Raw genomic sequence first — 72089 nt, 5'->3', positions numbered from 1 at the left:
GATCATTACTGTAGGGACACCGAGAGGAAAAGGATCCTCTGCAGCTGTCAACAGCCATAACATAACCACTCTGGAGTTATTACAACTTTCAGCATAAGCAGAGCGTGGCAGGAATGCTGCTTGTTCTAACAGACCGTGTCCACGGGTAATTATTTATAAGATACGTGACAGCTCAAGCTTGGGACTGAGGACTCCACCGCTCATTGACTGTTGTTGAAATGAAAATGATCTTACTGGCTCCTGAGTCTTCTGCATCTGAGCAGAGACAAACATTGCTACAAAGCACTTACTCTAATGAACTTATTTATGCAACTCTCTTGCTTTATGGTCATTAACATTCATAAAATTAACAACATACAATTGTCATCTGTAGAATCCAGGCTCATAAATCCAATGGGATCCACTCATTGAGAGCAAAGAGGAAGCTTAAAATGTACATTAACAAGCAGATGATGAAGCAGCAGTGTTCCAGGACCCAGAGATGCTATGTGGGAAGAAATATGGAAATCCACCATTCTCTTCCTTGAACTGCCTCTAAATGTCTGTCTTTCTTTTCTGTAGCCTTTCCATCCATGTTTACTCCCAAGTGAAACTGATCTAATAGATCTAAGCATACCTCCTATTCAAATGCGTCAGGAATGAAAGTGGTTAAAATTTTGCTCTTTTTTTTTCTTCCTGGTTTTTATTCTGAGAATTTAATTTTACTTTAAATCTTAAAATCAGGGAGTGGACTTGTTTACGAGGAACATGCAAAGTCCTGTTTCCCTAAAGGAACTTGGTAGCAGCAGCCTGGTTCTTTGCACCAATTTTCTTCCTGCAGTTACTGTTTAACTGCAGAGGTTCTCTTTCTTTTGGGGGGAAAGTTAACTCAAATCAAGGAATTTAAGAGCGAAATAGCTATTTTGGATGAATGCTATAGAGACTGCTGTTCTAGAGCCAAGAAAATGCCTTTGGAAACAAATTAAGCTAATCCACAATGAAAAAAACATTCAACCTGCCATATGTGTGTGAGACAAGTTAATCAGAAATAGTTCTAGTGGTACAGCCATTCCAGAATAACTCTCTGAACTCCTGCTATAGCTGTAAGTACTTTTCTGCTCCCTTTCCCTTTGCTGCTGTCTCCTTCAAGCATACACAATAAGGGCATAAACAGGACCCAACAAATTCTTTCCACAAACACGCTCTGATTTTCATGTGATGCGTGTTAGGAAGGGGGATTAACTACTACTTGACACAGAGCCTTTTGTTTCTGACAATCTTCTGAATGGGCAGTGCCATCCAGCCCAGCAGGATTTCTCCAGAGCCTCAGCAGTAGCAGTGTCCCAGCTTTAACAGGAAGAAACAGAGATATCAGAAACGCAGTTCAGAGTGAGTGACACAACAAATTGACGTCAGACAGGATTAGCACCTTTGTATCTTGGTTCCTTGGTAAATACTTTGTATCAATGAGTTACTTGCCTTAATTCCTGTCCCTCTGAAGATACGAATTCAGTTTTTCTTTCAAATCAACTTTCATGTGAGATGTTGAAGCACTTGGGAATAATTCACAGTGAAATTAATTTAACCTGGTGTAAAGCCTTAGTAGTAGCATATGAACTATTTGCATAAGAACAGAATGAGGAACCTAGCGTTAATCTCCTGGTTTCTGAAAGCATTAGAAACAGCAGCTCTTAGCTCAGCACATCTTAAAATCAGACACATCCAACTGGGCACACAGCACACAGATGACTGAGAGCTTCCATACTACCACCCCTAGAAGAGTTGAGAGCTGAAGCCATGGAGCCAGGTCATCTTGCAGAGGCTGGAAAGAAAACTGCTTCCCAGACCTGATGACCCAGAACTGTCTGGGGGAAGGCTGGTAGTGCTACAGACACACAGGTTTTTTCTTGCTTTTTCAATTTCATTCTCAAGGTTAAGGATGCTTGTTACCTGTATTCACTATGAGAATACTGTCCAATCACTCCCGACTCAAGTGGTAAACCATTATTCTGTGCATCCAAACACATCCCTATTAGAAAGAAGCTGGAACCAGTTTTATATGTAAGAAATTTCCATTTCTACTGTCATTTCAAAGAAAATGAGGCAAAATATTTAAAAACAAACAAACAAAATCCCCTCCACAACCCCCATCTAAAACCAAAGCAATACCAAAATGAAACATCTGCTGTGATTCACCTAAAGCACAGCAGGGAATTCCCAGAATTTCTTTGATTAGAGAGTGTAATCATGGATTTGCATACAGACACACAAAAGGGACCCATGCTATGAAGAGACACTCCCTCTTTCACTTGAACAAATACCAACTATTGAAGCATGTCATATGAACTGTGAGATGCAAATGGATCTTGGAAAACTGAGGCCCCATCTGCAAGTTATTTACCCTGTGGAGGGAGTGACTTGCAACAGCATTTGTTCTTCTGCTGGGGAGAACAACTCACAGTACAGCCACAGAATAACCCCGTGTTATAATCCTTCAAAACAACCCCAAAACCCCACCAAACTAGGTCTTGCAGTGAAAATGCTTTAACCCCACCTGTGCATGCCAGAGCAGGCTGGGATGCAGACAGGACACCACGGAGTTACAACACAGTGCCATGGTGGCGCAAGGCTTCCTGCCGGGGAGAACTCTCAATGCTCCAGCTGCTTTCACATTGCAAATACATCACCAGAGCCCAAGGAAAGTGCTGGACAATGGGATATTAATTTACATCCTGACATGCTGCAGCCAAGCAAGGGAAAGCAACCAGCGGGAAGGGTTGCTCAAGGATGACTTGGAGATGTTAAGACTCGAAGGTCCGTAGGGAGCCCTGCCGCTGAGCGGCTGTCTGCGCAGGGAGCTGGAGGAGAAACCAGGAAAGCCTGGGAGTTACCAAGTTTCAGGGGTGAGGCAGAAAACCGAAACAAGCTGCCTGCAGCAGAACTCAGTCAGCCCAGCTACAGCTCAGAAGCTGTCTTAGCTTTAGTCCAAGATTTACATGGCTTTCTCTCCCATGTTTCTGAGGCTACAGAAGGCTTACCCCATTGCACTGCGCTTTTTCTTTATAAAGTGATTGATACAGTTCAGCTCGTCTGAAAGCAGTGAAGACCAGTCTAGTCAATTCTAAGAACAATGAAGGCTGGTGCAAGACCACATCACATCAGCATTTCTCTGTTCAGTGCTCTCAGAAAACATAGGAAAGTTGCATTGACTTTAACAGCCACATGCATTTAGCTTGGCCGTAGCTGTATCAGGTTGCTACATGCCACAGGAGAGTGAGGAAAAACTGCAACGTGATGCTTGGTGTCGCATTGTACGGCAATTCAAAGGAAGTCAGCTTCTGTACAGGAGAAAGCAATTAGCTGGGTACAATGGGTATGTCCCGTACTGGCAGTCTGGGGTGGGAGGGCTGGCTGAGTAGGCTAATGGTTGGCCAGCAAGGACAGGAAAAATAAACTGCCTTAGCTTGTACTCGTAGTGTCTAAATGATACATTTACTCATGTAAGTTTTCGGCTTAAACACAGTTAAACTTAGGGAAAAGAATTGAAACAGCTACTGGAAGAAAACAGAGTGAACGTATCAGAGGTTGCTAGAGAATACTCTCAGGCACCAAGATAACTGGATCCAAAGGCAACTGCAAGAGCAACAATCTCAAAATAGCATTTTTTTACAGGACATGATGCACCGGGGCTCACTTAGGCTTCTGACACCTCTTACCTAAAGCACAGCTGCTGGGGCTACAGTAGAAATGTACCTGGTGCAATGTAACATCTTACCATGGACTAAGTGTGTATGTGTTTATTTAGCCAGTTCCCATAATCTGTGTTGAATGCTGTGTTGTCATGATGAACCGGAGCACTATCTTACCTGAATTAACCAGCACAGAGCCAGTTGAGGTATGCCTTGACATCTGCTGACTTACCAGAATACTAGTCTTTCCATTTCTTATGCCTGCTCAGGCACGTTAGAAATGACTTTCTGCATTTCATACCACTTCAGATGAGGCTATAACAGCAAAAGAGGAATTTAATAATACCTGGGATCAAAGACTACTCTGTAACCTCAGTGCAATGCTCCTGATTTGATTTATCATTAAAAAGATCATTCACAATGGAAAAGTCAAAGATTAAGCTATTTCCTTTTTCTTTCCATATCTAAAGAGCTTCATGTGACTTCATCCCATGGTGACAGTCTGTGCTTACTGTCGCTTTGAAGTACGTCATTATCTACAAGCTGTATTCAGTGTGGCAGTGAGGGAAGTATTGCTAACCCTGTTTTACAGCCATGAGGTCTCTCCCCCAAGGCTATCTCCTGAAACCAGTGGCTATTCTCCTGGCGAGGGTGCAGCTCCAAGGCCATGCTGGGCCCCAAGGACAATAAAGGAGAAGACTTGCCCCCAGCCCTCCACACAAACCAGATGCCTGCCTTAAACGTTTTGCCATACAACCTCACCACCACACATCACCCCGAAGATGCTCCCACTGCAGATGTTTGCTGCTCTCGAATGGAGGTTGGAGCAGGCTCTGTGGCACAGGCAGGGCTGCAGCACAAGGCTCGCTTTGAAGCGTGGATCAAATACAAGCAGTGATTGTTCCTGCAGCACCGAGAGGGAAACCTCACTGCAGAGACCGGAAACGAGACGTTAAAGCACAGATTTCAAAACCTGTTACCACAGGAGAGGCCTCCAACATGTGGCTCTTCCAGCTGTGATAATATTAGGGGGCTGTGGAACACTTGCTGGGGATTAGTCTTTGTTAGTGAAGCTCACAAACAACATTCATAGGAAAACAGACTTTATAAGTCCAGCTGAACACAGGAGCTATATGTATAAACACAGAAACAGCAGGTCCAAAACCAATTCCTTTTGACTGAAGGAGGTTGGGCACCTCCAGCAGCAGATCTGGAGATCTGTGTAAAAGCAGATGGGTCTGCTATGAAGGCAGGAGCTGGAGAAAGGCATTTGTCCATGAGCCATATCCAAGCACCTCACAGTCCAACCTAAAGAGAAGTCTACCAGTTCTCAGTAGATGAGTGTCCAGAGAGGTCTGATGCTGTATTAGTTTAAAGCCACTCCTTCAGCTACCCTGGTGCAAAGCTCTTTGAAAGTCAAGCCTCAGAAAAAAATATTCCTAAAGTGCAGTTTCACCTGAAGAGCCAGGAATTTGGGATTTACAGCACCATTCCCCTATCACTCGAGATATGGTACTCCTAATCCCTAAAACTGTTCTGCCTTATTCCTGTTGTCAGGTCTGCCAAGGATGCTCAAGGTACAGCCTGCAACTACCCCTCCACACCAGCTCCCCCAGCTGCACCCAGGGCTTTTTGAGCTCTTTTAGACTCCACAGCTTCTGTTCCCAGCCTTGACAGGAGCACACATCCTCACCGTGCCCGTGAGAAGCAGACTGCCCAGCTCCCGATGGCCACTGATCCTAATCTAACTATCCATGGGGCTCATATTGCCTCAGAGAGGGATTGATCTTCACCAGCAGTTTGAAGGGAGGATTGTCAGTCGACAGCCAGTTTTCCAAGGGTGTTTCTGGCACAGAGGTCATGTCAGCAATGGAAAGACACGTGCATGGGACTGAAGCCTGTTCACATCAGCTGAGGTTCGGACTGTTGAAGTGTCCTCAGGTGGCGAAACATAATCAGCTTCAAGTGTGTGCATGACGCCGTGCAGTCAGAAGCTGACACAGGAGTATCGCTCCTGCCTGACGCTCATCGGTGAGACACATCAGGTGCACCACTGAGAGGTGAGGAGCTCTCTGCAGGCACACTTTGCTCCCCAGTGCAGTTCCCGGGAGAGAAGTGTATTCATCCAAACTGTGTCTGCAAAGGCCCCACTCCCATGATTTCTTATCGTCTCAGACATATGGATAACTAACTGTGGCAAACACCTATGTGCAAGACAATCAGCAACACCAGCACTTCTTTCTGATGTCAAGGTCTTCTGAAGCCACACAGGTTATGTCTGTTAGCTAGAAAGCTTGCTGGTCACATTTGCATGGGGAGAAAAAAAAGGCAGCAGGAATGAGGATGCATTCTGGGAAGGATTACTGAGCTGGCAGAGGAGAAAGTGCAATTTAGCGCTAAAAATAATGGTAACATAAGGAGATTCTTGGAAAGATTCTCCAGTCATGCCGATGGGCACTGGAGAGGAATCAAAGAGGCAGATTCCTGCAGGAGCAGAGCGTGCCAGCTGCTCAACACCTTGCATAAATTGATCCTATGGGCACAGACACAGTACCAAATGCTAGACGCTTGCAAAAGTGCAAGCGAGAGCTCTCTAAGGCCCACAGGCTGACTATCCCCTGCCCCAGACCTACTCAGCGTGCCACATAGCCACTGGCAAACTGGGTTCACACTGGTGGTTTCAGGGGAGGCCAAGGACACCTGTGCTGCCAGATGTGCTTCAGAAGGTTTCCCCGCAGCATCTCAAGCACTGGGGTATTTACAGCTGCTACCCACATCTGTGTGGGCTTCCCCGACGGTGGAGGAGTGAGGACAGGAATGTCAATGGAAATACAAGTGGGACTTCCTGTGATTAGTAACACTCAGTCCAAAAGCGAGCATAAACCTGGCCAGGAAGCTCCTCTTGGACCACCAGTTATGGCCAGCAGCTCTCTGTGCTGTTTCATTTCCCAGCTCCCAGTTCATGTGCTGAATTCACACTCTTAAGTGGGTCATTTTTTGTCCATCACACAATGCAACTCCGAGTCTGGTAGCTCCTCACTCCGAGGGAGAAGGCCTTTCCTTTTGTCAGCCTCTGTACAACCCTTTCCAGGGTTCAAACAAGCCAGTGTTTTTCCTAATCTCTATGAAGAAAAAACGCAAACACAGACAAGCTGCCATTTGACCAGTTCTGCAAAGCAAAACCTCCTTCAGCGAGGTATGATTTGTGGATTAAATGTTTTACCCTTGAGCTCAACACAACCTAAAAATCCCTTCCGGCCCCAATCTTCAAAAGGCTTCTCTATCTGAGCACACCAAGGAAGGTCTTTGTCAGGGACTTTCCAAAAGCCCTCAGCAAACCTGCTGCATGCGGGGTACAGCGCAGGCTTCTGAACTCACAAAACATCTGATGAGTGAGAACCGGGGGGTTGATGTCAGAAGCAGAACAAGCCTGGGCATTATTTCACTTCAAAACCTTTTGCCAGTCATCTGGGAGCTCATCACATTGTTTCAGGAGCATGGAAAACTGGGGGTTTCTGGCAGAGCCATTGTTCCTCACAGACGAGCTTTATGTGGTCCTGGAGAGGTGTCAGCGGCTCCCTCGGGTAGGCTGGAACTGGTCAGTGAAACAGAAATGACAGAAAACAGCTCCTAAAATCCCCCATGATTTCCAGATGCTTCTTCACAGACTAAGCTGCTTTCACCCTCTGAGACATGCATGAACATGAGACTAAAACATGTGCAGTCCAATGGATTAATCAAAGGATGCCATGAATTTGCTGGGAGAAAGCAGACTACGTGCCTGCAGTAACGAAGGACAGAAGGAGATCACTGTGAAAACACTGTCACAGGCTTCTTTGGCAATTCTTGTTTATTCATAATAGCTCTGTTGTAGCCCTCTTCAAAACCAGAAAAGATCATCATGATGTAATGTTACCAGTTTCACAAACAATGCCACACTTAGGAAAATACCTGAAAGTCTGGATAGGCAAACAGAATATTTTCCTTGTACTCATCTAAAGAGCAAGATAAACTTCACAGCAGCAGAAAGTGCATCTGTGTTAGCTCATTGGCAATGAAGCTACGTCTTGCTAACCCAAAATTAGCTGGAGCTCTAGCTCTATGAAAAAGTAGCACATCATATACAAGTACTCGCTAGCACACACAGAGTTAACCTCTGTGCACTGCTCTTTTAAACAGAACTGGTTTTGAGATGTATTTGTTTAAACAAGTTAACAGAAATGTCAGAGGCCATTTCACCAACTGCACATGACGACAGCCGCCTTCCTCCTCTATCAGCAGAGAACAATTACACACTGGGAAACGGGGGCTTACTAATGTTGAGTCAGAGCAGGAAAATCTGTCCAGAAAATCCACGCAAATGGAAGAAAGAAAAGAAGAAAGAAAGGACAGACTTTGCATTCTGTCTTCCCCCTCTTCCTCCTCTCTTTCCTCAATAACTTGACCTCCAACTCTGGCTTGAAATGCCCCATGGAAGAATTTGGCACATCAACAGCCTCATCTATTCCCACAACTCCCACATGGGTAGTGGTAGCAAATAGGATGTCTGAATAAATCCTAGTTAAGGTTAACGACTTCTTGTTATCTCAAGGCAGGAAACTGTTTTCCAAGGAGTATCAGGAAACAGCACATCCTTCCAGGGATGGACTTGTGCATAAAGCACGAGAGCTCTTAGATCTACTCCAAGATGAGAGCCTTGGTCTTTCTATGACCACATGGACAAACCATGCTGGTGTTTCCCTCCAACTGCAAGTCTGACCTCCACGAAGGACCCAGGGCCAAAGTGCTTGTTAATTGCTGGGTACAAGAAGGACCTGCAGAGAATGTGATTTTATTTGACTGTAGGAGCCATCTCTTCCGTGTTAACTGTAAATACTCACTAATAACTGTGCACACGCGGGAACTTCCAGCACCAAAACCAACTGGCAAGATCAGCTGTGAAACACCAAGTCCTCTCATGGGTACACCCCTCCTCGCTGCCTCTCCTAGAAACAGAAACCACGAGAAATTGGGTTATCCCCTACTTTACTTTGCAGTTAATTTCCACCTATGAAGCTTATTTGATTTCCACTTGTGACCATGACACAGAACAAGGCTCCAAAGCCAGTGCCTCTGCTTTGCCATCCTCTGCCAGAGGGATCCATTGCCTGTTGGAAAGACTCTGCAGCACCTCTCCATCTTTTCAATGGACAAGCAATTCTGAAACCACCACTATCATCCTAACCCTATTTAGTTTATAAGAGCAAGACTTACTCAAGACAAACTAACAAAAGAACCACCAATTCTACGATTTCTGACCGTGCATTTAACTTTTTATTTCCAGGAGAGGATAAAACCCAGGTGAGATGCAATGAGTTATTCTGGTATAGTTCAAAAGACTTAACCATAAATAACTCAGTACTCCCACCTCTTCCAAGAAGACCAGTCCTGCTCTACCTTCCTCTCCATCAAGCAAAGATGTCATGCATAAGTCACTCCTAAAGTCAGGAGGTATCAGCTCTTTCTCATTAAGGAAAGTCTACTGTGTGAGAAAAGCTACAGAATTCAATGGAGGTTGCAGCCTCCTTTTGCAGACAGACCCGTTGATGTTTAGATGTGCCCTATAAAACCTACCTCTGATGTGCACAAAGAGCCCTGGAGTGACAGCCTGCGAAGGCAGACCTGCATGGCCCTCGATGGTCGAGTGCTCTGGGCAGGGGTGAGCCTCCTGGAGCGGGGTCTGCTCCTCCCTGCCAGGGTAAGAGACAAGGAAGGCTCCCATCCAACTCACACACTGCACTTCGGGTCCTTCCATTTGCTAAAATGGCCATGCAATAAAATGCTACCTATTGTATCCACTTAATTCTCCCCTGAGGACCGGCTCTGCTTTTAACATCCTCTCCCCGGTCTCACCTCCCTCACTAGGCTCTTGTGCCGATTAATTAGTTAATGTTTGCCGGTGCTTTGAAGATGAAGAGTGTTAAGTACTCAGCATTAAGCATGATCATTATAAACCTACTGCAGGCCCTGGCAAGGCACTTCAGGCAGGCAAGTGTTACACTGCGGTAGCTTTATCCTTTTGCCTCAGAACTACGGTCACCTGCAGCATGTTTCAGTTACCCAGAAACACACGGCACGTCTTGTCTTAGAGCTTAATTGTGAAACAGCTCCTAGTCAATGCTGTGCTGCCTGGCAGAGCAGAAAGGCCAGCCCTGGTTCACACTGCACAAAACAGCACCGTGACAGACTCCTGATGGAGGAACAACTCCCGTGATGTCCCGCAGTGGTTCGGTGAGGGGACCCCCTGCAGCAAACAGCCAGGATGCAGCAGGATTGCGGCAGGAGGTAGAGACCAAAAATAGTCAGCAGAAACAAGTTACAGGAAAACTCAAGACCAGGAAGTGCAGCAGCAGGAGCCAGAAGCAAGGGAGAGCATCCTGACCCTGGGCTCCAGCCAAGCTGCCTGCAGGCGTGCAAAGACACTTTACCCTCCTTAATCCCTCCTGGAAAACGCCACTCCTGGGTCTGCATCTGGGTCAGCTCAGTTCCCAGTTCAGCAGCCTGCTGCGCCAAAGACAGGTTTGCACCAAGACCAGGAACTGAAGTCCCCAGGGTGCAGACACTTGTCCCCTGCTGCCTTGAGAAGCCCAAGGGATGGCTGGAGGTGACCCTGTGCAGCTGCAGCCGCTCGATCCATCAGTCAGGCCCCAGGAGCGGTGCTGAGCAGGAGGGGACGTGTGCTGGACACGGCTGCAGGAGCAGTGAGCACTGTTCCTGGCAGCACAAGACACGGGTGAGGCAGGAGAACGCCAGTAGTCCTCTGCCTTCCAGATCCGTGCCTTTGTATGTTTGATATATGAAACAGCAAAACAGGGTATTTGCTATTTCCTCAGTAATCAGGGAAACCCATTAAAACAATTTTCTTCTCCCTGCCAGTGCAAGACTGTTACCTGTTGGTGTTTTATACTGTCAAACCCTCTTTCCTATGTATTTTCTTTAAACTTACTCTCCTAAGAATAATACAGTTGCTGTTCTTTATGCACAGCATACACCCCAGAAGGAAACAAGCTGGTAATCAAGCTAATAAATATCTGTCACCCCGTCTCTACTGAAATGAGTTAGGAAGCTTTCTCTCAGAACCATGGTACGACCAAGAACCCTGAAGCACTGAGCTGCTTTTCCCCAGCCTGAGCACCAGCCACCTTGCAGCAAAGGCTCACACTGGAACCCTGATGAACCAGTGACAGCACAAGCAAGGGGAAATTTAATAACAAATGAATTCCTGCTATTACAAACCACTTCCACTGCACTTCCAGGGTTTTAAAGGTTCATGGCAGGGCAAGCCATCTCCTTTCACCCCCAAGAGTGCAATTGAAGGCTTGATTTCCATGATTGCTGAGCTCTCACTGCGCTCTCATTAGCTGTGGCAGAACCTGTGGGTGTTCAGCTCTTCTGAAACACAACAGCTTGATACCTGCAGTTAAAGGCAGCCCGAGTGGGGAGAACAGGCCAGGCCTGGGGTACTTTGAACATGACTGATCACAGCCTTAGCCTGCACCAGTCCGGAAAACCAACAAGCTGTGCTCATGTAGGGATGGACCTCCAGAAGCTCTACATTAGCAGCAATCTCAGCGCTAAATTTAATTGGCAAGAGGAAGGTTTGATAGACATCTGCCCTCAGTTAGAAAGTGCTTTAGAGAGACAGCAGATACTTCAAAGTAACTCTCCCACATCACCTACAGTTCCTCCTTCTTATCTAAATGTGATATTAACAACCCAGCTATCAATGCTCCCCAGGGATTTCATTATTTGCAAGAAATCACTGTTTGCTGCAGCTGGCAGACAGTGCTGGGTAAGGTCTTCTGGGGAGGCTGCTTTATGGCTTGACATTAGAAGGCAATCACATGAAAATCAGTCATCTTGTACACGATCAGATAAATGCAGTCATCAAGCACAAAGTAGAAAGCTCTTCAGTAAGAAGGAGCAGGCCTTTTGTTTTGGTTTGTTTTTTTCAAATGCTGAGATGAACTATTAAGTCAAAACCAAATCATGAAGCACTTACTCAATCTCGAGTGTTTGCCAGACTCACACAGGCTTCTGTGGGAGGTCTGTTTAACAAGGCTATTTTCAACTATCCACCTGGAGCCAAGGAAGGGCAAAAAAAAGAGAAATAAGGTGGATTTTGTCCCAGCATAGACTAGCCCCACCACACGGTGCCGGCTGACCTGGGATAAAGTTTCCAGAGCTCAGCAGCTGTTTGGGGAGTGGCTGCAGCCACCCAATGAGCACAACAATGCACAACTACAAGAGAAAGATCGGAAACCCAGGTCAAAGGAAAGGGTGCAGGAAGTGTGGTGCAAAGATGAGCTGTGAAACTACATGAAACTAGTGTCAAACGTGGTGTGCAATAGAGAAATTAAATTCTCTTTCTGGGTGAGGGCAAAGTCAGTTGGTCCCTGCTACAGGGCACTCCTCCGTCATGCTGACAATCACAGGGCGATGCATACTCAGATGCACTGGTTGAAGACCCCAGGGATCGCTAGGCCAGAACACAGCTCAAAGCACACTCTGTACACTTACTTATTCCACATCATTGCTACTACATTCAGCAAAGGAAAGACTTTTTATCCATCTCTTCCAGGACTGCTGTGGTCACAGAGAAGCTGAAAATCAACAACACACTGATGGCATAAATTCAAGCAGAATCAATTCTTTGCTCTTTCTATAGCCCAAACGCCAATGAGGAGAAAGGAGAAAGTTTCAGCTCGCTGCTGATAGAAGCAAAAGTGCCCACAACCCAGGCCTTTTGGCTGTCAGATGTTTCAGAACTAAAGATAGTCATGACCCTAAATATATCCGATGTACCGTCTGCATAGAGTAAATGAAGACATGGACCAGCTAGACAGATTTATTCTGGTATTGGTGCCATGCGTAGGATAAACAGTGCATGCTTATCCCAAACTGCTACGCTGCTATAAAGGCTGTGATGCTGCAGAAACTTCATTTCAGAATTAACTGTAGAGAAATAGGAATTGGAACAGCAAGGTTGCTGAGGTTTAACAGGAACAGACTCAATGGCATTAAGGAGATAACCTGGGCTCAGGTTACCAGATAGGAAAAAGGATGGATAAAGAGTCCCTGTATGAACGCTGGCTTCCCCCTTGGAAAACAAGGCAAGCACAGCTCCCTCCTGACTGCTCTGGAGAGCGCTTCCCAATACGCAAGCAGAAAGGCTTGTGGAGCTGCGGGCAGGAGGCACACCCCCACATTCCTGACCCTGGGAGCCAGCCTCCCTTCCTCCAAGGGGTTCAGCGGACAAACTGAACACCAAGCGTTTCCCAGCAAGACGCTCACATACCAGGAACCTCTTGGTCAAGGGAGCAGCACATTAACCTCGGAGCTCTTCCCACAGAAGTTGGGATCGTGGGTTGGTGAAAGTCAGGTCCTTTTCCTTTCTGTGCTTTCAATTCCTGCAAACTCTACCCACTTCATTGCAGGAATTGGAGCGGGCTGTTTCAGGGGAAGCACGTACTCAGCAGCGCACCGAGCTTTGCTCCTATAAAGGGAAAGAGCAAAATCAAACCAAAGAAACTCATTCACTACAGAAGGCTGCACTTTGCCAGATACAAAATACTTTGGAAGATGGCAAAGTAAGTTGGTGTGGAAAACAACTGAAAAATAACAATAATTTTATTATTTTTGTCTGAATCCTCAAAGTCTTGTGCACTGTTCTATTTCCTGAAGTAAGGAAAACCAAACCAAAAAACCCCACCACAAACAAACCAAAGAGCTGATGGCTGAGGCTTCTCCAAAGAAGCTTGCAACAAAATAGTCTGACCAGCCTGTGCAAACACTGCAGTGGTTGCTGCCATGACTTGTACATACAAGGACTTTAAACCTGATTGCTACTGTAATGATGAATCATTGTGTAAGCAGAGCCTCGCAACCAAAGTATCACTGGCAAAGGGATCACTCTCTACTGTTTTTTCAGTTCCCTGTTCATTTTTTCACTGCTGCAGCTTTAATTCCCCAGAGAACGACCATAAACACCCCTAAGGTAATGAGCCAGCTAAACAGGACTGTATTTATAGCATTATTATTTCCCCTTTAGTACATTTTGGAGCATAGAGAGAGCAATCAGGCCGCTTGAGGATTGTATCCCAACATATCTACTATAAATATTTATCCGACTGACTTAATTTTAGCTTTACCTAGGTCTTTCGGGGACACACAGCGAGCCTTAGCTTGGGAAACCAGAGAAGCAATGCAACGTGACCTTCTCATGTTTGAGCCAGTTTCCCCTTACTGCTGCTGGGTTTGGTTACCTGTGCATAACCCATCTGGCATGGCCTCGTAGTGTCACTGCTCTTCTCAGAACGAATGCCAGGACTCACAGTGCTGGGTGGATGCTGCGTCTATTGCTGGAGTTGATGGAAAAGGCAGCAGATTTCATCTTATTTTCTTGCCACATGAGACCCTTTGCCATGACAATGAAGAGACCGGCACTGCCCACGTTAGTGTCAGTTCCTTTCTGCCTAGTACAGAACATTCTCATGAGAGAAAGATTCATTCAGCTTCTAAAATGAAACAAAAATAACTCCCTGGTCAGAGGAACATCTTGGAAGTGCATTGCAAGTAGAACAACAACATAACTCCTGGAGCGTGACTTTGGGTGTCTGCAGTGAGATCTGCCTACGTGCTTCACACCTTGCCCTGTAAACTACAGTCTTGCAAGCAGCTCCCTTCTCCAGCACGGTTTCTCAAGAGCTCCTGCTCGGGAGTCCCCGCACCGGCTCACCTGGCACATCCGTGCAGCAGGAAGGTTTGTGGGAAGGCGGCCCAGGTTCTAGCACCGTCCTTCCTCAAACAGCCCCAGGGCAGCAGGTGTTTTACCCACCACAGCACATCCATTACTGGCAGTGTGCTGCTCCACTCCATGCACCACGCTTTGTCCCAAACGTTTGCTCTCAGGCAGCCTTTGGGTCTGTCTGAGCCACCCTAACATGAAGGCTGTGTGAGAAGCCAGCAGAACCAAAGGAGAATCCCTGCTGTAACTACTGCCCTCAGAACGTGCTGCTGCCCTCAGCACGTGCTGCTGCCCTCAGAGAGGGAGACCTGGCACTGCGGGATGGAGCAAGACTGCATTGCAAAGGGGGAAGTACAACAACAGCTCCAAAACATCCAACAGAGGAAGCACGGCATCAGCTCCAGCCCCCATGAACCCCCATGGTGCCCATCTAAGCTTACCTGCCTCATTCGCCACTCAAGCATAGACTGGTGTCACAGCTGCCTTTTAGAGGGGTTTCTCCAGCTGTAGCATGGCCAGCACAGTTAGTACCGCTGCCCTGAGGATGCTGCGGCTGTCCAGCATGGCCTCCTCAGCTATTAACAAATTGATCCTAACTGATTAACTTGCATGCTTGCAATGTGACAGACATTTAAGCATCACTTCACCAGCAGGAGGAAAGATCAAGGAAGACTGTGATAAACTGCAAAAATAAGCAGTATTTAAAGAGCCTCAGATCTGCATCCCTGAGCAGCACTGCAGAACCACCACAGGCTGGAGGAGAACAAGGAAACCAAACAAACTGAACCACTCAGAATCGGCCATTTCAGGCGATTCCTCTCAGCAGCAAATGCAAACCATAAAGGAGCCTTTGCCAAAGATACAGTGCCTGCCCTTGACCCCCTCCCTGGTGTCAGCGTGTGTCCTGGGTTCAGCAGTAGCAGTCATTTTTCTCCTCCTTGGTAGCTGGTGCAGTGCAGTGTTTTGACTTTCAGCTCAGAACAGGGCTGATAACAAGGATGTCTTGGTTTGGCCAAGGACTTTGTGAGCCTCATGCCCTGCCAGGGAGGAGGGGAAGCTGGGAGGAAGCAGGGACAGGACACCTGACCCAAACTGACCAAAGAGCTATTCCATACCACAGCACGTCATGGCCAGGAGGTAACTGGGAGTTACCCGGAAGGGCTGGGAGATTGCGGGGCTGGAGGAGGTATGGGTCGGTAATTGGTCGGGCTGGGGGGAGTTATCGGTTGGCTGGTGGTGAGGTGTTGTATTCTCTTCTCTTGTTATTTCTCTTATCATCATTATTATCATTGGTGGTAGCAGCAGTGATTTGTGTTATACCTTAGTTACTGAACTGCTCTTCTCTCAACCCGTGGGAGTTGCATTCATTTCGATTCTCCTCTCCGTCCCTCCGGGAGTAGGGGGAAGGAAAGAAGGTGGGGAGTGAGTGAACGAGTTACCTGACTGGGTTTAAACCATGACAGGGTGGAGGCAGATTCCTCAGACTCACTTGGGAGACCAGTAACGCTCTCTGCTCCTTCACAATGTTATCAGATGCTGAGGGACGCACAGTCCACAACTGAAGTCCAGCTCCAAATTCATTATTTCAGTGCTCCCACTAACACTGCAGCCCCACGGGTGGGTCTGTCAGCAAAGCGGCTGTTGGAGCAGGAATAGTTTAGTCTGGCTTTGGTTTGTTTTGCCAGAAGGCTTTGTTGCTAAAGAAAGCATGGCTCTGGGCTGCACCTTGAGGCACAGCTTGCTACAGGAAATACTCTCACAGGCTGTAGTTCCCCCGTGCTCTCCCTACACACACCAATGCATTAAGAGCAGGCTGAATCCCACCACACTGAGAGCTAAGAGGCATGTGGTGGGTGGTGGCTACAGGCACTGAGGTAGCATTAGAAGACATTCAGCTCTTGGCTTGTGGCTTTTAAATCCTTCCTTCTCCAAGCAGTTTGCTGAATTCTGGGTGCACGACGTGGTGTGAGCAGCACAAACTGCCAAGACACTCTCACTGTGAGGTCCACTTACCACGAGGTCCACATGCGGATGATGAATCACCGAGTAGATGAAAATACTGCCTGATTCTGCAGCAAGGTGGAGTTCACCCCACTTGGGCAGCAGAAGTGGCTGACATCTCCTTCTCTCCTCACACCAAGCTGCCCCTGGGGCTGCCAGTGACAGAACTTTCCCTGGGGCTTCCCGAACCAAGGAACAGATCTAGGTCTTTACATTAATCCTATTAAAACCCAGAAGGGTAAGATCAGGTCTGTGTTTGAGGGCAGACCTGTGCAGCACAGAGTCCCACGCACAGCTGCCTCACCTCCAGGAGAGGTTCACTCAGTTCCAGAGGCCGGGACGAGAAGCCAAGGGTGGAGAGGGGAACACTGCCACGAACGTTCCCACACCATGGAGCTGCACCCACCGCAGGAGCAGCCCTGTCCTTCACACAGCTCCACAGTAACCACCACACCGGCAGCACAGTGCTGACCCCTGACAGCCCTCCCAAGCCAGGCACTGGAGCAGAGCCTTGAGGCCACAGCACATCCCGGACCGTGTCAAGGGGAGCCTCCTCTCCCCTCCTCTTCCATGGGAAAGAGGCGACCATGGGAAAGAACAGCATTATGGGAGGTGATCCCATCAGTGGTGCCTTCTGAACTCCACACACTGACAGCATCCTGGAGCATGGCCAGGATCACAGCTTCACATCCCCTGCTCACCACCACCTTTATTCAAGGGGACCACATGTCCTTAATGACCATTTCAAACGGATGCAAGTGCGGATGTATCTAAAATACCACAGAAACCAACATTTCCAGGAGGCACCTCAATGCCAAGGGAACAGTGCTGGGCTGGCGGAGCAGGGGTTAACCGCCTGCTTTGGCCACTCACCATCCCAAGTGCTGGGTTAAAATGCTCCAGCTGTAGTGCTTGAGGGACAAGGTAGTGCACCAGAGACAAGGACGGGTGTGGGGACTGTGGGATGCCTGTGGAGAACAACCCGTCAGCACCTGGCTTGTGCAGAAACCACATCTGCAATGCACATTGACATTGCACAGGTCAGTTATCATCCTGGAGAGACTGACAGGCCTGATCTATCGCTTCTGAAGGGGAAGCTGGGGTTTTCACCACAGACATTCACACGGTAAAAGCACTGCCAGCAGAGGGATGAACCAGCTATTCCAAATGCAATTCAACACAGAGTCCCATGGGAAAAAAAAACAAATTCCAGGGGTCTCCCTGGCATTCCCAATGTACCCATCCCTGCTACTGTCCACCTGCAACAAGATCAACACCCAAGCCACCCACCAGCATCAGAAGGTGTTTTGATGCTCCAGCAAACTGACTCCAGCACTGGGGAAGAGAAAAGGCTGCTCCCATGGGAAGACTGTGTCAAACTGGGCAGGTGACAGGGACAACCACAGGTGGAAGATAACAAAAGATCTTTCTCAACTTCAGTTTTACACAGCGCCCTCAGTATCTGATAGATAATCCATTTATCAGTGTCATACTCATCTAATCAACTTAAGCATTAAGAAACTTACCTGGCCCAGGAAACAGGAAAAAACACAACCCCCACAAGCCCTGACACAAGCACAAATGTGTCACATCCGGCAGCAAACAAACTTCACGTAGAAAACCATGAGACACACAATGTCTTCACCCAAACAAAAGACCTGCCACACACTTTGAACCTAAACTTCCTGCTTCCTGCAGCCCCTGCGGCAAGGGGCAAGAACGCACAACTGCAGTGCATGAGGGCTCATGAAGTGGTCTGGCGGTGGCAGAGCTGTGTGAGCCCTATGCTGCAGCACGGGCAGACACCCGAACCACCAGTGAACCCCCTGCCTTCTGCTGGAGGTCATCCCAGGGCTCCACCAGCCCCAGGGGTTGTGCAAGCCCAGCTCTGGGCACAGCCGGATGGGTTACCTGAAGGCACCACGTTCAATGACCCCTTCCACTGGCACTGGTGGCCAAAGTGAACGGTAACATCTCTGACATGCACAGGGGCTCTCCATGGCTTCACCACTTACAAGGCTCCAACCGGGAACTGTTTCAGGAGCACTTCAAGCCTTTACCAACCATCCAGGGTCTCACATTCCCCCCCCTGTACCGCCTGTGGGGAGCACAGGAAGCCTTTGTACCTGCACCAAAGGTCAGTGAAGCAGAAAAGCCCCCTCAGCAGAGCTGCTGCACATGAGTGCACCAACCATCGAGTGGTCAAACACATTACGTGATAAGGAACAGCAACAGTCACTGAATAATTTATGTGATAAACTGTTTCTGCAGCATCTGATCAGCTCTACTGGCTATCATTATTTCTGCTGAATCAACAGCCCCCATCAGAGCATATGCTCTAGTGAAAACAAGCAGCACTGTGACAGGTTAGGAAAGACATTTACTAAATTAAATGCACACCCCACTTGCTCTGCTGAGCCATAATGTGGTACAGACATGGAAATCCAAGCAGCTAAATGCATGCTTTTGCTGAAGTGGCAGTCTGAGCACACACAATCTGTCCCTTCAAGGTTTTTCCATTAACATGCCCATGTGTAGAGCTATAAATCAAACTGAAAGAGAACAGAGCAGGCCAGCAGAAGAGCAAGAGAAAGAAGATACATGGCAGGCCAGTTTGCAAAAGGTGGTGATTAACTATTATCAGTTAAAAGCAGTCGCAGACAGAGTGATTCTGCACCTCAGTGGTCTGCAACAGAGGGCTGGGGAAGTGGAAGGAGGTCGGAGAGCAACAAAGTGTTGATCTGCTCTTTAAAACAGAAACAGATATGACGGTTTTAAAGAGATTAAAACCATTGCTAAATACACACTTGGATTCAGAATTCACGACAAGCAGAAAGAAACCAACAGTACTGACTTCTGTAGGGAAGTAGGACCCAAAGCAAAGGAGGGGAATGCATCAGTGAAGCACAGGAAGTGCCCTGGCAAGACACAGGCTGCACAGCTGCCCTGGTACTTCCTCGGGGCTGCTCAAAGGGCTGGTGCACACAACTGGCTGCCCACATCCAGCACAGGAACGGCATTCACATGAGCATCCCTCCACTGCAGAAAGTAGTGCCTGGGGTTAGCTGTGGGGAAATCACCAGGCCTTTACTACAAACATTCCCCAGGGACACCCCTCCTATAGAACCCAAACCCCTTCCTTGCTGCACCTTTCCCCAAGTGGCGGCTGTGCACCACTGTTCTTGTTGTACAGATGGCAGACTTTCAGAAGAGGAAAGAACTGAACAGACGATGATTTGATCAGCACTGATCATGAGACTCCTTTTGCTAGTGGAAGGGCACGCATGGTCCACAAGCCCCCATACTCGCACCGAACTCCATGGAAATACACCTGTGTATACCTTGGTAGATCTGGCAGCAAAAAAAACACTGCTTCATGTGTGTCCCTAAAAGCACCTGGCTTTGGACAAGAGGAATCACAGGATTTGCTGGGATCTTCGGCGCAACACACAAATTCCCCTCAAATTCAGCATTAATAGTACACAAACTCCCACCTCCCACGTGCATACAGAGGCAATCTCATTTTCTAGCCCTGATCAAGCCGAGGGGACACAAGAACACCCCGGACCAGCAGATGATCCTGTGCAGTGAATCAGAGCACGGCAACACGCATGACGAGGCAGGAGAGCTGCCAGCTGCCCTTCGGCTGCCGGAGCAGCTCCTCTCTGCACAAACACTGGCACAACACCCACTCGCTATCTGGCAACAGCAGATTTTGCACTGCTCGACACTGCTGTGAAATAGAGGAACCGTTTCAGAGCACAACAACAAAGTCACACGTAACAGGTTTAACCAAAGCTGCGTATTTTCCTGCCATGGAAACCGGTCACAAGGACCAAAAAGCTGCCCAAAGACAAGAATTAGGTGTGCTGCTCTTTCCTAATCTGCCCTGTTCCCTTCCGACACCCTAAAACTGATGCACGGCGACATGGACTAGCAACAGCCAGCCCGAAGCAGCAATCCCAGCTTTTCACATCGAAGCTCTGCCAATACATTATCAGGGGTCACACCAAAGCACAGATATTTCACCTGCCACCTCCAAATGACCTCATGCACTGTGCAGCCTTACTTCATCTCCACCAAACAGACTCCCCACATACAGACAGACAGACAACAGACCTTACGTTGTAAGGCCTTAAGACATGGTTTGGTTGGGTTTTTTTCCCCAGAGGCAGGAATAGAAGTTCAGAAGTCCAAGCAAATGGGATCTGGCAAGAGCTTGGTGGCCCACAGCTGAATGAGATAGACACTGCCATATTGAGAAAAAAGCTCAAAAAGCACCAATGAAATCAGCAGCTTGCCCTTGCCTGTTAGGAGTAGAAAATGTCCTGATTGAAGCTGCAGCAAAAGGTGAGCTGAGACCCAGAAACCTTTGGGAAACTGGAGTGAGGTACATAGCGCAATCATCACCGGGAATTTACAGGTTAAAGTTTGTCAGGAAGGCTTACGCCAAGTTTATCCTGTCCCAGAGCATGGAGGTCCACATCCAAGCCTAAACAGGTTTAGGTTCTATGAGTCTAAACCCACTGGTGTTTCATGCTGAACAACCCAAGGACCAAAGCACTCAGTATTCTGTACTGCAGGGCTTTGGCATTAGAGGTTTGCTATTCTGCATAGTTCAACAAACATTTCCCTACTTTCTAAACATTTTGGTAAACTCTTCATAGGATGTGTAAGCTATGCTCCCATCCATCCAACACCAGGCCCCCCTGCCATGTCACACCACAGCCCTAAACTCACAACCTGAGCCTCAGGGAGGCTTCACACACAGGGAGGCTAAACCCCAATGCTACCAACAGCCACACACTCCTAGGATCTTTCCCATAAACTGATACCTCGGAGCAGGGTGACATTGCACCTTGCCTGAAAAACACTTCACAGACCCCAACGTGCGCAACAGCCAAATATTTCCTGTGTAGAAAAGCGTGGCCATGCCTTGCAAGAGCAGAAATACAGCAGAAAGCTCAGCCGTCGAGATGGAGCAATAAACAAATGACTAACCAGGGAGGACACGCTGGTGGCAGGTCCACAGGGGACAGTGGGCACGAGGAGTATCCACACGAATGCCCCAGCACAGCAGCTCGGTCACATCAGAGGGGAGAAGCCCGTCTGTGTTGCTGTGAATCCAAATGATTTCTCAGCCTGAATCACACTGGTGTGTGTCATAAATGTGGGGGGTTTTTAATGCGAGTGTTCAGTTTATTTTACAGTCTGTTTTGTTACCAGCTTTAAAATACATATATTTATACGGTTTAGAAAGAACCATCTGGAATCACATCCTGAAGAACACATCCTTCTGGCAGGCAACTCGTGTACTTCTGAGTAATTAGTGCGTGTTTATAGAAAGGCAGGGCGTGCTTGGGTTTTCTCCTTTGTGAGCCCACTCTTCATTAATGGCCACATCTCCCAAAGAGTGAGAAATAACCTCCTGCTTCCCTCAGACTTACAGCTGCAATGAGCCCCTGTGTACAAGGCCAAGACATGATACACACTACAAGTGCGTGTGACCTGTGCCGTCGGTCCCCTCACACCATCTGCATGTTTCCCCCTCGTGGCCCTGCATGGCTCATGGACAGGCAGTGCCTGCAAGCACTGCAGGTTCAGCCCGCCACAGCTTCACCCAACAAAGCCCCTCTGCCGGATTAACCACCTGCCAAGAGTTCTGCCACTTCTCTGCTTCCAAAAATACGTGGGATTTTTTCCCCATCTATTTCAGGCTTCCATTCATTTTAAAGCTTACCAGTTTTTGAAACACTTGCACAACCTGATGTAAGGAACATCTAAAAGCTGGACCCCAAAGGCTTTCAAAAGCCAATTTACCTAAACCCTCTAATAACTTCTGAAAGCTGTACAGTCTTTAAATTTTACCATCACAGCCTACTGGAAAAAACTGTGTTTGCTCCGAGTTGAGCCCTGCAGCACGCAATGCATCTGCCTTAAACTGCTCCCAGAGAGCCCCAGCTCAATTGTGACACCTTCTCTTCTTAACTGTGCCAAAGAGTTTGAGTTCTCACTTCTAGTGCTCTGGCAATAGTAGCTGATCCACCAGCGCACCTTGGACAATGTTGTGTAACAACAAAAACCTGTCCGGCCTAGGAAGGTCTGGAGAGATTTAATGAGATGTTGTGAAAGGAAGGCAAAGAAAAGAAAAACCAAACCCAGGGATAAAGATAGGCTTGGAAGGGGTTTATAAAACACCTCTCAAAATTGTTTCTTCCCTTAAAAAGCTTCCTTCCAGCTTATCTGGGAAGTGTTCTTCCTATGCAGCCAAGTGTTTTTTGGATGCAAACTACTGTCATATCCAGTGCTACATACAGAACCATGAACTGTCCCAAGCATCCAGCCCTGCACTCTCAACCTTTTCCAGTTTGCAGCCTCAGCATTTAACAGTAGCATCAGCTCTTCTGCACATCCGACATCAGCCTACTCCCACCTGTCCAGCTTTTCTGAGTTACCTGGGGTGGATCCCTTGCAAATAAGTTCAGAGACAGAAATGAGATTAAAAAATGCTGTTCTATGCAGCTATGTGACTTATGCAGAGGTGTAAGCATTTCTACTGAACATATTGCAATCACAGGGCATTACACATTGCTATAATTCACATGACATCAATCCAGAATTGGCTTTAACAAATGTCACTGTCACATGTATTAAGGACATTCAAATGACTTGAAAAAGCTCAGATAATCCTGCTTACTCAAAAACTTTGCTGGTAAACTGAAGGAAGTTGCCCTGGAATTAAAACTACAGGAGCAGAGGTTGAAAATAACTACAGAAAATGGCAGCCCTGATGTCCAATAAAATGCCAAATTACAAACGACTCAAGTCTTCAGCCTGGCAGTGCAGCATTCACAGATTTACTTTTCATGCTATGGAAGGACTAAACCCTAGGACAGACAACCACATGCGTGGTGCTTCCTTCTAGATGCCAGCACCTACTCCAGGTTTAATGCTTGAGAAAGCCTGAGTGCCAGAATAATCCTATTTAGCTCTGAGAGATCAAACCGGATTTGCAAAAGGGTAACATACCCACAGATTAGCAAAATGTTCTCAGTTTCAGTGTGGCCACTTCGCAATCATGTTCCAAAAGCGTTTTCATCTGTAGATACTACGAAAGTTTTTGACCATGTCCAGAGACATTAGAATTACATAGAAAATATATATTCATAAATATGAATATATAAAAAACCTGGGAATGGTACTCATAAATCACCAGTCCCCTCTTATCTACCCCTCAAACAAATTTTGCCTCACTTACTGATACAGGAAGGTTCTCCCACAGCCATACTATCAACAAAGGGAGCACATCAACAGAGCACAGTATATTTTTCTTAGCAAAGAAAAACCCATCAATATTCTCTAATAATCAACTTTTCTAAACAAGGTTTTCTTCAGAAGGAAAAGAAGTATTTAAAGATAGTATTAAAATATCAGTTGTTTAAGCAAAGTCCATGGTGATATTATTCACTATTAACTGGTAGTGAATCTGAATGATTCACTGATGCAAGCATCTTCGACCTGCACACAGGTGTAGAGGGGTCCCCTCATCCCAGCCTACACCTTCTTCAAGGGCGGTGGTGATCTCCACTGGTGACCACCAACAGGACACAGGGAAATGGAATGAAGATGCACTGGGGGAAGTTCAGGGTGGAAATTAGGAAAAGGTTCTTCACCGAGAGGGTGAAGTGGTCATGGCACCAAGACTGGCAGAGCGCAAGGAGCATCCGGATGATGCTCTTAGGAGATATGGTTTAGTTTTAGGTAGTCCTGTGAGGAGCAGGGATTTGGACTTAATGATCCTTATGGGTCCCTTCCAACTTGAGCTATTCTATACTCCTAACCCCATCTGCAGTTACAGCATTTTAGCAGTTCTGAAGAGTTTCCCAAAGCTCATTGTTGACAAGGTCCTTAATAATAGCTTACATATGACACTTCCCAGTCTTTGGTTTTAATTCTTTGTGTTCTGCCACTACCATGAAAACAGCACCCAGGTCACAAAAGAAAAGCCTCCACCCAAGGCAACTGTGAATGAACAGCTCTCCAAAGGAAAATGCAGTATACTGACCATGGGAAAATACAGCTCCGAGCACCGAGCCGACTGTTTGCAGCATCAAACCACCACCATCAGCTGAAGGGCAGGAAGGGACCCTTCTGAAGGAGCTTTCTACCCCACTCTATTTAAAAAAAACTCAGAAGATCAGCCACCTGCCAGCAGAGATCCTGGGAAAGCATTACCTGAATGGTTACAGCAGACACAAACCTAATTATCAACCAGACAAGCACCATGAATAACCTAAATAGATGCACAGATGTTACTTCTGTGATAAGAACAGGGGCAGTCAGAGCTGCAGAAAGCCTTGGATCTCTTTCAGCCAATGTAGGCCAGCTCCTGCTATCCTTGAATATTAATTCCCCTGCCCTCTGATTTTTTCATCCCATTGCAATTAAGTATTAAACTCAGACATGCATATTTTACTTTTCTATTTACAGCAACATCCTATCCAACACTTCTACAGAGGAAGGGCAGCCAGATCAAGTCAGCTGGCTGCCAAGATAAAAATCAATATATTGTCTGTGTGTATCCCACTTTGACTCAGTGGACAGCAATGCCCTAAGGGTGCTGTGATCAGCTGGACTTAAACAACCTCATAGAAGCTGACTGGGTGACAGAACTCAGTACCTGCTAGGACACTGCATTCCTCACCCTGGGCTCTGATGGACCCTATTCAAGACCTGCCCATATGCCCCGTATTGCTGCTCGCTGGCTTGTTCTGTAAATCACTGGAGAAGTTTCAGGACAGACCTGAAATTAATACTGACAGTGACCAGGCACATCCTGTAACTGCACACTTCACTGCATGCTGAAATGAAGAACAATTTGTCTTGATAGCTTTAGAGAACAGCTAGCAACAAATTCCTGTATTTTCTACTGCAGATATTAATCTTTCTTCCTAAGCATGCTTTATTTGTACATCCCACTTAAGAAAACTCTTTTTTTTTCAGGGAATCTGATCCCCCCTCTTACCTGAAACAAATAATTCTTCTGTTTTTATAGCAATGCCCAGTCACACAGTGACAGGTCAAGGCTGAGTAAGTATTTCCACTGTACAACACATTTCTTGCATCTTTTACAAGCCTACCATAAATACCCACCAGGGGCTGTAGCAGCCTTAAACAGCCTGATTAGATCGATAGACAGGTTTTTTCCTTAAGACGGCTTCCATATCCTAGGCTGTGTGCCTGCATTTCATTGAGTTAAGGATTCTGGGAGCTGACCATTTCATCTCTACAATACTTTAGCCTGGACTGGCCATCCTTCCCCATAAGCCCAAACACTTCTGCAAGTGTCAACCCCCCTTAAAAACCACAGGCCTGCCAAATCAACTTGCTGACTTGAAGGTTGTTCCCTTCTAAATTGCTTCCCATTCATTGTTACAGAAGACCACTGCAATGTCCATCTTGGGTGTATCAGACCATTTATACACAGCTGGACTGTTACAAAATTTACATGCTTTCCTGAAACTACAAGCTGGAAGTTTAGCTCTTTATTCAAACGCTGACGGTTGCTACAGGATTAAATGTCTTGACTGCAGATACTGCAAGAGTTTGATCTCTATCCTTCCCATGTTCTCCCACTAGGTTGATCTAAATGCACTTGGCTCCAAAATAAGAACACGTTCTAGTCATTTTCATAAGACTGATTTAAGAATCCAAACATATTTGGGCCCAAATTTGCATTTACATTAGACTATAGCTGTCTATGTTCGACAACACACTGGTGTAAGTTCCAGGAAGAGGAACACCATCTACACCCCAAGGCAATTCACAGAACTGTTGGAAAGGGCAACAGGCAAACATTTTTTGTCAGTAAGCTAACACTCCACTATTTCTGTCCTTGTTATTTAAGCCTTTTGTTTCATCATGAGACACAAAGCTGTAAGTGAGCACCGATGCTTCTCAAAACAACAGTAGATATTTTGCACTTTTTTCCAAAGGAAGAATATTCCCATTTCCTTTCCTGATCACCAGAAACACCAGTACTGAGAGGAACAACACAGAAAATTCGATCCAAAAGACACATTACCAATCTGACATACACAGTGTGACAAGGTGGGCATGGAAAAGCGTAATAACTAAAGTGGTGCTAATGTTAATATAGACGCCTGAATGGAAGGGCTGGCACTGCTGTTACCAAAACCCTCATGTTTATTTCCTTTATATGTTGAAAATGCAACTGCACCTTCAGTATCCATGTATATTTTCCAAAAATGGATCTATCATAAGATCAGTAAGGAATCTTACTGTAAGAACCTGTCCTGTACAGAATGTTCACCACGTATCTTCACATGGCATGAAAAGAAAACCTCAGAAAAATGCCAAATTACCAGGTTAAGATTAGCACCCCAACTCCACAGTTACATACTGAAGTACCCTGCAAAGAACAGGAAAAACATGAAACAATATAATATGAGATATAACCTGACTCAGTCAAGGATATAAAAAAGAGGGTATGTTAGTTAATACTTCCACTGTTTTATAAGATTTTATTTATCTTTAATTTACAATATAAAATACAACATTGATACGATTTCATGACTAACAATAACTGCATGAATAACTGCTTCTCAGTGAATTTCAACATCACCCAGAGACATGAAGTTACGTTTGTTGGCAAACTGGCACCACCACCTCTTGTTTCGTGAAGACTAAGCCTTAATGGAAAAACCCCACTTTCTGAAGTTAAGCTTCCACATTAATAACTGACTTTTTCCAAATATCAACCCATAAGCTTCAACCAGGCTTTTAAAGCATAAAACCACCCTTTAAAAGCACCACCAAAACCCTGAAGAAACCAAAAGGCTTTTCAAAAGGATTCCTCTCAAAGGATATTTTTTTAATCAAAAGGCTTTGTGTCAGACAATCAAAGCTTTACTTCATTTTCTGTTATTTTCTCAATTACTTAGCTTATGTAATTCCCCCGAATGCCCACGAGTTTTAAAGCAATTAAAGATACAAGCTGGTAATCAATACCAGTTCGCAGCTTTTCTGCAAGTCTGTCATGTCCAGACAGGTATTAAAAACACCCAGCTCAAGTCAAAGGGCATCACTAGGCAACAGCAGGTATTAGTCACATGCTCTCCAAGAAGCACTTCAAGGCAAGTTACAGGCAAGTTCCTGAGCGTTACAACAGCCTACCTACGTTTCACAAGTGTCAGACATTGTACCTCTCACAGCAAAAATCAGAAGAACATTTATCAGAAACAGATCATCTCGATCATTCCCCCCTCACAATCTCTATACGTTCAACACCCAGAGAGCTTCATTAGCAGTCTAACGCTGTTAAACACAGGCACTCTGCTAGAATAGGCTGACACTACAGACCACCGTGCCTACTGGCAGAGAAATATATACCCATGACTTCATAGAAAAGTCACCATCTCATGTTTAACACATTCCTCAGGCTGCAGCTTCATATTAGAGCTGTGCTAAATCTTGCTGCCATATACAGGACCTGTCCTGCTTCCCCTTGCACAACCTCGAGGCGCAGGTGACTTTTCAGTGTGCCAGCTCTGGCAGCTACAGCAGTAGAAAACCATTCACTTTGTTCTGTATGGTCAGGGTAAGTTTCCAAAGAAAGCCAAGTCAATGTTTACCCCTGCCAAAGAGAACTCCCTTCCCTGATTTCCCCACTGTGGCCACACGGACTCCCTGAGCTGGCTCTGACGCTCCCATGGCAGTAGGGCAGTCAGTCCTGCAGGCATGCCTGGCAAAACACACAGCTCAGCAGAAAAGACATTTCCTGGCACTTTAGCAAGCTGACTCACTGAGCTGGGCTACCTATCACCAAACCTGCTGCTAGAAGTGAGGGACTGCACGAGCAGCTGCTCCCTTCAATGGGCACTCCCTGACCCATCAGGTGTGCTGAAACATGAAATCCATGCCAAGTTGCATGGTCAGGATGGAGAAAAGTGGATGGTGGAAAATGCTACCAGGTACTAGAAAGAAAACCCCGAATTAACAACTGGAAACCAGGATAAAGTTAAAAAAATGCACTTGAAACCACAAAACTATACAGCCAAGAGCAGCCTTCAGTGACTGTTTCAAGAGAGTTTATCCTGCATCCTGCCACTAGCCATAAAATCCACTACTCACAGAGCTTAGTATCAGCTCTTCAAAGAAATTTTTCATTGTTGGAAGTTGTTCAAATCATGCCCTTTCTGGAAGCAGTATTCTGACCAGTCAGTACAAGAGTAAACACAGTTCAATCCACATTCTCTTACCTTTGGCTTAATATGTTTAATTTGGGTAAAATGAAACAATTCCAAGTACTTCTCTCATACTGGAGGCTGGGAAAAGGGACAGCAGAAACTGTCTTTGAGCTAAGTAAAACTGTACATTAGACTCACAACTAAGAAAACACTGTGGCTAAGTTCATTCAAGTGACTTTAATTACGCGATGATTGTTAAACCAATTTGAGAAAACACTTTCTAAAATTCCATGTCTGAAGAAGATTGTAAAAGAGCAATTTACAACGGACAACAGTGTAAAAAAATTACTTCTTTTCATCTTCGTAATCCACAAAAAAAACTAATTTTTGGAAGCTAAAGTAGAGTACTTAGGAAAGGCTTAGTCAGCCTCAAACCTATGAAAGTGATTAAAACATCTGCACTCTTAGGAGTGTAGTCAAAATAAAAACAGTCAACATTTAACTGAACTGACATAAAAGCGAACACATTACCAGCGAAATAGCAGTGTGTTTCCATACAGCAAATTTGTTGTTTAAGAAGTATCTGGGAGGCTTTTATTACTATATGTTACATCCATACAGAATGAGTCCCTTTCTAAGCAGCTGGTTTGTTCCTTAGAAGGTTACGAATGGAAAGCAGGTAACCTCATGTAAGGAACCAGTCTCCCAGCAGAGGTCTGAGCTAAGAGGATTAAAGGGTCAAAATTCCAGCAGATGGAGAAAGGTTTTATCTGCACATTTAAGAGGCACAGGAACTCTTAGATAACAATTTAATTATAGAAAAAACCCACAACAGTTTCTCAGGCACTCAGACTCCTGAGTTGATATTTTTCACTTTGTTTTCATCCTTGCAAATGTCTACACACTGCAGTCAGCTGCTCAGAAGAATACATTAACACAGAGCTCCGTCCTACTGCAGCTAGAACATTTCCTATACCTTCCAGGCAGGAGAAACTGAGGTACAGCACTTTGATAAGCTATTATCCTAGTTAAAGACGACAACCCCAAAATGTCCAGGTTGAAAGCTGCACTTCAAAGAACCAGAGACTGTCATGAGCAAAATGCTGACTACGAGGCACTTGCCTTCTACTGTTTTTAAAAAGGCATTAAGCTAGTTCTGTTTTCTTTCTGTTACCTTATTTAAGTCGCATCAAACTCCATCGGACTGTGTGTAAAGACAGTTAACAAAGCAACACAGATAACATCTGAATGCTCTCTCATCAATGAGAGAAACTACATACGGCATTATTTCATCTTGGAAAGAAAGCATGGAAAAGATAAGTTATTTCTTGTAGCCTTTCCCCACTTTACAACTGGAATTGCATCATCAAATAAGGTGTTTAGAAATAGTAAAAGCAGCAATGACTCTGTCCAGAACATTCATCTGCAGTGACTTCCCAGCTAAACAAACCTATTTATAAAACCAAGCAGGAACAACAGGAAATAGCACCATAAGGATTATAAGAGATTATGAGCCACTATTATTAGGATGTATTTTTGCATTATGGTTCATTTCACCTTTTAAAGGAGACTTCCATCTCTGCGGGCAGAAATTTCTTAGGTTTGTTTAAATAGGTGCTTTTTCTCTGACATTTACATCACCAGCATGTGCCTATTCTTATTGTTATTAATGCTCAGGCATTAAGGATTTTCATTCTGGGCGTCAATGCATGAAAAATAAATGTCTTAAGCGATGAGTTAACTATTCTAACTGCAGGAACTTCACAGCTTACTTAAACACAGTAACAAATACTTTTAGTCATCAAAATATACCAGGATAGTGATGTACTGTCCACAGTCAACAGGAAATAAGGCAAACCAAAATTGTATTGTACCACTCATATGTTCTTCCAACCATTCCATATAAATTGTAAGCTGAATCACCATACCCTTATCAGACAAACTTTCCATTTAAGCATTCTATAAGCATTAGAATGTTTTCTCCTGAAGAATACAGTAAAAATCAGTGATTAATTCACTTGGATAATCAATTACTACAGTCCTCAAAACTGAAATGTACTGTGTGAGATAACAAACAGCACTGCAACAATCCCTGGTGCAACAGTTGCTGCAGTAAGAGAAAAAGCTAAAAAAGTAAAAGGAAGTCAAAAAACTTTATTCACATCAGAAACTCAGACTTCAATGGAATTTTCCTTTATCAAAATAACCCCATTATGGTTACTTACATCTTTGCTGTAAGAGAACTGTACAATATATATATAAATATATATCTATAAAAGAAAAATCAACTTGTGTGCTTCTTCAATCATCATCATCTTCCTCTTCATCACTGATCACATATTTCTTATGTTTCTTACTTGCTTTGTCATCATCCTCTGCTTTTCTCTTTCCAGAAGGTTCCCCTTCCTAAAGGCAAAAAAAGGGCAAAACTCAACGTACTTCAAGCTAAACAGAAGACTCAGAAGAACAACAAAAAGACCTCAAAGTCTTTCTTGTAAGAAAAGCACAATTATTTTCCATTTTGTGTAGTGTGAGGCGGAACTGCTTATGGATCAGTACTTTAAGTTCAGTAAACATTTTCTACCAATATCAAGGCCCAACCTGAATGGGTCCATAATACATCTGCAGCTCCACTTACATCAATAAACATGCAACCATATCAGCTTCAAGCTGAACTATGGCATAGAAGTAATTTATGTCATAGTCTGGATTAATGGAATGTGCAATATCCTTCTCAACAAGTCTTACAAGCATGGGTAATTCCTAGAATTTGTAGTGAACTTTTCAACATGTAGAAGCTTTCCCTTCACACAGCTTTGCTCAGCTTTCAGACTACCGACACTTGTATGCTCTAAGTCAGAGCTACTGAGGCAAAGAAGAAATTCAGTAAGCAGGTAGGCATTTCATTTGTTCATTGGAAAAAAAAAAAACAAACCAGCAACTATATCACTCTCTGGCATACAGGAAGAAGACTGGTGAGAAATTGCTAGTACTGAGAACTAACATTACAGTTTACACTCCAAGAAATAAAATGGTTCAGGAGGCTTCAAAGAGCTAGTCAAAAGAACTCAAATCACTGAATTAGTTACCTTTTGCAAGCAATACCATAATGATTTTATAGGCTGGATGTCCAATTTTTATCACCTAAATATAGTGTCAACAGATTTATTTTTATCCATGTGCATTTACATAAGCTTAGTTTAAAACCTCCTTCCAAACAACATTTTAAATCAGAATGCAATGAAAATGTGTAATCAAACTACAAATCACTAGTTATTAATGTAAAACTCATCCATTTTGACATGAAGTACAAGAGGTAACTCCGGTATTGTTTAAAAAGAAGAGTATTTTAAAAATGCCTTCAGGTCTAAGCAAGCTCATCCCTTTCTCCATTTGTTGGTTTGGGGGTGTTTTTTTTTGGTTGATTTCTTTTTAAAGCAAGACATATTACTCAGATTTTAAGCAGCAGCAAAGAATAAGCTTCAGAACTTTAACGAATTATTGGAGTTTCAGAACTCTAATGGTTTTTATTTAAAGCATCTTATTCTATATTAACACAGTGAGAACCTAGGAAAGGAATTTTAAGCACGGAAAACAGCCATTAGTATGGGTGGGAAACTCAGTGATAGCTTCTTCCTCAAAACAAGCATTCTCTTGTAATCTAGCCAGGCTATTGTTAAATGATTCATCTTCCTGGTTAACAGAATATGCCCATTAACTACAGTAACAGTAAAACTACTTGCCCTGTGTTGGTAAAATGTATTCATAGCAGACTGACGTTTTCAGTAATGGTAACAAATTATTAGGACAAAGATTTGTGCTGTATTGTTGACTGACAGCACATAAAAGTCTGTGTAAGAGGAAGTCAGTGTTTCATGTATGTGCATACATATTACAAATACCACACTTCCTACATGGTGACGGAAAGTAAGCAGTCATGATTCATCCTGGGGTTTTTTTCATAACACTGTAGCACCCCTCCGTGGCCCTGATGGGAATATTACCTGTAAGTCATCTAATTTTAAAATGGAGGCTATTGTTCCTCAAGCAGCAGAGAAACGCTGTTGACTAGACCTGTTAAGAAGAGGCTATATTGCAGAAACCTCTAAAATTCAAGGATAAGGTTTTAGCCACTTCAGCAGCTATTAAAATAGCACACTAGAGGTGACTGTAGGAAATCAGCTGAGAGACAAACAGTAAAACAGGGCAGGAAGATTAATCAAACTAACATGCCAATGTAGAAACATCTCTCATACCTACAAGGTAGTAATAAGAGCCTGTTACGCTAAGTTAGGTTGTATTTACTATTTTGCCACATAAGTGAAGGTGCCTATCAGCAGAGCCAGGTGCGTCCCAAACTGCCACTCCTAAGCCAATCTTGGCTTGAGAGCAATGCAAGCACAGCTGCAACTCGGGGCTGCACTGTACTGATCAACAGCAAGATTACAGTAATACAGAACTGGTGATGTCTAAAGGAAAGCAAACTCATGGGCTACTAAAACCAAGGAGGCCAAACACCTGACCCAACCCAATGCCCTCTTGAACAGGGCAGTGGGAAGCCAGCGTCAACTGCCATTTGTCATGAATTCCAAAATTCCCTCTTCTTTCAGCTTCCCAAGGTATACAGTAAAAGCCCTATGGCTCTTTGCTACAGAGGCATTTTACAATGAGGAGCAAAAGTCAGGAAAACAGACTACACAGGTACAGCTGATATAGGGCAGAGTCCATCTGCTTCCTGGTTCCATTTCTGCCACTGGATGCAGATAAGTTTTAATCTCAGAAATGGCATCTATTAATTTTGGAAAGTGCTACACTGCAGTGCTCTGTCAGAAGTCACATTACTTGAAATGAACTAAGCCTCAAGACATGATGTGCACAAAGATTCATCTGCTTAAGCCCAGCAGTGATAAATTATGAACCAATAAACCACAATTTTAGAAGAGGAAACAGCACTACTGCTGTAGCTAACAGTTAACTTGACCATGGCCTAATGTTTAGAATAGTACTTGGCTGATGGATAACATCTATGTAGCAACGGACATTAACTCTTCTTTACTCTTTTTTTTTAGCTCTTCCATTTAATAAGTGAAGAAATACTAAGTGAAAATACTTCTGCTATTTACATAATAAACAGGATAGGACCATGTCGCTTAGGAGGTAACACTGCACTAGGATACAGATATTAAGTCTTCTTATTTCTTGCATAATTTTGGTAAAGTCATTTTACATAACTCTGCATAATTTTTTCCATCTTTAAATCAGCAATAACAATAGTGACCTCCTTTGGGAATCGCTCAGGTCTATGAACTGATGCAGTGCATAAGAAATTGGTGATTAATTGCCATGGAAAGCATGCCAAGTCAAATAATACATTAATCAGAGCAGAAATTAAACTACAGAAGTCTCAGCTTAAAAAAAAACAGATTTAGTGCAGGAAATGTTCCTGACTAAAAATTAGCATCTTAAGAACAAAATTCTTTCCTTACCTCATCACTAGTAAGTTTCTTTGCCTTGAGTAGTCTTTGTGTTTTATCTTCATCCGAGCCTTCATCACTGTCAGAAGAGTAGATTCTAGCACGTTCCTCTGCAGAGAAAAATTAGAAGACAAATATTTAGCTGAAATTGGTGAGGAAGAGATAATATCAAAAATAATTCTCCCACATTTAGTCCCATAGAAAGCTGGCAGAATAAAAGTCCAGAGTAAACAAAATAAATTTACACAAACTCAACTCACGTCTGCTCATGTATCAAATGAACTGGCAAAATACAATTTTAGCAGGACTCTCCCAAGAAATTAATCCATATGAATCACACAGGCCCTACTTACATACTGTTAAGGTTTATTATTACCTCTAATGCCACCTTTGTATCTGTTTTTGATAGCTGCTAGACTGATTGCATCATCTCCCTCATCCTCTTCATCATAGCGATCAGGTTCCAAATAATTTGCACTCAGACCACGCTGATGCTGCTTCTCCCGCATTCTTCGCTGCTGAGATTCTCTGCGAATGGAAGCTCTTAATCTCTCCTCTTCTTTCTGTCCAAAGAAACAAGGAATGTATTGAGGGAAAAAAAACAAATGAAACCAACTCAAGAGGAACTTGTATTCTACTCTAAATTTTGAAGTAACAGTACAGCAGTGCGAAGACCGTGCTGTACTGATTTTTTTGTAATATGTAAGGTTAAGCACCCACGGCTAACAACTCTTGTTTGTAACTCCAAAATACACTCAGCTTTTCATAAAGTCACAAAGTGTTCAGCTGTATTAGGGTTGTGATTTTTTACATTAAATCAGCAGATAAGAGACCTCCCTGCCACAATACCTTAATCATTTCTGTTCGCTGAGACTCTGGATCCCGACCTGCCATTGGCAGAATACGGATTTTCTGGGTCTTTGAGCACCTATCTGCCAGAGACAAAGTCATCTTCCTGTGAGTGGCACTGTCCGTAGAGTGCGGCCTGTTAAAAAATAGCTATGGGTTAAATACTTCTTCAAGCAACATCAGTCAGACCAGCATACTGAAGATTTCAAAGATGCACCTCCACAACAGTAAAAGTACCACCCTTTTTTTCACTAGTATTTGTTTATGTGCATTGTAACAGCTACTGGAGACGTCAATTCCTTTCTCAACAAAGCACCTGCAGTCCAGCCTAAATAACCATCTTCACATTTCACACCAACAGCCCAGGATGTAATCATCATCTTGACAGCAACTGTGCATCAGACGAAAGGTTAATTTCAGGGAATATTCTGATTCAGATGAGGACTTAAAAATGTAAATTAAAATATATATATAAAACAATACATGTAGCCTGCATAGTGCAGTGAATGGCATATTAACCTTTCCAACTGGAACACCTGATTTAGGAAAATCTTACTGAAATACTGACTTTGGAAAATAGCACATTCTTACTAAACAGTTACACTCTGCAAGTTTAGGAAGTAGTATTTCTTATCTTTATATACTAGTTACAGCACTTAATTGCAAAGGAAGTATCATATTTGATACAGAATAGCACGTTTACCTGAAGGTTAATTTTGTCTTGAAAACAGCCTGTCCTTGTAGACCTGTCCCTTGTCTGATGAACAAATGGTTGTGATCTCCCTGTAATGGCGCCTTGTACACGTCAAAGACCTCATTGCCCAAGTGAAGAGACATGCTTAAAAGAGATTCATATAATCAATTATTTGATAAAGCCCCCACAGTCTATTTTTTTGCCTCATTTCTAAATGGAGAAAGCCTTCATGTTTCTTTTTCAAATACAGCCAATAATTGTATTTCAATCCAAACTAAACAGAGCGTAACATTTTCAAAGCACTGAGAGTAAAGGAATTACTGCTGTGCAGAAGTGATATCAAAATTTGTTGACCTTCCAGTTTTGCAAGCCAGAGCATTTCACTGGAATAACAACTGTATTTCTTGAACAGCACAAAGTCCAAACTAACCTTCCATCTGACCACTTGACTATCCGTGCATTGCTTTCTCTGATCTCATTCCCTTCCTCATCTCGCCGCATTCGCCATCGTATTGTGTTTTCTACCTGTGGGGAAAAATTACAAAACACTGTTTCTAACTCACAGTAAGGAAGACTGTGGTAAAATATACTCTGCATAGGTCAGTAATTACAGTTAGAAAGGCTAGATCATTTGCTGCAGGATGCAAGGAAATGAAAGTGAAAGGTACTGCTTTTATAGGTGAAATGCAGCTGTAAAGCTTTTTTTTATTTACTACTAAAATAGACCAACTCTCCAAAGTGCTGACCTGGTCCACTTTCATAATCTGAACCATAACTCAAAACACCATTCTAAAACACGTGAAATAGACTTTGAAGAAATGTGTCTAGATTGTTTAAAAGATATAAGGAAACTTAACACTATACCTTAAGTTTTAACCTAGTTCTTCCCTCTTCATCAAGCATCTCTTCATCTTCAAATTCATCTTCATAATACTGGGGGTCAAAAGGTCTGCAATAAATTACATAATAGTCTTTACTCTTCTAAAAATTAATCCAGATGATTCCAGAGTTGTGAAAATAACAGGTGTTTGCAATGTTTAAATTGTACACTGCACACAACAGTAGGCACTGCAGCTGTGAGACAGCCATTTCTGCAGTAATGTCATTTACTGCATTGATTCAACACCACAGGAGGCCTACCCAAGCATCTTCACTACCATCCATTACAGCCACTTGAACATTCAGACCCCCTAAATAGCTCTAGCTAAAGAAAGCAAGTGTGCCTCAGAAAATACTGTTTAATTAGCATCAGGATAATAAGGTTGGGGTGAAGTCTGGAACAAAATCTATACAATATTGTACAGAGAAAATAAAAAGAAAAATACCATTTTATAAATGTGGTGAATTAGGGATTTTCTGAGAGAACAACCATAGCCATTTGTTTTTAATTTGAATCTCAAAGCCCATCGAAGGGAAAGGATGAGATTGGTTTTCCTCTCTTCCTCCAACAAACCTGACAACTGGGCTGGGAGTGAGTGAGGGAAGGTCATTCCCTAGCCTCCTTCCCAATAGTTTCCAGGCTGCTGCAAGGGAGAGAAGTGATAAACAGATTCTGCTACTGTACAATCCTATTTTCAGTCCTGTCTGACCCCCAAAGATCCCCAGGATTTCTCTGAATAGAGCCGCTAACTGCATTCTTAACAGTTCTCTCCTGGAAGTCTATAGCAAGAAAGCCAGGAAGAATGATTTAGCAACTGTCCAACAAACCCAATGCTACACCACCAGCTAACACAACATCAATTAAGCAGTGCAGTGAATCTGCTTCACAAAAACACTTCAAGAAATGGCTTTGACAGCACTTTGCTAGAAGTGCTGAAGGTGGAATTTAGGGCCAAACGTAATATCACAAGCAACTCTAATAATTGACTTTGTTTCTCCCTATGAATTCCAGAAAATTTTTTTAGTAAGGTAAATAGGAAAATGAGTAACCAGCCCCTTCATACTTAAAACAACTCATTTAGGATCTGCAAATAAGGGCTCATTCTAAAATTGAAAATGATGTTTTTATCCCGCAAAAGTGCATAAAGATGCTGCCCATTCAGCTTTTATACATCTGAGAGCCTGAACCTATGTTTAAGATTCAACTGAAATAGGACATGCTTTCAGTTAAATCATATTTTTGTTTGTATTTCAAATACAAAAGGTTATTAAATCAAGCTGAAACCCAAGCTTATCAGAAATTACTCAGCACTTGATTAAATAACAGCAATATATATTACTATTGACTGATTGCAACCAGAAGTGTGCATCTTAATGTCAACCATTTTAAATATGGCCAACATATTTAACTGTATTACTAAATCAAAAGTAGTATAGGGAAACACTAAAAAAACCTCATCAAACATGTACTTAATGTGCAATTACCTGGGCTCCACACTAAGGAAGTTGGGCAGCTTCACAAAATACAAATCGTTACCCAAGTCTGTGTTTACTTTTGGTATTTCTACTTCTATTCTAGTCTCTGGAATAGGCTCTTCTTCCTGTTGTTCCTGACTCAGTCCATTCTCATCCTAATGAAGAAAAGGAGAAGAGGAGCATAAGTGAAAATACATCTACCTGGCAACTGTTGCTTTAGTAAGCACTTACATTAGCTTAAAGAAATGTCATCCATGTGCACAGAGAAAGAGATCAAGAAGCTTTGGGTAAAAGAAATTGAAAGTTTTCAGTGAAAGCAATTCAAGTCAGCATTTTCATATGCCATTTAAAAGTGATTGCAAATACCAGTGTAAGTCCGAGAGACCAAATACAGTAAGGAAACAGTAAAGGAGCTGGCATACAGTTTTCAGCTTAATGCTGTTACTCTTTTTCACTAAAATATTATCATAATCAGCTTTATACATTTCAGAGTGGAACAGCATATTTCAGACTTATTTTAAAAGTCAAGTCTACTCACAATGGGCTGCCCTGGAGTTGGTGGCTTCTCTTCTCCATCACTCCCTGAGGAAATGTCATCTGCACCTCCAAACAGATCCATGACATCTGCATGCTCTTGAGCAGAAAAAATGCTATTTTAAAATACACATATATGTATACACACACCCCTATATGCAAGTACACTTACAGGAAAAAAAATTAACACATCCTTCACTTTCATTGCACTTAAAATCACCTACAAAGGTTAGAAATCACTAATGTTTATGAAGCACATACTGTTCTCTTATCCTGAAGAACAGTTTTCCCCTGTATTTTTAAGCTAAGGATTCAAGGTATGTTTTCCTGGAAAGGCTCTACCAAGTAAGTGAATCTAGTCAAAAAATGTCAACCGAAGAATTAAAGGTGTAAGACCATCCTTTCCTCAAGTAAACAAATACGTGTCACCAGCAACTTCATTAACGTGTTTTGAAGGTTTTACTTCTCAGAAGAGTCACCAGCTCTTTCTCAGCCAGCAAAACATCACACAAACCCGCAAAGGTTCCCTGGGCTGCTCTGATTAGAGGCACCATTTCTTAACACCATCAGTAAAAATGTGTGAAACAACATCCACAGAAGAGAAGCTGTCTCTCATGGAGAAAACAGAAACACTGATAAAGCCACCTAGAGATAATTAGGAGAAATACAGCATGTACTTCCCCACAGAGAATTCTTGTTGCGCTGTTTTCTTATTTCCATGGCACTGCAGTTACACTGTCTCACAAGCACTATCAATTTCATCAAGTTCTGTTAGCACTCGTGCTTAAAATAGGGATTAAAGGAACCAAACCCCCACAGAATAATGCCACCATTTACCTTTCTGTCCTTCTGTATCACTGTCTGCTTCTGAATCTGAAGCAATGGGTTTCTTTCTCTTCATTCGCAGGACTTCATCTTCACTGTCACTGCCCCTCGCAGACTCTACTGAGGAGCACAATTATTCTCAGCAAATTAAATATTTTGTTCCACATAATTTTAAATTCCTTTGTATTAATAAGTTGATTCAGATGAAAAGGAATTTAAAAGTGCTGCATAAAAGAAAAACACGACAAAGATGACTGTAGTTGAAAGCACATGATTAATGTACATGATTAATGCCTTTACAGTGAAGCCTGAATCTTTTCAGGCCAATATAAATGAAATGATAAAGAGAGATCAAACCAGAAGCAAATCATTACTACTGCATTCCATCCTACCAGATTTGTGCTCTTGGTCCTCCTCATCAGAATGCTGGGCCCGTTCATCATCAGAGTTCTGTACTTTCTCCTCATCAGAGTGCTGGGCCCTTTCATCATCATCTGAGTTCTGAATCTTTTCCTCATCTGAGGCCTGTGGCCTCTCCTCATCATCAGAATTCTGCATTTTCTCCTCATCTGAGTTCTGGAGCCTTTCCTCATCATCAGATACCTGCGGCCTTTCATCTTCATCAGAGTTCTGTGCTTTCTCCTCATCGTCAGAGTTCTGCTGTCTCTCCTCATCATCAGAGTTCTGCTGCCTCTCCTCATCATCTGACTGATCACTTTTGTCCTCCTTGCCCCACTTCTCATCCTCTGAATGTGCTTTTTCAGAACCATCTCCCTCTGAATGATGACTGCCTTCATCAGACCCATGCCCGCGATCGTCATCCTCATCGTCATGAGCAGCTTCTGAAGCACTGTGCTGGTCCACATCCGACTGATCATTATCTTCATGCTCAGAATGTCCTGAAGCTTCAGAGCGATTGTAGGATCTTTCGGAATGGTTGTCACTCCCTGTGTGATGGGATGCCCCTTCATCTTCACTATCGTCTCCAAATAACTCCTTATTACTAGGTTTGACTGCCTCTCTGTCATCATCCTGGTCACTGTCACTTCCAGAGGCATTACTACCAGAGCCAGCGTTCTCCTGATCAGAATCAGATTCAGATCCAGAGTCCGAATCTGCAAAGCAAATATCACTTTTTAAGACTTAAAATGTCCCCACAAGGATGCACGTAAGATGCTGGGCTTTGCTTTAAAACAAAGAAACAAAAATCACCAAATCTGAAAGAACTTACCGTTAATGGTAAGAAAGACATATAAAAGTCACCTAAAACAGTAAAGTAAAATGTCTAATAAAGGCGAAGCCAATGAAAGACACAATGAAAATGATGGGTGCCACATAAAGTTTCAAACCACAAGCTACTGAATAAGCAATTACACAAACGAAAATAAAATTCGAAATACTGATGGTTTAAAATAGATAAATACATACATATGAGATCCTACAAACGTGAACCTGCCATCATGCCTTTCACCCAAGTTAGCTGTATGAGGTACCCTGACACGCCTGCTACAATGGAGCTGCTCTTGAACGCTGAGGCTGGCAGGTGCTGTTTCAAACAGGGGAAAAAAGGAACACTTGCCTTGAAAAGTAATTTACATAAGTTGACAGAGGCACTTCAAAACCATACAAATGAGTTAAACCGGGAGGTGTTCCATGCGTTCTGTTTTCATTTACAGGATGAGGACAGCTCTCCAGCATGGACTATGGGGACAGCGTCTCAAGATAACGAGGGGCAAACCGGAGCCCCCTCCGTGCCTCCACCTCCCCGCGCCCGCAGAGTTCCGGTAAGGCGCTATCACATTCGGAAGCGCGCTCTGCCTGTGGCTGTCACCCCCCGCTTCCCCGGCCGCGGCCATAGGAGCACCACAGCCACCACAGCCACCGCAGTGCGGGGTCCATTGCGCTCCGCCCAGCCCCGCCGGCACGCAGCGGAGGCCCGGGGCGCAGCGGCGCGTTACCCGCTCGGGCCGCCCCCCGCGGCCGCTCTGTGCCGCAGTGCGGGCGGGCAGCGGGGGGGAGCGCGGCGCCCCGCACCTTTCTGCTCGGCCTCCGAGTCCGCGTCGCTGCCGAAGAGATCCTCCATGTCCGCCATGGCGGCCCGCGCGCCCGCCACCGCACCGCCGGCGCCGCTCCGTGATGCAAATAGGGAGCGACGCGACTACGGAGCGTGGCGCGGCGCCGGCTGCTGCGGCAGGGCGGGAGGGGGCAGCCCGCCTCTTAAAGGGGCCGTGTCCCGCGGCCGTTACCGATGGCAGCGGGGGAAACGCGTGTCCGCGCCTCCCCGAGAGTCATTTACTAACGCAGCGTCCTCGCGAGGAAACGGGCGGATGTGGCTGCAGCCACACGATAGGGCCTGTCAGAGCCCGAGGCTTGGAGCAGAACCGCTCACACGTGGGCTGGCCACGGCGCTGCTGCTTGGGTACTCCGACCTCCCGTTGCCCGCACTTGCCGAGTACAGGTCACCCTGCCCTAACGCTATCGCCATTATACAAGCTCTCCACCCGTTCCCTGCTTAGCGACCACGCTGCGCTTGGACCTGGCTCCTGTTTAACACCGACAGCGAAGGGAGATGAGTGCAACCCACCCGTTTCTATGGGTGAGGCACTGCCCACTCACCGGAGACAGGGACAGTGACCCAGTGTGTCCGACACAGGGAGCATAACCTGTTAACCTGTGCCTTTAGACCCTCCCATTGCCAACTGTGGCTGCCATAACGCTGCACAAGGCAGCCTAACGTTGTTCCCCCCCGACGCCTTTCTTCTTGTGTGCACTGAACAGGCATGAACAATGATGACGTTACTCCATTTAGGGGCTCTTAACTCATCTTCCCGCTGCCTGCTCTGTGAGTTCCACAGCAGTAGCTTGCTACTGCCATTTGGGCATTCACCTTGCTACTGGAGAAAGTAATGGCTTAACATAAACACAAGGCTCAATGTTCAGCAAGTCAAGGTAACATTTAAACAAACCAACCAAACAAAACCCCCAAACCACAACAAGAATACAGTACTTTAATCATCCAAAACTGTCACTGGTTTACAATCTGACAGCATATAGTGCTGATATGCTAAAACACTCAATTCACGTTTCCTCAATGGAAATTTAAATTGAACACTTGCTCGTTTGTAGCTTACAAACAGTATTATTCAAGCTGTAGAGAGAATAAGGCTGTTTCTTTAAAATATAAAAGTAAATAGATAATTGCTTTGGAATACAGGGTATGTTTCCATGCTTAGCTTGGAACCAGCAGAATCAATATATCAATATATGTGGTCATTTGACTTCTGCTTTAAGCCTGAAATATGATCAGGAGGAAAAAAGTATCACCTCTTTTAGAAAAAAAAAAGATTGTGTGGTTATGATAGCTGGTAACCAAATACCCTTTTGCCCTCATAAATAATGAAGTCATACACAAGATCTCACTACATTTGATAGCATTACATAGAATCATAGGATGGGTTGGGTCGGAAAGCACTTTAAAGATCATTCAGTTCCAACCCCCTAGCAGGGACACCTCACACTGGACCAGGTTGCATGTTCGCTTTGCTTGTTGATAATGTTTATTATGATTCCTAGCTATAGACTGAATTCCTTCATTTATTCCTATGAGGATACACACTGTAGGCACTAGAGTGATGGCTGTTAAGTGGTCCATGCACCATGCCACATCTTGCACCAATTTGGAAGGCCAAACCCTTCTGGCTGAAAATAAACCAAACTCATTCTCTATGCCCAGCCTGTCAGATACCTGTCCTGAAAGTGCCAATAAGGAGTCAAATGCTCAGCTGCTGTCTACAGAGCTAAATTCATTATTAAGGTCTACTACTATCATCTCTGACCAGGCACCTGAGTTGCAGCTTAAATGGAATATAAGTCATTAAGCAGCTACCTTGAATTAATAAAGGAAGGGATTTAGGTTGTAATTTTCATAATCCATTTTCATATTAATTTTTTCCATGTTCAAGCAGATGACTGCCTAATTTCTTTGATAACAATAAAATAAATCATCATAGAATCACAACACATGAACAGATTCCACGACCATGCAGCCCTTCAACAAACGAAGGAAGATACTACAGTCTGTTTTTTGACACAAAATGATTATGGTGCCTAGCACGTAAGTAGCACAGCTTTAGGCAAGTTGGCACATGACATGCTTTGGCCATGTTTATACAGCACTGCCTGTAAAAAGACACTTAATTTGTGACTTTATGTATACTATATAAGAACTTGAATTTCAGAATCTAAACAGTTATTGAAAATTTACAAAGCCAAAACCAAAAGAAGCCCTTTCTGTTATGAGTCAGATAGTTTGATTGTTTCGAAGTTACAGATTGCCTTTGGTTTTAACAGAATTAATACTGACTTGCTTTTCAGAGCACACATTTATGTATAACAAGAGGCTGATTTTGAAATAGGAAAACTGTTTTTCCACAAGTATAAACCAGTTATATACATCCTCACTAAAGGCACTATGGTTTAAAATTCTCAGTACAGTTGCAGTAAAATTTGAAGTCGCCTCTGGAGTAAAGTTTGTCTTTAAAGATCCAAAATGAGATTTGCAGCAAATGACAAGGTAGGTAGAGTGTCAGGGAGTTGCTCTGTTAAATTTTTATAGTCTATACAACCTGATGCAAAAATCTCAGGCCAATGTCTTCTATACGTTAAATGCTCATCGTGTTACAATCCTCTGATGAAAATGGTTGTCAGTTGAATTTTCTGTCACTAGAAAGATTGCTGAGCAGTTCTAAAGAACATTTTGGTGATCTCATGACAACAGTGAGCAAACTAGTACAGGACAAACTGACCTGCGCCAAAAAGCCTCTAGGTTTTCATATTATATCAGGCTACTGTGATTATGTACAGAAGTTGAAGTGATTCTTGTTGCCTTATTAATTTGCTTAAATACAGAACTTTAAATACATCATACTGAGTTGACACTGTATATTGGTTAATTTCTGCATGTCTTATGTAGTGTTTCAACATCAAGACATAAGTAGAATAGAAAAATCCTTTCTTAAAAGTGTTACTTCATTATTTTATTACAAAAATGACAGATTTATATGAAGTACTGACAGCTTAATGCAGCAGCTTTTAAAAAAGGATTTTTCCATTTGCCAGTGAATTGGAGCAGTGGTTTTACAGTCAGGGGATTTTTTTCTGTACAAAATTAAAAAAAACAAAACACCACATGTCCACTACTTCTAGAGAAATTGATACTTATGAATGTAGATAAAGATTTTTAAACAAGGAATATAAACTAAATGCTGATGAACACATGAAATCGATCTAAAACTATGCCCAGTTCAGATACAGAGCAAGATACAGTCATGGGATCTCTTGAAAAAGACTTTCAGGGTTTAGGTGTAATAGAAAAACTTATTTTGGAAGGCACTTACTGGTTTTTATTATTTTTTCAAGGCTTCCACTTTTTTATTAGTCTCTCAAATATCTTGGAAAAAGTCCTTTGCAAATTTATTTTTGTTAGGTTTAAAGCGATGTCTTTAATTAGTCACAGTAAGTGACTAAAAGTAGAATTACAACTGAGATAGCTGTGAAAGATTTCTCTTCAGTGCATGAACAAGGCTGAATAGCTCTACACAATGAGACTGTTGTGTGAAGAACCCCTTATCACTAATGCATTGTTTCCAAGAATATACACACCCCTCCACGTAAATAAGCACCCCCAGATTTTCTAACAAACATTTCAATTGGGTCATTATCTGACCAGTGACTCTGAATGTGCCATTCTTTAACTACAGACAATTATAACATTGATTTGCAATTACATTTTTAGCAGAAAGTACAGCCAAAGTCTTGAAATACAAAAAGTTCTTAAAAAAACCCAATCAAAGACTGTGGTACAGGAACTGGTGCAGTTACCGTGTCTCAATCTGAAAAACATGATGTATACCAGCAGATTATTCATATAGCTTTGCTTTAAAAGGAATGGGGTTTCCAGTCTTTTCCCTTCTAAGCCAGGTAAATGTAGTCCAACATTGCCGAAGCCCAGAGTGATGACCATGCCTGGACGACCCTTGAAAGCTCCACACAGTTCTGACAAGAAGATCTGCTAGATATCTCCTTCAACCCTCCTCTTGCGAACTGTAATGAGAGAGAAAAAGGGTTTTACTGGTTTATCATTATAACTACTCTTCATATTTCTACAACACAAACAGTTGCCGCATAAAGCTGGTACGTTAGCAGAGTGTTATCCATCATTTTAAGCTTATGCTTTAGCAGTGCTTATTGCCTTATTCATGAACAGCTTCAACTACTTGTGAGGAGAGACTTGTGAAAAACAATCATTTTGTTTGGTAAGAAGATTTAGCCTTCACTCTTTTTATACATCGCAGTTTTCTCACTGAAATTTACATGCCTTCAAAAGAAACAGTACAAGAGTTTCACAGTGCATCTAATATGATTGATACACATCACAAAAAAATGTTACATTCAATATCCTCAAACATTCCGGTTGTTAATAAAAATATTCAATTGTCAAAAAAAGCAAGTGACAGATTTATGAATAAAATCATTAAAAGCTCACATGCTGTTTAGACTTAATACGCAAGATTGACAATGACTGGAGTTTTGCTTACTATCTGTAGTGTTCTTAATTGATATTTTATTCCCCCCCCCCGCATCAAATTGTTTTCCTTTTCTGTGCAGACATGAGGCTAAATGTCTTCAAAATTATAGAGGGCATCTCCACTGATCTCCATTAGCAAGCATATGTATACATAAAGTAATTCTGTTCTCAAATCCACACATGGGAAATTATGTGGTTTTCCAGATATTTGCAATATGAGTTGATCTTTATCTTCAGATCAAAATAACAGAGTCAAAACTGTTTTGTTTAGCCTGCCTCTTCCTGTTTCAAGAAATGCTTTAAATACAGTTTAAGGAAACAATCACAGTAAAATCTCACTAGAATTTTACTCTTTACAAAGTCAATACATTGCTCACTTTGAGAATAACCCATAGACTTATCACAGAATCAGAGAATGGTTTGGGTTGGAAGGGACCCTAAAGCTTCTTCAGTTCCAATCCCCTGCCACGGGCAGAGACAACTTCCACTAGACCAAGCTCCGTCCAGCCTGGCCTTGAACACTGCCAGGAATGGGGCAGCCACAGCTTTTCTGGTCACCCTGTGCCAGCACCTCAGCACCCTCACAGGGCATCAATTTAAAGCCATTACCTCCATTTGAATCCGACTTATTTCAGTGACAGCAGTTATGCACACCAGCTTCCATCAAATCACAAGAACAGATGGAAGAGTTTCCAACCTTAGACTTCTCCAATCATGCAGTTCAAAGCAACACGTACACAATCTCAGACAAAGAAAAGGGAAGTACTACACAGCAAAAGCAAAGGAGAAAGATGATGCAGACTATCTCTTAAAAGGAACAGACAAAGACAGAAATGAGATACTTTGAACATCCCAGTTTTCAGTGCTCAGTACCCAACTGGGTATTCAGCGTAACTGCCTCTGGAGCTTCAGGGCTGGAGAGATGAAAGGGTATTTGCAGAAACTTTTACTCGCATACTCCAGACTAAGAAAGCAAAGAGAAAAGGCAAGAGATCAATAGAAACATAGATTTCCAACTGTCAAACACCAAAATAAGAACTAGTGAAGAAAGAAACCTTAAAATAGAGCATTATGACAAAAATGAGTAACTGATTTAAAACCTATTTTGAGAAAGAGTTATGCAGTGTCCAAGTGTCCTTCTTCTCTCTCTATGCACTATTCATTATTCCTTCTCCATCTCTTCGAGAGCTGTTCTTCCCCACTTTTTTACTCAGAGTGGAAGCAGATCATTAAATCAAATTCCAGTTTCCTATGTCATTCTCTCTAATGTGTCCCTGAGCTAGTAGTCCCACTAAACTGGCCCATTTTAGTGGCCCATTTTGACGCTCAGATGTGTATCCTTATCAAAAAGGATCTAAAGCCAACAGGCTTAATTAAATGGAGTTTTAAAATGCAGTTCTATTTAAATAGATGGACTACATTATCTTGTTGTAAGTGAGAGCTTCAAGTATTTGACATTATTATACAAACGATTTCCATTCATGTGCTATTTTACTAACCAATTTTCTGCTGGTCCATTTAGCTAGGATTCTAACAGATGAACTGCAACAAAACTTACTGCAGCAAATAAAGATGCCACTGTTGCAAGTTACCTTTCAGAGAGGCAGGGAAGGTACCTGTGCATGAAGAGAAGCATAAGGGATGAGATGACCCAGCCCCAGTCTCTGAACATGATAGTACGTTCAGTTTCCTTTCTCAAGCAATCCCAAATGAGGCTGGGTGTGCTGACATTAAAGAGGACATCCTGCACTATTAATTTCAAGTACTGCTTTTGAAAAAATGACGACTCTTATCTCAATAGAACTGATCAAAACTATTATTTTCTCTCTCTTTGCCACAACTCATGTTGAATTTGAATGTTCTTGTTCTAAACTATGCTAAAAATCCTCAACTCATTCACCTGAACACACCTTCAACAAAGTAAAAGAATATCAAGCAGCAACAGAAGAGTAGGAATAAAGCACGGGAGAAATCTGAAACTCATCTACTCATATTTTGCTATCCTGGTTATGTCAACAGAAAAGCAGAAAAACCCAGACATCTGTACCACGCACACATTCATTTAATAGTCACTCTCTGCTGACAGGACTTACCCAAATCATTATTTTTTGTGATAGCTGCAGCTGCCCTGGCTCGAGGTCCCTGTTGTGTGAAATGGTATCCAAATTTGAGGATCTTCGTGTTTTCTTCAAGCATCTTGGCAATTTCTACTTCTGCAATTGTGCCCAGCTGCTGCCTCTGTTAAAATAAAAGATACACAAAGACAACAGAGCTTATGTATATTCAGCCTAAAAGAGATCAGAATACTTTCATCATAATAGTCAATAAACACCAAGATTCGTTTTGATTAATCTAAAAGGCAGCAGGTCACAAAATACATCTGTGCGCTTTAAAGCACAAGCAAGTACAGAAGTGACCAGGACTCAACCTCAACAGGATGCTTCTGAGAATCTCACAGACAATAATTCATGGGGTTAAGGTATTTAAAAGCAAAATATTTTGGCAAGTTTATCACAAGCTGCCTTCAATAAATACATAATCAACAAGGATAGACTGGTTTTGACTACAATATTACCACCACCTCACTTACTTGATTATCAATTTTGATCTCTGTCAATGTTTCATTGTCTTTCAGTGCATCGACCAGTGCCAAAATTCCAACTCCAGTGATGAAGTTTGATTCTATGTTTAAACTTCTTAGTTTTGTGTTTACTCTCAGCATATCTGCAAGAGCCTTTGAGTGCAAGAAAGCATCATTAAACTCTCAAATTTTGCTACAGTACACCATAGCACACAGTGATGACCTTTTCCATTAACTAGTTCAACAGGAGCAACAAGTCACAGACACATGGTGCAACTTTGCAAGTTTTCACTTACTGAGACTAAAGAGAGTCTTCAACCAGGCATTATCTGCATTCGCCTTTTAAATAGTATTTAGTCAAGAAAGGCCCTTTCTCTTGTTACAAATTAAAAAGCTACACAGAATATAAATAGTCTGAAATTAGCATACTGGATCAATTCCATTTTCTCAGCCTCCACAGTATACAACGAGTAATGCAAGAGGCTAAGTAAAGGCCAAAGAAAAAGTATTAGTCAAGTGAAAGGAGATTAGATATGGTTAATTTGGAAACAGGAGATCTGACTTTCAAAATGCTTCTGTCTAAAGATTTGGTAGGAAGAGGTAAACCACAAAGCTATGAGCACAGCACCAGGATGCACCTAAAAGCACTCTTACGGAAATAGCATATACCTGATTTTATTTCTGAGAAAATCATAAAAGAAGAGTAAGTAACAGCTGAGATTTACTTTGGTAAAAACCATAACCTTTATTTTCCTTTTAATATCAAGTCACAATGCAAAAATACTCCAGCAAAACCACACCTGAGAAAAAGAAGCTTTTATAAGCTATTACAAATGTTTCGGTTCTACTGAAAAGGACCTTTAATTGACCCAAACCAAAGCTCCCTAATGTTCACTCAATGAAGTTTTTCAAAATAGTTTTCTTTCTAATACGAAATTAAAACAAATGCAAAGGATTGTCCTGGAAAAATTAGTGATGTTTTCTTACCTCTTTTCTTTAAATATGCTTTTTATTCAACATAGGAGAAACAGGACCAGATGACAAATGCCCAAGTTTCAACTGTGTCAAAATAGATACGTTCACTAATGTCATGCTTTAGTGCCAAAGCTTTAAGCCAATCTTTGGTAGCAGAGGTATCAAAGAAATAGGTGTTTTACAACTTCCTTCAATTAAAACTCTAGCTAGTAAAAAATGATTATGAGCTTTTTCAGTTTCAAATGTGCTTCTTTTAAAGTTAGTTTTGAATATACTAGTGACTCCTGGAACAAACATTATAAACTAAACAGGAGAAAAAGAAAAATATGAAGTTAGCAAAATGAAAGATCAGGGAGGAATTGTAGAAAAAGAACTCTCATACATCTGATGCACAGCTTCATGTTAGTCAACTAGCAATCACCAACTTTGATACAACAAAGGTTTGTTAAAAAAACCATACTTTATAGTGTAACAGAATTTATCATTTTAATCTCTAAATATTTAAACAGGATTCAACTCAATCCCTCACCACTGTCTTCCCATCCTGACTTCCCTTGCACCCCGCTTAAGCACATTATCAAGAGTACTTACAACAGCAACAGGATCATTGCTTCGGGTGGCTGCAAGGCTGAAATGCTTCACATGCATGTTGGTTTCTAAGGCTTTTGCAAATTCTTTCAGTGTTGGAATTGGTATGTTCTTGAATTAAAAATAGCATGTCACTCTCTTGAGATACACAAGTTTATCCCCTCCCTCCAAGTTCTTCCATTATCTTATTCTCTTTACAGCAAAATGTACTATATTAACTTATCAGTGTTCTCCAGTAGTCTCAAGGTAAAGGCTACACATGTAGCAAACCTATATTTAAGATATAACAGTTATTAAAGTCACCAATTCTATAAAGCAAAGTCATCTTTACTACACCGATGCCATTACCATAATGTAAATGTTGAAGTATTTAGCTGACTTGGAACGGTTACTGTGCAAAATTTACATGAAAGAACATTCTGCTATCAAATTAATCTCTCACAAATACAAAAGCATTTAGAGCTTTAGACTGGTGAAGCCATTAGCATTTCATTCTCTGTGTTATTTTAAGTATAATTCCAGAATTTGCCAATGTATAGCTTGATAGCTTTTACAGTGTAGTAGTAACCAAACTTAAAAGGAATAATTTTAGCTAATTAGGGTAGCAAATTTCTCAGTTTATTATAGCAGAGATTTTGTTCTGTTGCCTTTTTAAGCATTTATTTTGGCTATCATGTTTATTGTAAAATATCTTAAACATGTATTTTCTTCCTTTAATAAGGGCAACAAGTATGCCAGGCTGTAGCGAGGCTGCAGCTAGCAGCCTGTCACTGCTGTCTGCACTGTAAGCCAGGAGTGCTATGGTTCTGTTTTCTTTCACACAAATATGCAAAAGTTTCAGCCATGTTTAAAACCACAATTGTTACACTTGTAAGCAGAAGCTGCCCTCATTACCAACAGCTCTTTTGTACAAGAATCAGAAGGGTGTCAGGTACAAGTATCACTTTGCCTGCAACACTAGTAACCAGGAACACATTGCTCCTTCAAAGGATAAAGGATTCAAAGAAGTTAACTCCATGATGGCAAATTGCTGGAACCATTGCCAACTTGGCAACAACAGAAATCTGTGCAGTAAGAAAATCTAAGACTTTAAATACACATTTGGCAAAAGAAACCAAGATGGCTTATCGGTTTAGCTCTGGGTTTCTGAGATTACACGCACACCACAACATTCAACAGAAAGGCTGCTTTACTTAGAAGAAACCTGACATACTCTCTCTTATGAGTGTAAGCTGCAGAACTCTCATGCAGAGTTTTGCAGTTTAAAGTGTCTTCTACTGAGCAAAAGCAGCGTATTTACTTCAGACTTCAGGTAATTACCTTAATGTTATTTAGGTTAACTTCAACAAGACGAGAATCATTATCTTTAATCCTTTGCAGTGTCTCTTCTACATTTGTGGGATTTGGTGGCTCATCAAAAACAGGCAACATTTTTTCACCTTTTACTATATCTGAAAAGTAAGGCATTTAATTGTAATCAAACAGGTCACATCCTTCACTGTGAATAAATGATACTCATAGTAAATATTTTCTGTCTTTAAAGATCATCAGTCTTTATATCTCTCCCCACCCAAAACGCCTATCATCCTCTCCTGACCATATTTTCATAAATTTCAACTCTTTTCCAAAGGCCCTCACAGCCCTCCTGCTTTCCTTCCACACCAGAAAGCATATAGGAGTTGAATTATAAACACAAACGCAAAACCCAACACACACAAATGCATGTTTATGCCTACTTTTATCCCCCCAAAGTGACTTAAAATCAGACTAGACTGTAGTGTACGGATATTTTAATTTCACTCTTGCCAGAACTCAATTAGCAATATTACAGACACGCACATTTCCAACTCAAGACTGCACAGTCTAAAGAATACTAGTGCAACAGAAAATAGTTAATGCTACCGTACAGAAAATAGTTAATGCTATAGTAACTGTCTGTAGTACAAAGCACTCATTTATCTAGCACTTGTGTACACACTTACCTGAGAAGCTGTCTTTGTCAACCCCATTACGGCTTCCTACTACATCACAGAGCTCATAGTTTGTTATCAAGTGAGACATTCCCAGTATAGCTGTAAAAGGATAAAAAGAAAAAGCAAATAAAACAATTTTGCTGTTTCTGACTAATTCAGCTCAGGTTCAGGTTTCTTTAATACCTTCAGGTTCCTTTAATACCAACTGGTGTTTGTAAAACACCCTGTTATCAGTACAATAAGCTGTTCAATCTCTTAATCATTTAAAGAAAAGTAGAAATAAAATAATTAATTGCAGACTTTTAAGTTGTCTTTCACATCTTAGATTTGACCTCACCAGGGTCAAGCATCAAAATTAAAAGTGCAGCTCAGTCACAAAATTATTGACTTAAGCTTCAGGAATACACGTACATGTATTCCTAACGCAGCATGCTCTTACATGAAAAAAAAAAAAAAGTAGTACCATACACAAGGAACCCCAGCCAGTCTGAGGAATGAACTTAAAGGGGTTGAGTTTGAAAATCAGGCATCTTTTGCAGGCCAGAATAATTTATGTTCCTATGAATTATCACAAAGCCACAAAGTTGATATACTACAAGCAAACTGGCATATAACATAATCTAGTTTCTATCACAAATACAACTTCCTCTAATCACATTTCAAATAACAAATACACAAATGCATTTATTATAGATCATTCTTGTCTAAATACACACCAGCCCATTCATATCTCAAGAACAACTGACCTGCAAGGTCACCTAATTCTGTGTCTGTGGCACTGGTCAAGGCTTCCTCCAGTTCTGGATCAAGAGTGAATTTTTCTTCTGCATAAGACTGTACAGGCTTCTGCTTGGGGATAAATATTTTCCCTGGAGTTAAGAAAATGAAAAGTCTGACGTTATTTCATATTCTATAGTTACTTATCTTTATTCTTTTTCTGTACTTAAGGAATATATATTACATAAATCCTAAGAGCACCGAGGAAAACATAAAGGAATGAGGTTTCTTCTTTGAAAGTCAGATATGGGGAAAAAAAACAAACAGGACATAGTCATTCGTTGCTTCCCTAAGGATTAGAAAGTATATACAAGCCTCCTTCATACATTTCAAACAGCCCAGAAAAAGTGCCTATAAGGAAAATTTAGTATCACTAGAGGATGAGGACCAGCATCCTCTCAAGGGAAAAAAGGGACCCAGGCACAACTGTAATCTGAATGTGTCAGAGACAGCATATCAAATGCCATGATCTGAAACCATGAACCTGAGAAGTTGTGAATGCTGCATCCCTGGTGGTGTTCAAGACCAGGCTGGACAGAGCCTTGGGTGACACGGTTTAGTGGGAGGTGTCCCTGCCCATGGAAGGGGGGCTGGAACTGAATGAACTTAAGGCCCTTTCCAACCTAACTATTCTGTGATTCACTGCAGTTTTATTCACTGCATACATGGTATTTCTGATTTCAGATGTTAACTTAATTTTTAAGTAGAAAAGGGAGATGCCTGAGCTGCTTGAGAAAACCACATTAGTGAAAAGCACACACCAGGGTAACAGATTACTCTGCCAATGGCACTGTTTTCTAAAATGATAGTTAGAAAGGTCATAGAAGATTCAATGGAAAAAGGAGCAGTGGTAATACCACATTCCGTGCCGCCTTTGCAGTCACTAAGGACAGGTAATGGGAAAAGTTATTCAAGGAGACATGCTAACTACACAGACCTTTATTTATATTGCATGATTCATCATATATCATAATGCATATATGTTCAGCTGAAAAGTTAGGGTAAGATATCAGAATATGAGAAACCTATTCTAACAGTTATTCTGAATCAGTTCAGATGAGAATGATTTAGCATTGGCCTTTCAGAACTAAGTCTGCCAATGGTTAAGAACCCAGGAGAGGTAAGGGGTGCTTAGGTTCAGGAAAAATTAACATGATACTGTATTGTATGAGAGAACAAAAGCATTTGATACAACTATTTCACAAATATTTGATGCATTTGATACAAGTATTTCACAACTAGAAAACTGACTCATCTCCACCATTACTCAAAGTTTTTCAAGCTTTCCAAGTTGCCCGAGCTATCAGCAGACAGAGCTGTGGGAAAGGGGCTCCAAGTGCCATTATTTATTTCCTGGGGTAGGAAGTGGTGTTGATAATCTTCCTATGAAGTCTCAGTGCTAAACCAGTAACCCACCCTCTGTCATAATCAGAGCTAAAAAAGACTTCCACACACAAATCACTCTAGCTCATCCCAATTATACGGTGAAAACCCACCACGCACCAGAATCAGCTGGCCAGAAGCCCAAGATTTTTTTTCACTTGAACTGCATACAAGCATATCTTGTTACATGTTTGGACTAAGACTAAGTTTAGCATTTTTAAATACCTCCCCATGACAAGAAGCTTTATAGGGAATATTGCAGTTTCATTTCTGGGAAATTCCAACAAAGCAGGATTTTGATTTCACCATTTATGGAAAGCAAAGCCTGAAGTCAGGTCCTAAGTCGAGCAGCAGACACAAAACCCATAAAAGCATAACAAAACTCATCCACCTTTTCCCTCTCTCTCTCCAAATTCCTATCCTAGATTACAATAGTTTGTAGTTCATTTTCTTTTTATAGGAACTTAATGCATGACCACTAGCACAGATTACAAAGAAGCATATCAGGTTTTTCCCTGACAACACAGTCTGATGACAAGGATCTGTTGCTAGCAACACAGTATTTCTGTTCCTGGGTTGCTATCTCTTTGTAAGGTTGTATAAATGGTCATTATCCACAGTCAGAAGCAGAAAATAAATCTCCTTACATAACTGTATTGACTACAAACAGCAGCTGAAAGCAGCTGACATGCATTACCACCCACACCTCTGGTTTGATGGACAGTGCAAAAGTAACTATGGTTGTGGTGAATCAGGAAGAAGAAATGATTTATGAAGGAAAGAGTCACAAATTGCAGGCTTCAGTAACAAATGCTGATGATTATTCTGATACAATTGACACAGTACATTCCTACCCCCACTGTACCACCGCCACCTGCTGGGGAAGCAATAGCTTTCAACTTTAATTTTCAGGAGAGATGAGTGCTTGATGAGGTTTTCATTAAGCCATTAAACACTCTGAAGAGCATATACATGATCTAAAGCCTCTCATTAGCTACGCTTGTGTTGTTTCCCCTCAGTAATACAGGCAAGTAAAAAAGTGAGGATTTCAGAGTAAAAAAGGAGAGAAGTGTGATGTGAGCACCTGAGCCTTCTTTCATGTCATCCTTTATCAGCAGGCTGCAAGTGGGAGAAGGAAACTGAGCTCAGTTAAAAGCAACTTTGTTAAAATTTATTTCAACCTGTATGAGCCTTTTGTCTGGTTCATCACAGTACTCACAACAAAGAACTGCTTTTCCTGGTGTTACTTTACATAATTCTTCAATACATAGGTTAGGAACTTCTGGTTCTGAACATCTCCTTCAAAAGAAAAAACTTATCCATACATGTCTGACTCATAAGATAACCTAAAGGGGCACAAGCATACCCAGTTTTCATTAAAGCAAAAATGTTAAGAGCCACTCCCCTCCAGAAACCTTCATTGCAGCCAACTGCAGTCACATGAACTGGGTCAGGAGCAGTTTTTGTTACAAAACAGGTCACACCCTTGTGTATATAATGTCTCATTCACTGGCTTCATCTCATCCTTGCCCAGAGTTCAGAGGTTTACCATGCACATACGAAAGCAAGACCTTCCTCACTCCCCACTTCTACTAACATACCTCATAAAAAGATAAGACCCCTGTGTCTCTGGGGCCAATGATCTAACTCCAGGCCTGCTGCCAAGACAGTTTAGCAATTCCCTTCCCTAATGTAAGATTTAAAAAACCCACACACTATACATCTGTACAACCCATAAGCTGAATAGCTTTCCTGGCCCTTGAGTGGAACACTTCCAAATAGCAGGGATTTGATCACATAAAGGAACAAGACATCCTCCTTTTCAGCCAACAAGGATACTGCAAAGATTAAGCAATACAACATAAAGAGACAAATTTCAGAGTTGTTCGCATCTTTTTGGTACTAACTATATATTCGGGTCTTCTACGCCTTTACCTAAGGAGTTAAATGATACACATCCCAGGATTAATTCACAGGCCTTCTCTGCTGCTGAATGAACTTCCAAGTTCCACAAAATTGTATTGCTCAAAAGGCAGAAATGTTGGATGATGTCTGTTGAAGTGCCAAAGGCATTTCATACAGACTCACAGTACCCAAGGTGGGACTCAAAATCCTGCAGGAGTCATGTCTGCTCAGTGAGGCCATGCACTGCATATGCCGGTGCTATTCTCACATACCCCACAGTCCTACCCCCAAGCTATTAGACAGCAAGTGACTTCTACCTGCAGATCAGAACATCCAAAATCCACTTTGGAGTAGTCTGTTTGCAGAAAAGGCATCAAGTGTCACCTGAGGACAACTGAATACAAGATTGTCTCATCAGTGACTTCATGAAGAGTGAGCAACATCTGATATACTCCTTACATCTTATGTTCCTTAAAGTTTCATCAACCCAGAAATTGATATAACCTGCAATTCATCAATCACCAACTTTTACCATGTGACAGACTTAGGTTCATCAATTCACTTCTAAGCACAATTTAATAGTATTATTTTTTAATCCACTTACAAGTGACTTCCTCAGTGTCTTATTGTAAAAACTGCTCTGTTACTCATTATCTGATTACAGAGCACATAGCAGTGAGTTAGAAAACTGTTTTACATTAAGGCTACAATATCACATGCTATTTTGTTCTAGTGGTCTTGTATGGAGAACGTCAATTCGCCAAGCTGCTTCTCCAAAACTCCTACATGATATTAGCTTCCTTTTAAACATGTAACACACTTCCTTTAAAGACCAATGATAGAATGGCAAACAGAACACAGCATCACAAATCCTACTGCAACAGAAGCAAATGGTGATCTAGAGCAACAACTGAGAAGGGCAGCAACAAAAGAGCTCTAGCCAGGTGACTACAGTTTCAGCCTAACAATAGCCCAGGTGACAGAGCAGGGAAAAAACCCAAAACAAAACACCAAAATGAAAACATGAAAGAGGAAGTTATATGAAATGCAAATCTACACAGACAAACATACCCTGGCAGGAATGTAGAGGGAGAATTGGAAGAGAAAATAACAATTAGGAGAGTACAAGGGCTAGAAACGCAAAGTATTCTTGCACTATGCAGCACAAAGTACATTACTGATGTTAGATATGTTTTTATCTTGGGTGCAATAATCCTCATCTTCTGCTGTTCCAAGAGAAGTGAGAAGCATTGGTCAGACATAGTCAGAAGTGTGGAACACACCTGAGGGCAACAGCCTCCAGCACTGAAGCCTCATTTCACTGTTTAGATGACAGATCCTTCTCCTTGCACTATGCCTTGTAAAATCTTTATGACATACTTACGTACACAGATCGAGACAAAGCTGGTTTTGTTGAAATTATTACCACATTGCTCTCATGAATCTCTGGAACAATACTTTACTGTATGTTTCAACACTTAATTGGAACAGAATGTGACTTAAGTTATTAAATCGTGCTTAAAAACAAAGTATGATTTTAAGAATGCTTTTAGGAACAAAATCAGGCAGTGGAAAAATGCAGTAGAACATAATTTAAGGATTGTTCAACTTTACATTTCTTTAGTACTGTTCATCTCACTGTATCAGGACACTTTACATTATTTCACATCTACATTTCATAGCACACAGAAAAAGAGTTCCAAAGACTTGGAGAAATCACAGAATCTACGAGTGAAAGATGATGCAACACTGTTTTAATAAAGCATTATCTCAAAATGAGGTACTTGGGACAACTGGAAGAGAAGATTTTCCTTTACACTGTAGTAGGGGAACAAGATTACCAGAATCATTAGCAATCCAGGATGTTTAAAATTAATCCAGGGTAAGCTTCTTTGATAAACCTGTAGGCCAAATTGCCACATGGAACATTTTACTAGAATCAGAAAAGGAAAGAATAGATTTTCCCCTTCTTGCTCTGTAAAATAATTAAACCAGGTTAGAGCAATGAGACCACCTAGGCACGTACAAATATTTCAGTAGAGCCTGACCTACAACAATGGCACTAAAAAAGCAGCTGCAACTCCAGTCCATGTCTTTCTCCCCAAAACTTATAAATCTGAAGGTTACAATGGTCAGGTTTCTTCCATATTTTTAGTTTCAATGAAAGCAAGAATTTAATTTTTCATATAATTTCTCCCTTCTTCTGTGGTACTATAGTACAGTAGTATAGTTATAGTAGAAAATGTTATTAAGTAGTGAGGGGTTTTTTTTAAAGATACGGGAAGTTTTGCTAACTGAACTGGTATGACATATTGCAACATACAGGCAGACTGCTATTTACTATATTACATAAAGGAAATGACATTTGATCTTTCTTCATCAAGATCTGCATTGCAGCTGAACCCTTCTGTTTTTCTACATGATTCACGCAGGTTTTATTTACCCAAACAAATAGTTTTCCATGTGCATGGGTATGTAAGCAGACTTTAAAGAACCACCTATCTGAATGAAGCATTAGCAGTCAGTAGAATGCAAAGTACTAACTAGTGCAAATCCTCCATGGCCAGCCTGAAGGAGCATTTAATTCACAATATTCAGTATACTGCATTATCCCAAACTCAGTTACTCTTACAGACCCAGGCAGCAAACTTCCATTCTCAATAAGCAAAGGAGTGTCAAAAGTTACCTTCCAATGAAAGCAGTGTAAACTCCACAAATAAGGCAAAACACAGTGTATTAAGGAAGTAGTACATCACATACAGTGCAGCACATTCAAGTCACAATCTCTCTATTACTTCCAGGGAGAGAAAAGGAGAGACCAACATTGTCAAGTAACAGCTATCTGGTACAGGCAAGAGAAAAATACAAACATCCCAAACAAAACTTGCATGGGATATTCACCACCATCACAACCATGTATACAAACTCAGTAAATGAATGCTCAAGTCTAACATAAACACTGATTCACAGCAGACAATTAAGTAAAGGGTTTCAAACCCTTAAGAAGAGAGGAGCCTGCTCACCTCGGGCAGCTAGAATACAACTTACCAAACAACTTACTGAGGTCTTACTGTAGATGTGCCCTGCTGCTGGGGAAGGTTCAGACAAGCTAGGATTCACAAGCAGTATAAAAAAAACTATGAAGTGAGAGCTAAAAGCCTCCTCCTATGCCTATGTGCTCCAGACTGGGAGTTTCTGTCCCTACACCTTAGTAAGGCACAACAAATTTGGGAACTCTCGCTTTTGGCAGAAGAAATAAATTATTCTTATATATTTAAGATTCACATTCTTTAATTCTCTCCAGAAAAGGAAAACACTTCCCATCCAAGTCAGCAAGACAACTAGATCCAAAACAAAGATTTAAAATCCCATGCTTTAATAATGGGTCTGCTCATTGGGTCAATGTTTCCATGGTTTTTAGACCACAAACCACTGTCAGATTTCAAAGCTGCTTGCAATGTTAACTATGTAATTAGTTATAATAACTATGCAATTCTTATTAGACCTCTCAGTAAAGATACTAGAAGAACAACATGACTGCATACACCACTTGCATGGCCTTGTCAGCCTACAATGTCTTTGAACATTATCATCTACAACATCATCATTATACTGCTATTTTTTAAATTCAGTATGTTGCAAATGTTACTGTCTGTACTCAGCTCCATGGGGCATAAACCACAGGCACAACAACAGCATTTGTTATTAATATCACAAATCAGGGGTAGCTCTTACTTTGAGGATACCACCCCATCAGAACTTTATCATCTGATAAAATCCTTGTCTCCTTCCTGTGCTAGACACAAACAGCACAGCAGCACCAGCGTCACAACTGCCTGAACAGGAAGCATCCCGCCTCTGCACAGTAGCACTCGCTCGGAAATGCCACCAGTTAAAAAGCATGAGAGCTGCCGGTGCTTCAGTGAACTTTGGTTCACAGCAGTTCTGGCTAGTCCACTTCAGAGATTTCATAACCACCTACACCAACCGGAAAGGGTGGCGTTACCTTTCTTTTCTTTTGTAAAAGGCACATAGTCTTCCCTGTCTTTGTGCTCAAGAGCCTGCTTCTCTAAGTATGCCAGGAGCCGTTCCCTGTCGAAGGGACCTGAAGCCTTTTTAGCAGTCTGGTCTTTCTGTCGGAAGCCTGCAGGCAGCAATGCATTCTGCAAAACAAAGTGGAGCATATAAAGTACAGCTTAGAAAGTCTGAGTGAACACCTGCTTAGTTTCATTTCCCTCTTCCTTCTCCCTCTCCCCAAGGTTCAGACTCAACATATCATCCTTTTTAGTCAACTTCATTTTTTTATGGGGCAGGAGAAGGACACAAGATAATCTGTTCTTTAGATACCAAGAATATATTGAAAAATAGAGCACACTGCACTCGGAAGCAATACTTTAAGTACAATAGCTCCCAGCACTAGACTTACTAGGTAATTTCGATTTATTTTCTAGAATAAATAGTGTTTAAATGAGTAGTAGTAAATAAAACTCTGCTATTTACAGCTTAGACATTCAGCAAGAGACTGCTCCCTCCACCTCTCTTATATCCATGTGTTTCTGAGTCTTCAAAACAACTGTCTGTACCGTTGTATGACATTTAACACACGGTACTCCTACTTTTGACATGATTCAAGGTGGGGTGGTTCATTTTGCCATCAAAGTATTTCAGCTAAAAAAAGCCCCAAACAAACAAAACAAAAACAGTAACAAAAACCCATAACCAACAACAAAAAATGGAGGATATTAGTATGGAAAGAATGGGATATTTTGAAATTCAGATTGTCATAAAGGATAGCTAATCACTTTTGCCAGTTCTCCTCTGTTAAAATGTCTAGAAATCCAAAGCCAATTAAAGTATCACGAGTATTTTGCAGTGCAACAAAACAGGTGATCATAATACGCTTAAATGACACCCAAACATCCAGATTAAACTTAATCTTGGTACTATTAAAGCAAGAACAGACAATCTGGAAGTGAAAACACAAGTCTTGGAATCCAACATTAGCTGCAGTATCAGTAGAGGACATAGGCCTTTATAACAGAGGGCTAAAATGTTCCTTATTCAATACCACATGCTGACATAATAATTCAGGAGCTGAGCAATTACTTGCCTCCTCTTTGCAAAGTCAGCACAAGGACAGGAATAGATTGAGATTATCAGATACAGGACCAGGAATCTCTAGAAGAGGTTAGCACCCTCCCTCTCCCATCAAACTCCAACAATGGAAGCAACAAAATAAAAGATGCAGAAGGGCTGGTTACCAGACAACACTGGAAGCAGGAAAGTTAAACAGGCCTTTCTCAATAACCTTTCTTTCCAAGAACACAAGCCAAAGCAATTTTTATTATAAACACATCCCAGAAAGCTCCTCCTTACAATTCCTTCTTCAGTTTTCCTCTACTGCAGTTGCATTCACTTTGCAAACAGGAAATAAGCAGTTGAAACATTATATACACAAATATATCTGTAAATAAGATCATGAGCAGACTAGGAAATAACTGTCCAAAAGTACAAGTAAAAAAAGTCTCAACTTATCTCAGACTACTTTCTAAATGAATGAAAAAATAAAACTTCTCTTGGCTAATACCTACCTCAGGGTCAAGATCATCCAAAACAGTTTCCAGTTGTTTCAGTTCTTCTTCCGACAGTTTGCCAAGAATTTCATCCTCATCAAGATCTTTGTACTTGTCCAAGTCCTTTCGAAATGGGAGTGTCATGACTCCAGCAGCAGCAGGTTGCTCAAACACTTTAAAACCAAGCCTTATTCTTCACCAGATCTATAAAAGAAGAAAAGTTTTTAAAAGAAGCAACAATAATTAAGATAAATATCGTAAGTACAAAGCACCTTCAAACTCCAAATACATCTCTGAAAGAAAAGCTTTTTCATTCAGTATTCATATCTACCTGTTACTCTACAACAGACAAAGAGCACTTGGACGCTGTCTACACCTTGCCACTTCACTGACAAGAATCCCGTCCTGCTGTGCCCTTTTCCATCAGTAGCTAAGCTAATATATATTTTCAGATGAATGCCAGACCCGGTTTTCTCAATGAAAACACCAAGGCCACAGTTCCCACAGAGCTGGGCAGGCTGCAGGGCAGGATGGAGTAAATGGCAACTATACCTAGTATTTATGAGCCCAGCTTAATGCTGCTGTTCTTTTACAGATATTGCAGTCAAAACGAGAGCTAAGATGCTTTGTTGCTGCTGCTGTTTAAGAGCAGTAAAGGAGAACTTCACTACAAACAAGCTAATTGTTTATTACTGACTCATATCCCCATGTATTACCTACAGAGGGAACAAAGGAAGTTTGCCTCCAAGTTAATTATAGCACTGCCATTGAAATAACATTGTTTTGTCCAAGGAAAATTAAAACACCTTGATGAAAGACTTGTGGAATACAGCTCCAAAGTAGCAGCACTCCAGGCAGTCCTACAAACACACACATCTCCCCCCAAAAAATTAAAAATACAGAACAGACTGCTTAACTGCTCACTAAATAGTATACTTGGTGGAAACTGGGGTCCTTCAAAAGATGTCCAGCCTATATAGTACTTCTTACAGACAGGGAGAGCTCAGGGAACCTTTATTCTAACAGTCACAATTTTTGACCATTTGGCTTGCAAAAAACAAAGAGCTGATCACAACAGGGCTGAATCTGACAAGTTGGTTTCTCTCAATTTTCTGTAAGAAGTTCTGGGATTTTCCTTTTGTTCTGCCAAATTCTTGCTTCAAGTTGAGCACATGCACAAAAAAAGGTAACTTGAATGTCTCTTTGTAAGTGAGCAAGAGTGTCCACAACGTACAATGGGAGCAAAAGCTAGATTCATACATTCAGGCTTATTAGCTTCCCAAACCCCCTATAGAAATACTCAACACAGATCAGACATGCGGCAAACAACTTGTTCTCCAATGGCCCACATTCCAGTTTAGAAGCTTGCACCACAGGTACTAACTGCATTAGTTCAAACTTGTACTTACACTGTACGTCAAAAGCAGATCAATTTAAAGTTACTGCCTCTCACTTAAAAGAAGGGCCATATATACATGCTATACTATGGAATCCTGCTTACAGAATTCCTTCACCTCAGTTGTTTACATCAAGAAAGGTCTCTGTGGCAGTCATAGTTACACTCAGTGATATTTTAGTTCAGAGACACTGAACAGACATGAGCACGTGAAGGCCCATCCACACACATTCAGTCAAGTTTACCTGTAAAGTAAATATGGTTTTAACAATTTCTTTTGCAAAACCAGTAGATTTTCAGTTCCTACCAACATCTACAGCGGAATAAGGAACAGATTTACATCTATTTCCAGGATGTCTGCTTTTAAAAAGTATTACTGATATTAACACTGCAGCTTACTTGTAAACCATGGCTGACATTGATAGGACGTAATTCCAAAACTGAACTACCAACTTTGGTAAAGTTCCCTCAAACATAATAAAAACCATGAGGAATCCTCAATTTCATGGTATATTATGTCAAACAGAAGTGTCTGGCCTCCTCTGAACCACGACCAATAATACTGAAAGAGCGTGGACCTTTTGCAAGAGGCCACAGAGCTGAGAACATCCAAGTTTAATGGCTGCAGAAAACACAGAGGGTAGCAGACCTATGTTTTTCAAACCCAAGTTCCAGAGGTAACTAAATGAGTGTCTCTATGGGCCGGCATTCCACCTCCTACAGCTTTCATAGTCTCATGGTTATTTGTTTCTCCAGGTGCATAACAGCTGAAGGACAATTAGCTGATGGCTGCAGCAGATGCCACACAATCTGCATGCACACTTCTCATTCCAAGTGCCTTAATGTTTTGCCCTTCCTTACAGTTCAAGCCATTACACACTATCATAAGAGAAAAACATTTCCTGAAGCCAATTACACAGCATTGTTTGTGACCAGGCTGCACCATCTGAATCCTACATCAAGACACTGCTATTTACCACATTTCTGCATGTCCATTTGCATTCAAATATTAAAAGGTGCAGTTTTAACAGGTAATTATAAGGAACAGAAGAGTTAGCATATTCCAGAATAATGCTCTCCTTACTCTGAAGGAGAGCAGCACTGCATTACCATGCATTACATTTATGTAGGCTGTATTTACTCTCTATGAATTACTGTAAAATGCTGTTGCCCAAAATTAATTACCTTTTATTTACTGCATCAGTATGTTTCACATTGGAAAACTACTCATCCTTTATAATACATCAATTAATGTCCAGGTCATAGCCCTTAGTCTCACTTGTGTCTATACTGTAAGCAAAGTAGCCATTTCAAATCCTGAGACACAGTGTTCAGACACACACAAAAGTGAAAAATAGAGCAGCAGAGAAAAAAAAACAACAACCTGTTTCAGTAGTAACTGAGTCTTCAGCAAGAGAATCACATGCGGCTTGGCAAATTTAAAGAGTTTTGGCCATATTTTCTAATACCTATCAAAAGTATTTCTTAAAACATGAATGTGAGACACTTTAAGACGTTACGCTGGTGGCACTGAAGAGCATGGCTGTACTAGAGAGATTCCCTGGTAACAATTTTCAGACACATTCCCTGCAACAGAAACAACAGTGCCCATGACACTCCAGAAAACATGCTAAAAATCAGGTTTTAAAACATGATTTCAGGAATTCTCACTGCCTGAAAAGGGCATAAAGACCAGCTGAAGCCCTGATCTAATCCAACAAGCCCCTTCACCTCTCTTAAACACATTCAGTACTGTTTGCTTTCTAACACTCACTGTAGCACTGCAGCAGAGATACAGGCATAATAAAGTACAAGTTTTTAGAAGCAGCAGTTTTCCACGCTGTGAATGTTTGTGGCCCATCAAAAATTGTAGGCAAAACCAAAACCATCAATTTCAGCTTTGCAAATACACTTTTTTGATGAGCAGAGCTAGTTTTCCTCTAAGTATCTTTCTTAGCTTTATCATGAAAACATTCCATATGTTGGAAGTCCAAATTTCTCTACTCTAGCAACTTCATAGTTGCATAAGAAACATGTAGGGAAGTGGAAACAAAGCCATCACTTCCAATCAATCAAATTTCAATGCTCTATTCGCTAGGCAGAAGTGGATAAATCGGAAATGAAGATATTCTGCTGGACATCAGAGAGACATAAATCTTGTGATTATTCCTTCACCTGAGGAATTCATGAACAACTGAAGAAATCAGAAGACAGCAGTAACTTTAAGGCATTTCCTAATTACCTGAATCATCCCCTTGAAAGACTGTCAAGCAGTTTTCACATACTTCTTCTCTGCAAGTTATTTGTTTTCCCTGTGTGAAAAGGCATTTTTAAAACCCAAGATTCTAAAAATAGCTAGATTCCAACTTTCTTTCAGAACTTCATCACCATCCCCAGATTTCTATTATATTTAAGAACACAAGTTTTAGGGACCCTTTAGCAGGAGTAACCCTTTAGAAATATCTTACCCACAGGAAACTAGAGTCTTTTTAAAGTCCACCACAAATGGTTTCCATAACTTGGATTTTAAAATAGCAGCGACATGATGAAAAACAAACCGAGCTGGTTCAGGTCAGCACGTTTGCAGAGGTCACTTTAATCAAATTTGCTACTTCAGAGCCTCCTGCCACCCAACTTCTGGGTGAACCTGACCTGGAGAAGGGGGATCCACAGGGCTGCAGCCTTTCTGCACCAGTCTGGGCCCAGACCATCCCAACTGCTTGGAGGAGGCTAATCTCAGCATTTCCTCAGGGAACCCCTATAATGGCAACAATTTTACTTTGTGAGATTTATTATGTGAGATTACATAGAGCTGTATATGAAGAATGTGCTGCACTTGAAAGAGCTGTCTTTATTTACCAAAGCTAGGAGAAAAATGAGGAAATAAAATATTACCACAATCCCAGCAGGTTCCTTGGCATGTTTCTGTAATGCCTTACGGTAACTCTGCTGATGCTGCTTTTCTTAGCAGAAAGCTCTCAAAAACCCAGCTGAGTCCTCCGAATCTCCAGCCTGGGGCAGGGCACAGCAATCAGATTCTCCTGCCCAGGGATCCCACAGGCATTCCCTAGCCCACAACCTTCCAGAGCCAGCAGGTGGCAGCTCATCTTTGCCTACCCTTTTTGTCAGGATAAATAGTGTTTTCTGGGCAGCAAGGAATAGCTATTTTGGGCTATTTTCCTACAAAAGCAAGCCCGAGGCTTCTTTCTGTTCAGAGAAACAGTTCACTAAGTTTCATACATGACAAACTGAGCTTCCCCAGCTTCACATGTGTCCATTGGGTGACCTAGGGAGTGGAGGGGGACAGACAGCTACTGCAGAGTAAATACAAGGACCATGAAGATTGTTCTATGATGAAGGAAACGGGAAAACAGCTGCAACTCCAGTTCCTGACAGCTCCTCCTCTGCGTAAGAGTGCACCGGGAACCAGACAAAGCCCATTCTTTCACACGTCCTGTATACAGCTACAGAGAACTAGGACACACTTATCTTGCAGTTAGGGTGCTCTGTGTGATGGCTAAGCTGCCAAGTTGGCATTGTCCCATAAAAACTTATTCCGCATGCCTGTTCCTGAAAAACAGTTATCACACTGCAGGGCTGCATGGACATTCCCATCCAGCCCAGGCAATAGCAGAGGAGACAGAGCACGCTTGGCAAGCTGCATGGGGCACAGGAGCAGCAGCCTTGGCAGCACAGGAGGCAGCATTCCAGCATACCCATCTCCACAACACTTCCAGGCATGCTCATCAACCTATCTGCAGGGCAGGTATTATGATCCCAAATACACACAAGGCTGGGGTAAGCTAAAAATCCCAGGTACCACAGGTACTGCCTGCCCTAAGCAGCTCCCCTAACAGAAATCCCCATTCCAGTGGCCCATTCCCTCTCCCAACAGGCAGGACAGCACCACTGCATCCGGAGTTACTGACTGGCCAGGATAAGGGATGTTTTGGTGTTTTTTTCTGAACAATATACCTGGATTTTCCTCAGTAAAAATGTACTGCCCATAGACACTGACACACAGTATGTCCTCCCAGAGAAACTACCTACAGGCCTTTCAGTCAAAAGAAGCACCAGGTGCAAGCTATTTTAACACGTACAGAAGCATTCAGGTATCTGTCCATTACAGAGAAGTGGTGAAACTTACAAGCCTAGAACAGGACAGGGAAAACGTCTGAGCAGTAGCCAATTTCAGATTCTCTCCTTGAAAGCCAGGCTGTGTTTCAAGCTCTGCACACCTGACACAGGAGCAAACACCAGTCTTGAGGATGCATTTAATATAACAGATTTAACACACTCAACAACCTCTCCAGAACACCACAGCTTGTGCCTACCTGCGAAGAAGCATGTGGGTAGCTTTCAGAGGCTTATACCGAGAGCTTATGTGCAAAGCTCCCAGGAAGTTCAGGGATCTGTGAGTGCAGAGGCGACCGGGAGCCCCGTGGGGAGCACCCCTTGGCCAGGCCCCTTGGTCTGCGTCGGGGTGCTGCAGAGCAGTAACTCCCCCCAGGCACGGGTGCACCAGAAAAGCATTCCTCCGTGGTTCAGGGCCGTGAACTGCGTGCTTCATAAGTTGCACAGAACACACAGAGCAAGTTGAGAGAATTACGCTAACCAGATCCACAGGCAGAGTTTGCAAACACAGCTCTCAGGTCCCAGGGCAAAGCCGGACGCTGACTAAAACCTTGCCGACAGCCCTACGTGAGCACTCACCGGCTGACACCGCTCAGCCTCTTCCCTGCCCCAAGCCCCCGCACCCCTTCCGCGGCCAGCGCAGGAAGCCACCGCCGCTCAGCGCCAAACCCCCGCCCTGCCCTCCCAGCTCCGCGCTAACAAAGCCCCGACCTTCCCGCTCCACAAAACCAGCGGAGGTCCGGGCACCAAGGTGAGCTGCCGGGGCGGGCGGGCGGCGGCCCAGCCCCTCCTTCCTCGTCCCGCCACAGCTCTCGCTCCGCTCTGTGGCAGCGGGCACAGGGCTGCCCCCGCCGCCGACCACCCGCCCATACTCTCCCCGGCACCCCCGCGGGGCCCGCCCGGCACAGCCCGTCCGGTCACGGACACCCTCCAGCCCCAGCCCGCGGCCGCTCCCCGCTCACCCGGGCGGCGGCAGCCACCAACTCCGTCCACCGCGAGCCACAGCCCTGCGCCTGCGCGCCCGGAGCATGCCGGGAGCTGTAGTCCGGCCGCGGGGCGGGGCGCCGGGCTCTGCGCCTGCGCTCACGGAATGGCTCCGCGCCTGCGCAAGGTGGGGCGGGGAGGCCGGTCGTGCAATGACATGTGGCAGGGAGGAGTTGGGGTGCAGGGGGTTTGGGTGCCCCTGGGGAGAGGGTGGGAATGGCCCCCGTCACCATTGGTACCCTTCGTGGTGCGGCTGCTTAAGGGCTCCCGGGCTCCAGTACCCCGAAATCGCGCCTGTTTGGGGCGCTTACATCAACGGTGTTTCTCGGGGGTCACGGTGGGTGCTGGATAGGGCAGGCAGGCTGCGGGACCCAGGACGTGGATTCTGTGCAGGAGTGGGGTTTGCACGGAGGCCGAGCTGTGCGTGTGACAGCTTCCCTCCCGCAGGCACGGCCTGTGTCTGCAGCCAGGTCCTGCCCTCCCTGCCAAACCAGGGCAGTCGTGGAGCTCCTGTGTGCTTTCAGAGCTCCCCACGTCCATGCAGGTCTCTCTTTCCTTTGGCCTCTCCAGGCTCCTCATCTTCACCTCTGCCTACATGTAGTTTCTTCTCCATTCAAAACATGCAGCTTCCTCTGGGCTGTCGGCCAGGGCACTGGGGAGATGAGTCCCCCGTGCCTGCGTTCAATGTCCAGTCCTTCCCTGATGCAACAAGAGGAGCAATTACAGGGATGCAGCAGTTTCTTCTGGGAAGCTCTGGGACAGAGCACCTTTGGTGCTCCCATTGGCAGGACACTGGTGGAGTTCAAATGCCAACATGCCCTGTTAAGGGCTGGCCAGTGCTTAATGAACACGAATGTTGGACATTTCAGCTACCAGACGTGAAGTGCTAGTAAACATCAGCTACGTTGTTTTGTAAGTTATAATATGAAAGCAATCTGGACAGATTGTCCCGAAAACAGTGAAAGATCTGACTCGATTCTTTGTGTGGGTGAAAGCTGGAGCTGCTCAGACAGCAGTTTCCAGAGGTTGGTTTTTTTTCACCATGGATTTACTTTTCTTCTTATCTCAATGTCAGAAAGAGTTAAACTTTCACATCTCAGAATAAAAATTAAATGAAGGCACTTGTCTGGCCTGTGCCATTTGAATGGCAAAACATAAAACAGTGGAACTCAGGGTCTTATAGTAGAAACAGTTGAGTAACCTTCCTTGTAGACACTGCCATTCCTGCCTTCAGGGCAAGACATTTGTAGCATACAAATAATAACCAATAATCACTAGTACAGCTATAGCAGTTCTGCATTTTCCAGGTATCAAGGGCCCTACAACACTGCTGCGACTTAGAGAAAAAAGATTCCAAGGCTTGCACAGTAGGTAATAGTGAGGTGCTGACTTGTCCCGAGTCACTGGAAACCCTTGACAGGTTTGGGAAAAGAAACTGGGAGTGAAATGTTGGCCCCACTGGCGCCAGCATGAGTTCTGCTGTCTGCTTCAGTAGTGCCAAGATTTCATTTCCAGGAGATATATAGAGTGTAACTCATCATACATAATCCATCTTATTTAATACGGAGTTTATTTAAAATACTTTAAATTCGAGTAACTTATGACTGGTACATTAATGAAAGATATTTTACGAAGTCCTGGCTGTGCTGAAGTCATTAGTGAGGCTCTGATTAACTTCAACAGAGACAGAAATTAATCTGATAAATCATATTAAATCAAAATTGTGCACAGTTAAAATGGAAGAGTCCAGTGTGCTTGGCTGAACCACTTCACTTCAAAGACAGAAAGTCCCAGTGCATGCAAAGGAGGAGGCCAGAGCGGTCAGTGGGTGACAGAGCTGGGCTTTAGACTGCTGTGAGATTCTCAGTTGTTCAGCACTGGAGGCAAGAGACCCACAAAGCCACACTGAGCCTTTCTGGCACCAGGCCCATGGGTGAATGAAGAGACACTTTTGTAACCACAAGAGCACTTCTGCAAATGCTCAGCAATAGATTCATAATCCTCCAGTCATTAGAGGGCTGGCCTTTTCCAAGCTGACAGATCAATGCGTCTATCAGAGGGGGAACATGACATTCTCAAAAGGATTAGCAGAGAGATTACTTTTTCAAAGGCTGTGATTTAATTTAGGACAATCATATATGGACAAGGGAAGTGTTACAGATGCGGAATCTCAAAGGACATAAAAGACGTGGACTGCAGTGGAATTTCACCAGTGCTGAGACAATGCCATGCAAAGCAAGAGCAGGTACAGCATGAAGCATCCTCACTGCTGTTCACTGAGCTAAGCTGAGCTGTGCACAGCAGGAAGGGAACATCCAAAGCCTCAGACATAATCCTAAACTGATTAAATCATGATATATTTACTTTCTACAATGGTGATGCGGTACAAATGTAAAACATGGGTTCAATGTATAAGGCCTGGGACAGAAATATTTCCCTGGCTGGGGAATTCACACAGGATACATACAGGAAGGATATTGTCCATAAAGCAGGTGATAATAAAAAGTGAAGCCTGGACCCTCTATCCTATATAATTTTTTATGAGAGTGGCCAAACTCAGACTGAAACAAATTACAAGTGAGGAAATATATTCCTTGCAGTGGCAGCAAAACAGGACATGGTTCAGTCCTGCTTCTCTGGAGACACAACCCTAACGCTTTGAAGATTTTATGTTCTGACATGAAGGGTTGAGAGGCTCATCCCCATGAGCAGGGGCTTACACAGCTTTGGCGGGAGGACACAGCGGTGGCTACCTGCGCGTGTTGTGGAGTTTGCCACCCTTGCAGACGGCTGCCTTACAGCCAGCTTGGGCCTGCCTGCCAAGGTGTGTCTGGAGGCAGGCTCCAGCACTGACCATCCCACTCGCAGTGTTCTAAGCCAGACCTGCAGAAGCTTAGATGGTGTCTAACATGCTCTGCCCAGCGCCTGGGGCCACTCTGCATGGGGGCACTTTCTTGAGTGCAGCATTAAGGCAGTTTAGACATATCCAGATTAATCCAGTGCTCTGTGAGCTGGCTGTGTAAAAGGAACATGTACTCAGAGAAGTGTGCCCAGTGTGTATTGATCAGAGGGCCTTCGTCTGACCTTGGGCCTCAGGCTCTTCAGGTAGAGAAAGAAATCCAACAATGAGCAAGCTGTCCTCCAGATCTGTTCATGGAGAAAGAAGTGGAGCAGAAAGATCTTCACCATTAGCAGACCCCATAAAGAGAGTAGGACAGGATCTGTTAGCTCCTGCTTCCTTCTGAGGAGCAAACCACTTTGAACAGGGCAGTTTAAAGGACATGGAGAGTTAGCCTGTACCTCCAAAGCCTCCTCCTTCTCATGCCAGCACAAATGGCAGAGCTGGGATGGGTGGAGGAGCAACTGTACCTCAGTGGATAGAGCAGAAGTCATGTTACCTGTACTGCGGTGGCTCCAGGGGAGTGTCAGCCAACCCAAGGCACACTTGTAGACACACTGCATGGAGCAGAGCGGTGATGCCTCTCTTTGTAAGTGGGGCATAGAGAATGGTGAGCCACTGGGGTCTGGCCTTGGAGTCAGCAGTGCTCTTCTTACATCCTTGGGCAATCCTTTCCACTTTTCAGCCTTTCAGAGTCCAGTGTTCCTGTCCCCAGTGGCATGCTCACCAAGTGGGCCCCAGATTTAAAATAACCTTCTGGTTTGTGTCTCGCTTTCCACATCTGCAAAGTGGAAAAGGTGATTCAATTGGAGATCTACTGCTGTGAATTAACTGGTACAGATGAGGTATTTATTATTACTGTTACTACCATGGCAAGTACAGTGTACAAATCTGAATGCATTTCTTCAGGATTTAGAGTGCAGTGGATATAGAAGGGCTC

The 72089-nt window shown here is 42.9% G+C and overlaps 2 protein-coding genes across 8 annotated transcripts; both read right to left on the bottom strand.

Annotated features, from left to right (window-relative positions):
- Positions 1-30798: 30798 nt before the first annotated feature.
- Positions 30799-41490, bottom strand: LEO1 (LEO1 homolog, Paf1/RNA polymerase II complex component). Of its 2 annotated transcripts, none has more exons than XM_061446964.1 (12): positions 41430-41490; positions 39788-40510; positions 39408-39515; positions 38575-38669; positions 38046-38191; positions 36546-36630; positions 36112-36206; positions 35691-35825; positions 34988-35123; positions 34515-34701; positions 34151-34248; positions 30799-31070 (listed from the first exon to the last, which is right to left on the bottom strand). In XM_061446964.1, the coding sequence occupies exons 1-12, from the start codon at positions 41485-41487 to the stop codon at positions 30966-30968; spliced, it is 1971 nt and encodes a 656-aa protein (XP_061302948.1). In that variant the 5' UTR covers positions 41488-41490; the 3' UTR covers positions 30799-30965. The 2 variants fall into 2 exon arrangements, with proteins under 2 accessions (XP_061302948.1, XP_061302949.1); XM_061446965.1 differs by having other exon boundaries at positions 39408-39512.
- A 1900-nt stretch (positions 41491-43390) lies between these two features.
- Positions 43391-68371, bottom strand: LOC133265979 (tropomodulin-3-like). Of its 6 annotated transcripts, none has more exons than XR_009742209.1 (11): positions 68229-68371; positions 61755-61940; positions 60170-60326; positions 52845-52967; positions 52108-52197; positions 51446-51576; positions 50129-50236; positions 48572-48715; positions 48075-48219; positions 46805-46945; positions 43391-45497 (listed from the first exon to the last, which is right to left on the bottom strand). XR_009742209.1 is itself a non-coding variant. In XM_061446963.1 (10 exons), exons 2-10 carry the CDS (start codon positions 61878-61880, stop codon positions 45466-45468), a joined length of 1056 nt encoding a protein of 351 aa, XP_061302947.1. In that variant the 5' UTR covers positions 61881-61940; positions 62289-62311; the 3' UTR covers positions 43391-45465. The 6 variants fall into 6 exon arrangements, 1 of the variants encoding a protein (XP_061302947.1); XR_009742210.1 differs by lacking the exon at positions 68229-68371 and adding an exon at positions 67978-68050; XR_009742211.1 differs by lacking the exon at positions 68229-68371 and adding an exon at positions 67280-67297.
- Positions 68372-72089: the final 3718 nt, after the last annotated feature.

This window comes from Pezoporus flaviventris, unplaced genomic scaffold (genome assembly GCF_033815535.1).
Source record: "Pezoporus flaviventris isolate CSIRO_AGI_PZ_B2104156 unplaced genomic scaffold, CSIRO_AGI_Pfla_v1 ptg000006l, whole genome shotgun sequence".
Classification (NCBI taxonomy): domain Eukaryota; kingdom Metazoa; phylum Chordata; class Aves; order Psittaciformes; family Psittacidae; genus Pezoporus; species Pezoporus flaviventris.
This window is presented reverse-complemented; position numbering and strand designations above follow the sequence as displayed.

Excerpts from the sequence above, each read along its gene's own strand:
- LEO1 (XM_061446964.1), bottom strand. The coding sequence starts at position 41,487 with ATGGCGGACATGGAGGATCTCTTCGGCAGCGACGCGGACTCGGAGGCC. Across the intron at positions 36,631-38,045 it reads TTCCTTAGTGTGGAGCCCAG|ACCTTTTGACCCCCAGTATT; the intron begins GTAATTGCACAT and ends AATTTATTGCAG. Across the intron at positions 31,071-34,150 it reads AGAAACTTACTAGTGATGAG|GAAGGGGAACCTTCTGGAAA; the intron begins GTAAGGAAAGAA and ends TTTTGCCTTTAG.
- LOC133265979 (XM_061446963.1), bottom strand. The coding sequence starts at position 61,880 with ATGACACTCCCATTTCGAAAGGACTTGGACAAGTACAAAGATCTTGAT. Across the intron at positions 52,968-60,169 it reads TTTTACAAAAGAAAAGAAAG|GGAAAATATTTATCCCCAAG; the intron begins GTAACGCCACCC and ends TCTTAACTCCAG. Across the intron at positions 48,716-50,128 it reads GCAATGATCCTGTTGCTGTT|GCTCTTGCAGATATGCTGAG; the intron begins GTAAGTACTCTT and ends TTGCACTCAAAG.